The sequence below is a fragment of the Prunus persica genome, chromosome G4 (assembly GCF_000346465.2).
Source record: "Prunus persica cultivar Lovell chromosome G4, Prunus_persica_NCBIv2, whole genome shotgun sequence".
NCBI lineage: Eukaryota > Viridiplantae > Streptophyta > Magnoliopsida > Rosales > Rosaceae > Prunus > Prunus persica.
In genome coordinates, this window is record NC_034012.1 from 6,034,750 (window position 1) to 6,092,382 (window position 57,633).

Below are 57,633 nucleotides of genomic sequence, written 5' to 3' on the forward strand. Positions count from 1 at the left end.
CTTGAATTGTTTCAATTGGATTGGAATCATCTGAGTCATCACTTCCTTCGAGTGGAATAACATCACCCATGGATGTCTCTTCAATTTCTGGTGGGAGTATACCACATAAAGGTGCCCAAGCATGTTCACCAGTGGCTGTGGTACTCATGAACATCCTATCTAGCTTCTCCTCCATCTCAGGATAAATGCCTTTTTTACGCAACTTTGCATATTCAGCATTTATCTACATTATAAAGGCATATGGATTGTTAACATAAATGCATGTTAATAAAATAAAAAGGGGAAGACAAAAGATTAATCTAAAAAGAAATATTGCACACACCTGAATTTTATTATTCCACCACTCATCGGATGCATCAACAGTACCTTTGTTCGAATTCCACCCTAGACCAGTTTCGTTGCCCCTTGTTATTAATGATACGGTACGCATATCATGATATGCATATTAATCAATCTCGTGTTCTTTCTTCCATCCCAAAAACTAGCTAAAATATTATCATAATGAAAATTCAAAATTCAAAAGCCTAATAACATCTTGATTCTAAATTTCTTAAAGGACCTAATACAAAGGTCGATTGATCTGTCGCATCTTCATGGCAATATAGCAGGCGCTCACAATCATCAATCCCATGAAACAATCTTCCATTCCAAAAACTAGCTAAAATATTAACATAATAAAAAACCAAAATTCAAAAACCTAATAACATCTTGATTCTTAATTTCTTAAAGGTAACAAAGTACGATTGATCTGCCGCATCCTTATGGCAATATAGCAGACGCGCACAATTAAGAATCCCACGAAACCAAAGCCACATATCAGTTCTAATTTGTGTAGTCATCCTACCACCAACTTCTTATTGGTTGTTAAATTCATAAGTTAGCCATGCAAGCTTGACATTAGGAGTCTTCATGGTAGAAAACATCTCTCGCTTCTCTTGATTCAAAAACAGTCGAGTCACAAACATCCATAAAGTGCTAGTAGGTTCACATCAAGGTAAAGATGATACAACTTCCATCACTTCAGGAATACTACTGCCCAGTTGCATTTTCATCATCAATGATGTTGATGTGCCCCTACTCTCAACTACACCAACAATGTGGTCAATTTGGCCAGCTAGTTTTTCAACACCTCTAATTTTTCCTCCTTTCTTATCTTGTTGTTTTTTATTCAATTGTTCCGGTACTTTCCTTTGTAGCATTCTTGATAGCTTGAATTGTTTCAATTGGATTGGAATCATCTGAGTCATCACTTCCTTCGAGTGGAATAACATCACTCATGGATGTCTCTTCAGTTTCTGGTGGGAGTATACCACATGAAGGTGCCCAAGCATGTTCACCAGTGGCCGTGGTGTTCATGAACATCCTATCTAGCTTCTCCTCCATCTCAGGATTAATGCCTTTTTTACGCAACTTTGCATATTCAACATTTATCTACATTATAAAAGCATATGGATTGTTAACATAAATGTATGTTAATAAAATAAAAAGGGGAAGACAAAAGATTAATCTAAAAAGAAATATTGCACACACCTGAATTTTATTATTCCTCCACTCATCAGATGCATCAACAGTACCTTTGCTCGAATTCCAACCTAGACCAATTTCGTTGCCCCTTGTTATTAATGATACGGTACGGATATCATGATATGATATGCATATCAATAAATCCCCTATTCTTTCTTCCATCCCCAAAACAAGCTAAAATATTAACATAATAAAAATCGAAAATCCAAAAGCCTAATAACATCTTAATTCTAAATTTCTTAAAGGACCTAATACAAAGGTTGATTGATCTGCTGCATCTTCATGGCAATATAGCAGGCACCCACAATCATCAATCCCACGAAACCATCTTCCATCCCAAAAACTAGCTAAAATATTAACATAATAAAAATCCAAAATTCAAAAGCCTAATAACATCTTGATTCTTAATTTCTTAAAGGTAACAAAGGTCGATTGATCTGTCGCTTCCTCATGGCAATATAGTAGACGCCCACAAGTAAGAATCACACCAAACCATCTTCCATTCCAAAAACTAGCTACAATTTTAACATAATAAAAATCCAAAATTCAAAAGCCTAATAACATCTTGATTCTTAATTTCTTAAAGGTAACAAAGGTCGATTGATTTGCCGCATCCTCATGGCAATATAGTAGACGCCTACAATTAAGAATTCTACGAAACCAAAGCCACATATTAGTTCTAATTTGTGTAGCCATCCCACCACCAACTTCTTGACATAATCCAAGGCCAAAACAGCAAGCATGCACATGAAGATGCAAGAAATTAGCACCTTGAGCACCATAGACACCACAAGTTTGGAATTCATATTTGCAATCCAACTATGATAACCCTAAGAAATAGTGACATATTTATATAGAAACCCTAAGAATTAATCCCCACATTAACATAATGAACTAGTTAATGAAGTTGCTAATTGGAACCCTAAACTAGACATATATATCCAGTCCTCTCTCTCTCTCTCTCTCTCCCTTAATCTGCAAGCTAAGTTAATTGACAAGATCCTTTTTTTTTTTTTTACCTAGGAAATTTGTTACTTTTTTACCATGGCGAATATCCTCTCTTATTAGGACATCTTATAACATGATGTTAGAAAAAGAAGTTGGTAATAGTCAAAAAAAATTTACTTAGTTGACGTCACACAAAATTAAAGTGATATCCTTCGTGTAAAACTAAATTATAAATTCAAACAAAACAAAAAAATATTCACCTCAAAATGCATAGAAATTTCCCTTCAAAAAGCTCTAACTCCAAGCTTGCACCACCTCCACTCGAGAGATATGGGCACATCTTCTCATCAAGAAGAGAAGAAACTGAGTCACCGCCTTCGATTCGATATGCAAGCTTCTTAGCTATTTCTTATTCACAAGAAAATAATTAGCTTAGTAACAGTGCCCGAGTTTATGAAGTCATGTGAATATCAAGTGCCTCAACATATTAGAAGCAAAGCAATTATTTTAGAGCTTCTATATGAATAAGGTTAATAATAAATAGATATACGTACCCTAATACCAGCAGCAAGCTTTACAAACTCATGAAAAAACACCATAGGTCATGCTATTGTCTTCTTCCACAATGGATGATCCAACTAAATCACCTTGACCTTGGACCTTGTAGAAAGTAAACATCATTAATTAATTCCTCCACTTAGCAAGAGAGAATTAATGTTAACCTTCTCCAACCAGAGGATTCTATCACTCCAATCCAATCTTAGGTTGACACCCTTGAACTCTCACAGACCATACCAAAATGTTAACATAATTTGCTGTCCTGTTACAGGGCCACCTAGGGATCATAATGATGTAGTCTTATAAATCTTTTGCTTCATGTTAGTGGTCGGGGCCTTATATATACCTTATGCATTTGTTGTCATCCATGGATTTGCCTACCAATCATTCGAAGCGATTCTAACAGCCGAGATTATTCCTTTTGTTTAGATCTTGGTGGTGTTTGCAGTTCCGCTAAATAGATTGGTAAATTAAGTGAGATATCTCATTTTTAATTTCCACTAAGCTACTCAGTTGTCTTTTGAGTGGTTTTAGTGAATTATATATCTAAGTTTTATTTATGTATTGGAATTTGGTTTTACATTCGCTGTGGAATGTATGAATTTCAAGATCATCATCGATCCAAACCAATGCTTTGAAAGGCGAGGCGTTGATGCGAGACGTTTTAGTAGCATTATGTGAGACATAAACCTTGAAGTAGTGAGGCGTAAGCCTTTTGAACATTAATGTATTTTAATAAGAAAAATGTATGAATAATACTATACCGATATGTGCTCTTTGATGTATACAAACACACTTTGTTGGCAATACAACATAAACTTTCGTATCTCGCGGTTTGTACAACCTCCTTACTACCACTTTCTGACATAAATGCATATCCAATGTCCATTGAGACAGTTTTTGTCCATCACTTCATTATGAGTGATGAGGGAATTTTCATACCATGCTCCCACTTTATCACATAAAACAAATGGCAACATGGGATGCCTTCGCTTTCATATTTTTGAGAGTTGCACTTTATTCGAACATCTTTCCCACTAAGGTACACACAACTCCAATTATTTTGCGGATCACCGTTTTACCAATAAAAAGCACCTATGTGTGTAAAATTAGGAAGCATTTTGCTCAAGACTTTTCAGTGTTGTTGTAAGCACTTTCTTTGACTGTTTTCGGTGGTATGCATTCAAACAACTTAACTCATTTCCTCAAGTAATCTTTCACAAACTTGTTCATACACTCCACGCACTGAGTAGTACACATACCACAGAAAAACTTGGGTCTAATGTGTGATTTCGCCCACGCATCTCGTTTTGCATACATCATTTGCAACCATCTTTTTGTTTACGTGTAGTAACTCTGTCATTCAAAAACTCCCATTTCTTTTCAAACTCATTGACTGTAATTGGTTCCCAAAGATATGCTTGAAATGATAGTACATATTCTTCATCCTCTAAGTTATTCTGTGCATTCCTTGCCATGTGCCATAAGTACAACCTATGATTGCACATGGGCAACACATACTCAATTACTTTGTGCGCATCGCCTCATCCCCATCCGTCAGTATTGATGTAGGCTTCTTTCCTTTCATGGAGGATATGAATGTCTCCAATAACTAATTTTATGTTTGAAAGGTCTCATCAAGCAATAGGGCACAACCAACACTCGACCTATGATTGTTCGAACCAACAAATAACACTAGAGGTTTTTCATACATATTGGTTTTGTATGTGCTGTCGAATATGAGGACGTCTCTAGAGGCAACATAATCCAAAAGTGAAGAAGTGTCTCTCCAAAACAAGTTAGCAAGCATATTCTCCTCATTTACACTGAACTTAAAAAAAAATTCACGCTTCCAATTTCATGTAGGCGATGTAGCTTCAATGCAACCGTCTAACAATATTTCTCTACGTGATGCATCCAACTTTTTCCTTAAGGATACAAGTCCTCAGCTCATGCATTGATGGAGGCTTAAGGATCCAAGTCCTCAGCTCATGCCTGCAATCCCATGTGCTCACTCTCTCTCTCTCTCTCTCTCTCTCTCTCTCTCTCTCTCTCTCTCTCTCTCTCTCTCTCTCTCTCTCTCTCTCTCTCTCTCTCTCTCTCTCTCGTTGCATTTTTAATAATCTGTTTGTGTACAGAGAAACAAAGAAACCTATATAGACATAAAAACAGAGAGAGAGATGACCACTTTGACCAGTTTAAAAGTTACCCTAGAGCTAGTACAGAACCAGCTAATTAAAAATGCAGAGAGAGAGAGAGAGAGAGAGAGAGAGAAAGCATATGGAATTGCTGCTACGATCCTTAGGAAAAAAAAAACTATTCTAATCTCCCAACCACTTTGCTTTCAGCCTATAAATACAACACTTCTTCCTGCTAGTTCTTATCTCTCTCTCTGTCTGATCTCGATCTCTCTATCTCTCTCTCTCATAATTAAAAATGCACCGCCTTACTGGTTTGCTGTAGGATTAGTTTGGTCTCCTCAGCGAATTTGAGAATTATATATGTGCTATGGTGAAAATGTGCAGGGCATTTTAGTAATCAAATTAATTTGGATTCTGATTCATGAAAATTAGTAAACAATAACAATAGGAATCAACTCATTCCTTTGCTAATTCCATATGTTTAGTAAACAGCTTAATGGGAATTATTCTTCCTAGTTCTCCGATTCCTAAATTCTTTGATTCCTTACTTTCTCCATTACTGATACGTAAACATGCCCTTAGTTCTTTTCTTTGCCTCCGACTGGTGAGGTCTTCATAATTTTTCACAGTACAAAATTGGTAGTTCTAGCCAGAATAGATAAAAGAAGACAAATTGTTTTAGGCAGAACTGCCTATTACAGGACTCAAAAAGCAAAATGACAACTTCAAAAAAGACAACAGAACGTTGTACTTCGATTTCTGCATGGGTAGCTGCTTCTGAACTGGGCTAGATTGGCTGTGTCTATGCTGGATTGGGTCGTCAACACCTTCAACTGATAATTTTTAGCTGGAAATCGATATCAACGCTTGAGTTTGGCAGAGCTTCAATTTATTTCGAGCCATGGAAGGCTTGTTGAACGGGCAGAATTGAGGCCCCTTTAGTCTGAAGAGGGCAGAAGTGGCTAGATTAATGGTCACTAAGCTGGAACTGCGCTATGGTGCATGTTCTCCTTGACCAAGGCTTTTTGTAAATTTGTTGAGGTTTTCATATTTGTAAAAACTCGGACTCTGCTTGATTTGGCTTTATGCTGAACCAATTTGTAACGAGAGAAGTCTCACTTCATAAAACTGTTTCTTTGAACTGAGCTGAAACTAGAGATTTGAATTCTAGCTGATTTGTTTCTTGTGGATCAAAGAGCTTTTGATTGCCCTAGGGTCTGAAAGCTTTTGAGATCAGTTGATCATTTTGAGTTTGTCAGTTGTGACTTTGAGAGTTTTTTTTCTTGATTGATTTTTTGGCTGTCTTTTTGATCTGTTCACCTCCTCTCATATTTATAGGAAATGCTAGAATGGGGTTTTTTAATCTTTAATAATGGGCAGCAAATCTTAAAAAAGATATTTTCTTTTTTCATGTTATAAAAGAAAGAAGCTACTATTTTGGCAAAGAAGGGCCATCAACCATCAGCTTTCATGGAGGTCTTTTCCTTGCTTTTCCTGAAAGAAAACCAACTCTCTTTGTTTTCTTTTGTTCCTTGTAAAGAGAAAAAAACATAATCTACCATGATGGTCAGTTTGCTTTTCCTGTTGAACAACTCCCTTGCTCCCTACTTATCTCTTGAAATCGTAGTCTGCTTATCATTTGGAAAGGTCACATGCTTTGGTGCAGAGTTTCTCTGTATATAAAAAGGGGATTTGATCTTCTTTCTTTGGCTGCAAAAATGGAGAAGTCCTCTTGTAGGACCTGCCTTTATTAACTTCCCTATCAACTCCTATGTGATAGTTAAAATTTTTGACTTTTCAAAGTCGGGAAGTCATGTGAGACCTTTTCGAGAAAATACATTTTTTTAGTAAGAAAAGATCTGTTTTACTTGCTTTTTGGAGTTGAGATCAAGTGATGAGAATCTTTTAGAAGTTGGGTTTAATCCATTTTTTTTAATCCATATTTCATAGAAGGATGTCTCATTAGTGAGGAAATCCATGTTCATATTGTTGATGCTTACATTACTGGTCCAACTTCCACTGGACACACTGGATTATTGGTTAATTGGAAAGTATCTGGTTGCCAATAATTTTTTTACAGATTGATGTGGATTACTTGGAAGCACTGTATCAAGTTGCATAGACACCAAGTTAAGAGAAACTAAGAACAACTTTGTAATTCTATGCTTAAAAGGTTCCACTTCCCTTGCATTCTTATCAACTAAATCTTGATAAGCATTTGACATTGATTTTCTCAGTGGCAGCAAGTGATTCTCAAGCATATAGAACATCCACTACAAAGAAAATAAGTTTAAATACAAAACTTTGACCTGCCAGCAACAGTTCAACCAAATAATCTCACAGCTAAATGGACAAAATTGCAGATCTCAGACACAAACTATGAAAGCCATTATAAAATTTTCAAATGTAATCAAAATCCACCTGATGATCCTATGGTTTTTAACCACCCTGGTTTAAGGCCAAGCTTGGACAGTGATGTCTATCTCCAGGAGATGTGCTTTTTACCTAGACAATACTCCTCCCCTCAGCCAACAAGTACATTTGGCAATAATCAAGATATCATAGGCCATTCAGATCACTTTGCACACAATGAAGTTTCTTCCTATCTAGCAGCTTAAAGTTATGGCAATAAGACCCAATGCATACCAAGCATAATGATCCAGTACTTCTAATTTCTGAAAGATTTGGAAGGTTCACTACATGCAAGCTGTAAGACAAATTCTACATCAACCCCTTCAGATATGCAAGGTTTTATGAACTGAACGAGCAATCCATCTTGAGCTCACCTAGAATAATATTTATGCACAAACATCTTCTGAAAATCCAAATGTACTCAAACTCAGTAAGCACATGTGCATGGGGCCTTAGCTTTATGAAACAGTCCATAACACACCCTGTATAGAATATTCTTTAAACATGTGGTCCTGATCATTTTGAGACCATATCCAATTGTTACAAGTCATTTTGGTCAAAATGAAGCATATCATTTTTATACTATTTTAGACTTCCTTCACTTAGAACCCCAAAAATACAATGTCTTTCATTTCACATTACTGTAACAGATAATAGTCAATGCGGTCACACACTCTTATAGGGTGTAATCTATAGTCTAGTGGCAATAGAGATGTTATCAGTTTAACTGTCTATACCTAGAGAATATTACTTCCCTGAGCCCACTACCTTTTGGCAAATAATCACAAAACATAGGCCATTCAGAATCACTTGCACAGAATGAGTTTCTTCCATCTAGAAGCTTAAGTTAACAAGACTGATGCATCATAAGCATGCATGATGAATACCTGTAACTCTAAAAGATTTGGAGGTTCACTATATGCAAGCCTGTAAGACACTCTTACATGAACCCTTCAGACATGCAAGGTTTTATGAGCAATCCATCCTGCGTTAACATAGAAGGATATTTATGCACAAACCAACTTCTGAAAAACCAAATGTACACAAACTCTTAAGCACACACGCACGGGGCATTAGCTTTGTGAAACAGTCCATGACACACCCTGTACAGAACATGTTCCAAACTTGCAGTCCTGATCATTTTTAGACCATATTCAATACGTTACAAGTCACTTTTGTCATGAAGCATACCATTTTTACTTTTAGTCAATCTGTTTGTTCCAGTACTATATGTACGTGTTTATTTATGTAGAAGTCACACCAATTGACCTGGTCGCACTCTCTTATGGGGGCTAATGTATAGTCTAGTGAGAATAAACTACTAAGACAACCGTCTATGTCCATACAATAAACAAAGAGATACAAAAGGAATCAAACTACTAAGACAACTGGATTATTCAATTTTATTTTATTTTTATTTTTTTTTATTAATTATTTTTTTGTCAACAGAAGGTTTTTCAATCAGGTAAACCAACCTGACTCCTAGAATATGGCAAAGACCAAATACAAGATAAATAACATCACAATATGTTGATCCCAGGGACGACAAAAGAAAGACAATATTATAGCCATATGCATCCTTTTGTAAGCAAATTTCAGAATTGGAGACAAACTTGAAAAATGAAAATTTTAAACAGAGAATAAATTGACCAGTAACAGGCTTGGCTTTAACAACTGATTTTACTAATGGATGTTCATACTACTTTGAAACATTGAAGGTTGTAGAGTTATTACGATAAACACGTGTACATTTCTTCGGTTGACAGTTAACAGTAATTCCCAGCAACGTAAATCAATTAAAAGCAACAGCTAGCTTAAATGTTTATTAGGAAAGAAACAAGGATCATGTATAGGTACAACCAAAAACTAAACTCAAAATCCACAAGCCTTTCCCAAAGTTTTGATTTTCCTTTTTTTCTCTTTCTTTTTTACAGCAAGTACACAGAAACTTACACATAAATCCAAGTATCTTCTTCCTTCCTCAGACATCCAAGTTTTCCATCTGAATGCTGCTTTTGAGAGGCACATATTCTCCAAGATATCCGCCAAGGTGATCATGCAAAGCACTCTTGTCAATCCCCTGATGATGGTAACTCTTGCAAACATAGTAAAACACACTCTGCAACAACAACCCAACCAAATTCACAATCACCAAAACACCCACCAAGAACCCACCCACCACAATCCTCACAAAAACCCCATAATCTTCCCCGCCATGGACCACCACTGTCCCAAAAACGCCTCCGATAACTCCACAAATGGACAAATACCCGAACACCAGCAAAAAAGCCATTCCAATCTTCCCCTTCAGCAGCTCATAGCTCTTCTTCATCGCAGCGAACCCATAAACGGGCTCAAGTACAGAAACAACGCTGGCCAAATGCCAGACCACGGTTATATAAACATGTACAACCAAGAATAGAAGAAACAGTACAACGCCGGAGAAAAGAAGCAAAAGTGGGTTCTGGGTATCAATGGCGAGAATGAGAAGGATCAAAAAAGCCACGAAGACGAAATTGTAACAGACCATTAGGAGAGAGACCCAGAGGAAAGTGATGAAGAGGCGCTTGAAGACTTTGGGGATGGCGGAGAGTGTTGAGGAGAAAGAGACGGGCTTTGAGGTGTAGAGGGAAGCGACAGTGAAGACCACTGCGGCTGTGGAAAGGAGAGAGAAGGCGAAGAGGAAGATGAGGTAGCAGAACTGGAAGAGGAGGAGGACGGTCCATTTGTGGTGGAGTTGGGCCGGGTCGGTGGACGGGCCTTGAAGCTGGTTAAGGAGAGGGTGGGTGAAGAGGGAATGGGCTAGGATTGCGAAGGAGAGGGGGAAAATTAGGGTTAGGGTTATGAGGTAGAAGGTCTTAGGGGACTGTTTGGGGATGGAGGTTGATTCTCTGAGGATGTCTGGGATGGTGAGAAATTGAAGCTCCTCTGGGGCCAGATCCATGGGTCTGGTTGGAGGAAAAGAAAAGATAACAAAAATTAAATGGAAATTGTGAAGATTTGGTAAATGGGTTGTTTGAGTTTGAAAGAGATGGTGAGCTGGGAGGTATCAAGATCTTATTTTTAGGGGGGAGAGAGAGAGAGAGAGAGAGAAGGGATGAGGAGATTGGGGAAGAAAGGAATGAACGAAGAAGAAGGTGGCAAAAAAGCATTGATTTTTTATTTTTATTTCATTTTATAAATTATGATGCCTACGTGTAATGCAAAGAGCTTTAACACATGTGTTATTTACCGACAAAAATAAGGGCTCGTTCAGTACCTTATTAGAGCCGTTTGGGAACGTTTTCATTTTCTACCAAAAATACGTTCGGTTTCTCGTTTTTATTTTCACTAGAATTGTTTTTTGAAAACAAGTTTAAACTCATGTACAAAAACTAAAAACACAAATTATCGTTTTCATTTTCTACCCAATGTATTGGTCTAATTGCTTTTTTTTCATATTTATTTTTAGATATTTATTTTAAACTAAAGATAATATTATTTTATAATCTAAGTTTTTCTAAAATTAGAATTTTTTTAAAACTATATATTATTATTCTCAAAGTGTACATTTTTCATTGTTTGTAATGATATTGGTCTTTAAAATATCAGAATATTTTTATAAAAAAATTAGGACAAAAATTAGCAAAAAATATACTTGAAAAATAACTCACAAATTATTGTCTCAAATTGTCCTACCAGACACGTTTTCACTATTTTTATTTTCTAAATATGTTTTCCAATTAATCTACCAGACGCATTTTTGAGTCTTGAAAATGCAAATTCATTTTCTTATTTTCATTCGCATAAAATATTCTCAGATAACATTTTCCGAAAACGTTAGGATCTGTTCAAACACTCATAATTATTTATTTATGTCTCCATATTTATGTGTCCATTTTTTTCTTTTCTCATAACTTTATAGTTCTCTTTTTTGTTACTATGGCTGTTGTATAACTATATCTTTATATTTATGGAAGACATAAATATATAGACAAATGTAAAAAAAAAGAACTATGAAAAAAAGGGAAACATAAAAACACAGCAAAACATATAAGAAAAAAAAAAGAATTGACAAAAACAATCCATATAAATAAATAAAAGAAGACAAAAAGGCTCATTTAGGCTCGATGGATTTCCTAAGGCCTAGCCACAGGCCGACATGGGCTTTGAATTTTCTAAAAAAGCCCGACTGGCTCATCCCATTATTTTCTCTTTCTTTCTTGAAGCCCGACTTGGCTCGACCTAAGCCTATTAGATTTAGGCCAAGCTAGCCAAACCTAGCCTATTAATGAGGCCTACTCGACGATGAGCAGGTAGGAGCAAAGTTGAAGCTAAGGGACTTGAGTTCTCTTCAAATGAATATTCAAATGCCAATTGGTGTAATGTGGTAGGGAGTCCTAGCACAAGTTGTTGATAACGTTCTTTATCTGTAGGGACTTGATCAAGATACAACCGCAACTTATGATTCTGTTCACTAGGGGTATCAATTGGTTTACAATCCAATATTCCAGACTCTGCAATTAAATCCAAAATATACTTTCTTTGGGGTAGAAAGATACTATGTTTTGATATGGCAAATTCAATCCTAAGAAAGTACTTCAAATCACCCAATGACTTCTTCTTAAGCTCAGAAGCCAGATGCTGCTGAAGACTTTGCATTTCTACCCGATCTCCAGTCACAATCATATTATCAAAATAAATAAGCCGTCAGTTTACTTTTATGATGCTTTAGGAGCAAAGTATGATATGAGTTACTCTACACATACCTAAACTTCTTCATAGATGCTGCAAATCTCCCAAATCACGCTCTTGGAGACTGCTTTAATGATGGTCTGTCAATAAGCAGGAGTATATCAAGTAATTGATGTTGATTATTAGTAATTGACTTCTTTTGTTTCTTTTTCGCAGGTTCAGTATTTTTTTGAATTTTTTAGTGTTTTCTTTGTGTTGACTATAAGCCAAAGCTCCCTTTACAAAAACAGAAGAAGCAAAGTTTTACGGTTTGGGTTAACCTTGCTAAACTACGATAGAGCCCAATGCTAGCTCCTCAATGTAGTCCTTGCCTAATTCCCTTATTTGGTTGGGCCTAACCCCCCCCCCCCCCCCCCCCTTTTTTTTTTTCCCCCGTCAACCCTTTTTAAAAATAATAAAAAAAGTTTTTTTATCACAAAACATCTCTGACGTTTACGAAACTATCAAATTGCATTCTTAAAGTTTTTTTTAATCACTCATGGTCCCTTACGTTAATATGGGTGCTCTTAAATAGTCTTTCTGTCAACAAAACTGTTAAGTCCAGGGATATAATCGTCAAATCAATCCATTTTCACCTCTTCAACCATTACTGAATTTATAGGTTAGTTTAGTTGAGAGAAAAAGAAATTGTGGGAGTTGCTCCAAAAGCAGATGAAGGAAGTACGAGACGTTTACCACAGTGGATGCTGGGCATATCTTCTACTGGCCAGGTAAGGAAGCCAAGTAATGGTAAAGAGGAAGGACCTGCCTCTTATGAAACTGAAACATTGGGAGAAAACTCACATGTTCTTGTAAAATGTGAGACAAAGAGAGGAAAAAGAAAATCAACTGAACAAGAAGCAGACTATGGAACCATTTCCCTCTATTTCTTGTTGGAATTGGCTAGAAACTAAAGGTAATTACTGAAAATGAAAGGGATAACATAAACAAATTGAACTATAAAAACCCAGCTGCTATTTTGCCCATAAATTTGAAGATTTTTTGTCACCAAAAGTTTTTAGCGATAGATGTTCATCAGATTTTTCGTGGCTAAACATTTTCTAGGACGGTGTTCTTTAGATTTTTCATCACTAAAATCAAATTTCCAAATCAACTTCAGACTTATATATGCTTTGGGCTCTGGCCAATTGCGACAGATGTTCCAAATTTCTTGAATTTTTGTATTTCCCTGATCCTGGTTATGGTTACAGGTTTCTAGACTTATATATATATATTATAATTTTGGATTGATTTGACGATTATATCCTTGGATTTAATAGCTTTTTTGACAGAATGACTATTTAAGAGCACCTATATTAACGTTAGGGACCATGAGTTATACAAAAAAACTTTAAGAATGTAATATCATTGTTTCGCAAAGGTCAAGGACATTTTGTGATAAAAAGCCAAAAAAGAAATTTAATTAAGAGAAGAAAACCATGTAGGGGTAAATCAGTCAAATTCTTTTATAAATATTTTTTTTAAAGCCCAACAGGCACGCACCCTCGTCTCTGTCTCTCCCTCTCTCACATTCACACATCATAATTGTGCTTCAATGGTCAACGGGGTCTAGTCCAATAGAAAAGAGACTTGACTTGCATATCAGAGGTCTCAAGTTTGAAACCCCCGTGGCATATTAATTGTATGCGTGTGTGTGAGAAACCTCCTCCCATATAATATAAACTATCGCTTGGACTCAAAATTTTTTGCTTCAATGGGCAATATTATTTGGACATTTGAATGTGAAATAGATCCGAATTCATACTCTAGCTGAGCAGTGGCTACGTTAGACTTATAATTATGAGTACAAAGTGTTGTGTTACATAAGTTTCAATCACGGCATAAAATTAAAAACATAAGTTACAATATGACAGGTAATTGACAATACAAAATTGCAATTTTTTGTACATTCAAAAATTGCTGCAAAGAGAGGATTTGTGGTCACTATGCTCAGAAATATAAGAGCACGATTTTGAGGTACCAACGAAGCTCAAATTGGTAAGTAGGATGATAATTGCATAAATTAAAATTATAGGACATGATAGTCATACCACATTTGCGTACCATTAGTGTACCATCTCTCTGATAGAGGTGGAGCCCACCAATATAATGAAATCTACCTCTATTAAAAAAGTGGTACACAAGGTGGTATGACAAACATTTTTGTTAATTAGTGGTGTTAGCAGCTCTTGTTGTGTATAGGTTCTTGTGTGTGCATCTCGTATACGACAACATACTCACGGGGGTAGGACCAGTGTGGGGCTGAATTTGACCAAAAAACAAAGGTTTCGATGTTTTGTGTTTGTGGACGTATTAGGAGGCGGCTGAATTGTAATTGAGGCGGCTGAGATTGTAATTGAGGAGGCTCGAATTGCTATATAGGTGTATGTACCATATAGAGCGGCCGCTGAGATTGAAATCCAGAAGGCTGCGTTGATGAGGAAGCTGGAGAGAGTGGGGGTTGAACCAAGAGGATGAGGCCAGAGTGGCAAGCTTAAGAACACTGCTTGGTTGTTCTTCACCACCAGATGGACTGAGATTGTAATTGATATGCCTTGCAACTTGCAAGCTCGAACCCTGTTAACAAACTTTTCTAGCAGGTGCTCAAGCTCCACCGGATCCTTAAAGCGCACACGGCTCAGGTCCTCACCAGTGTAGCATTCATATATTCCTATACAGGTTTTGAACTTTTGAGCGCGCAACAATTAATTAATCCTGAGATTACGTTTAAATTAAAATTCAGTACACAATGATTAATGAGGTGATGAGCTAAACTTATTCCGTGTCATTGCCTTGTGATATTCTAGTCCCTCTAGCAACCTGGTACCTTTGAATCAGCTCCTCCATGCTAAACCATACAAAACATATGCAAGGAATAAGTTTATTTGGTGAAAAACCATGGAGTAGAATAATTAGACAAGTCGTATAAATTGGAGGGATGGTATTTAGAGTACTCATCCAATGGTCACATTTGAGTCTGCATGCCAAGTACATATATAGTGCATTGGTGCTAATATGACATAGAATGTAATTGCAGGGGGGTTTGAAAATGATTCGAGCGATATATATAGGGGATGAAAAAGAAGGTTATGGTATAGGAATCACAAGTCATCTAAAGCTTTTATCAATTTTGAGACAGAAGGAAAGGTTGGAAAAAAAATTCAAGGGGAGGGTCGGGACAAATCAACAATAACATCAAAAGTTCTCTCTCTGTCTTTCGTGAGAGAGCCACAAAGTGACTGCAAACCGACTGTACATATATGTAGATGTTGAAATAATTACAGTCAAGCCAAGCGGCGCATAAAGAGAAAATTGATCGTTGAAATTGAGTCTGCAAAGTCCATGTGATGATGTGATTGTGTGATTGATATATATATATATATATATATATATTCAATGAAGGAACTTAAAACTGAGTTCCAGCTTAGGCAAAACAAGCATATTCTTATTTTTCTCTTTTCTATTTATAGTCCTCATGCATTTGGAGGCTGCATGCGAAGAAGTAGTCCATGGCACTATTATAATATATAATATATATAGAATGTATGGCACTATAATAATATAGACAACATAATCATAGAATGTTTAGCTGAAATTTGAAGGCTTAATGACCATAATCCAGTTCTCTTATAAAGACAACGTACTCATGAATATAGTAATAACTAAGTACATGGCGTCTTTCATTAATCATATATCAAAGATTACTCGGATCAGTTGAAGGGTGCAGATGCCGAACATGAGGCCGCCCACGACGAAGAAAGGTAAATATGACAGATACCCTCTCATGAATGCAAATGCAAGAGCAAGAACCATTACTGTTTCCACGAAGTTCCTCCTTGGATGGTTAAGTAGAATATACATCTGGGTAATGATGAGAATGAAACCACATGCAACAGATATTGCATCAATTGCGGTGGTATCAATACCTACAATAAACAAAGCACACTGTGATCAGACGATAGAGATTGTAGCGGGTAGACATCAGCTGGGGAGGTGGTGGATCATGAAAATGTAATAATTAATCAGGAATTTTTATTTTCTTTGTTTTAATCTGACATTGTAATCATGAAGTTGCCTCAGTCAGAGATTAATTTGCTATAGGAAAACCTTAGGTATGCAGATCTGGGCAGCTAGCAAGTAGATATAGTAATCTGCACAGATCGTTTGAATTTGATGAGGCTAATGAGCCAAAACTCAAAACCAAACCATAGCACTGAAAAAAGTATGTTACTCAACAAAGGGTTTCTTATTTTAACATACTATTTTTGTTGGATGAAAATAAATGATGAGAGACTTATACCCAATAAAAATCTTAAATGAAGGCGTGCTCACTACAATATGTAAATATGTTAACATTTTGATAAACAAAACGTCGATTTCTTTATTAATAATTTCAATTCTGATAAATTACAGTTATGAAGAATGTAAAATCATTAATTAAAACTAAACCACACACTAGATAATCTAAAAAAAATTACCAATTCAAGAAAATAAAGACAATGAATAACAATTAACATTCTTCAAAGTGTTATTGCCTATTAGCTATATTAATTAATTTACAGTGCTTACAACTAATTACACGATGAACATCCCAGACACATATATCAACCAATAATCCAATTAGCAAGAGCATATATATATAAAATATGGTCTGTGAAAATATGAGAGAGAGAGAGAGAGAGAGAGTAGAGTTTTGAAGCAAAATACCTAGAGGCATTGCTGCTTTACCTAGAGAGTGAGATATATATATATATATATATATATACACACTAACAATTAGCTAAGTTAAACAAGAAGAAAATTCCTGATTCAGATCAAGACCCAAAAACCCAACAATTAGCTAAGTTCAAAAATAAATATACTTTGAACAACAAATAGATATATATATATATATATATATACACACACATAATATGGTCTGTGAAAATATGAGAGAGAGAGAGAGAGAGAGAGAGAGAGAGTTGGAAAGCAAAATACCTAAAGGCATGGCTGCTTTCTCCCTTTGTTCGGTTTCAAGTTTGGAGTGCTACAATAAACAAAGAACTGTGATCAGAAGTACCTAGTTTTCTAAAAACCCTAATGATGACATATGTAAATATGTTAACATTTTGGTATATATGGTCTGTGAAAATATGAGAGAGAGAGAGAGAGAGAGAGAGAGAGAGAGAGGGAAGAGGTTGGAAGCAAAATACCTTGAAGGATTGCTGCTTTACCTCTGCTTTCTCAAGTTTGGAATGCTGAATGAACTTGAGCAACACTCTCTGTATTTATATAAACATAGCAGTAGAAAACTACAGATACATGGGGGTATTAGGTTAGCTGACTTCATTTGCAGCTGGCAACCAAGCTTTCCCTGAAGAGCAAAAAAAATCAACCTTCCAAATCCAAATGTAACAAGGCCAGAGCACATGGAGGGTTATATATGTAACTTCCGCGAGAGAGCCACAAAAGGGTTGCTGCAAGTGACTGCTAGCCTATGTCTACGTATACTACTTACGATAAACAGAAGAAATGAATTTCGCAGGTACAACTCTGTCTTTCTCTTTCTCTCTTTCTCTCTTTCCCTCTTTCCCTATCACACTGTAGAAACCGACATCGTAGTAGGCAGAAGAGATGTAGTTATACATACCCACCATTTTAAAACCGTAGCAGATTACATATATTCTCATGGAGGCTCAAAATGTGACCGTTGGATGAGTGCTATAAATACCCACCAATTATATTCCTGGCCAAATTTTGATAAGGAAAAAAACAAGAGAGGTAAATTAAGCAAATCAATACATATATGCATTGCCTGGTTTTGATGAGAGTAATTATATGTAGTTTATGTTAATTAGTGCAACAAATTACTAAAGATTTCATGAAAATTTAATTAGAAAATTTGGCATAAGTCCAATTCTTAAGGGAGGTTTTGAGTGCAATCCACGTAGACGTTGTTGTTGATCCAAGTCCTTTAACTTTTGTGTCACATAAAATTACATATCTTTTTTTATTTATCTATGTTTATATTATATTATATTTATTTATTTATTATTTTGTTGTTCTAATTATGCCCCTAAAACATAAATAAGGTAAATTATGGATTTGTAGGACATTAAATATCATATTTGTTTTGAATTTAATTGCAAATCTATTTATTGAATTTTGAAATTTTGCCAAGGTATACCGACCTCAAAATTTATAATAAGAGTTCCTGAAAATTTCATACCTTAACAATAGGTAAGGTCAGGGCCGACCTTCGGGGTGGCGGGAAGGGCCATGGCCATGGGCCTCCAATTAAGGGGCCCTAAATTTTCACATATATATATATATATATCAGAGAGCTTCCATTGAGGGATCCCTCAAATAAGCTTATTTGAGGGACACCCCTTATAGACCCCACTCCGGATTGTATCCAACTTTAAAACAAAAAAGAAACTAGCCCCTTGTCAATTGGTTTCTCTTTTTTATTTTTTATTTTATTTTTAGAATTAAAAAAGGATAATATGAGTATATTCCATAAAAATATGACCTATTATCTGATTTTGTTTTTATTTTTATTTTTATTTTTACAATTAAGAAAAGATAACATGGAGACTTTGGAAAAACCCAAAGAGAGAGAAATTTCTTAAAAGAAGTCAAAATGGACAAAATTGCCCATATTTTTTTTTTGGATTTCCTAAGGAATCCTTTACATTTACATGTCTTTAATTTGAAAGTTGAGAGTCAAAAGTGAAAGTTTTTTTGTGACTAAAACTTAAATTTACTAAGATAGAATATGGGCCGTTTTCTCTAAATTTAACCCAGGTGGCAATATGTGAGTTTCTTTATCTAAATTTTATGACACAAGGACAAAAAAGGAATTTCATGTATAAAATATTAATAAATACATAACAGGTGGCTAATTTTGATTTTTTTTTTCTTCTCCAGATTGGATTAATCAAGGTATCTTTATAATATTGATAGTAGAATTGGGTAATATTTATAAAAATATCCGAAAGAAAATGAATTTCGGCCACCATATATCCGTCTTGTTCCTTTCCCCACTATCATTTCCCACCATTTATCGGATGTGCTCTCACTCTGCAACTCGAATTTAAATATCTTTTTTCGTAGTTTAAATTAGATTGAAGTATGGTATCATATGAATAAAATAATAATAAAGCCCTTTTGAAAATAATTTATATTTTTTTCCAAGAAATTTGGTTTATTTGTGTTACTCCAGCTTTTGGCCCAATTTTTCAACTGCATTTTATGTGCCTCAATTCAACTTGCCAAAGAAAAGAATATTATTTAAATCGAAAACCATTTAACAACACTTACTTGAAACATTGAGCTCGTCTACTTCATTTTATCACATAAAGATGTTCCAATGATTTTTGGAAACTTAATTACATTGGTAGCATGGGTAATGCAAACCTCAAACCTGTTTTCATTTCTCAAGTGCCGAGCCCGTTTGATAATCATTTCATTTTTCATTTTTTTACTATAATTTAGAGGCAAATGAGAATACGAATGGAGTGAAGATGAGATATGAGAAGAGGATGTAGTAACAAAAGTGAAAATTTTCAAATAGATTTCAGTTTTCTAGTTTTTGTTTTCAATTTTGTTACTCTTCCCTCACATCATCCCTTCTTATCTTCCCTCTTAATCTCATCTCCACTGTCATCTAATTTCTACTTCACCTAGAAACAAAAATAACAGCTAAACTATTTTGTAAGACCACGGTATTTTCAGCAAGCCCCCATTTATTTCATCAACTGCAAACAAGAAAAAAAAAATCAAAAAGAAAGAAAACTAACGCCACAACAGCTTTGTAATTCTAATCTGATACACACGGTACAAACACATTTACATCAACTTCTTGAACGTTTGTAGGTCGCCTTTGTCTCAAGGGAGGGCTTGAGTATTCGACGCCACCATCCGATGACGACATATTAGATGACACAGTTGACTCAGGAATTGAGCTTGATATTGTGTTTGGCAGAGGGGTTTCATTTCTATGACTCTGGGAAGCAACAGAAATTGGCCGCCTGGGTGCTTCAGGTGCTGGATTACCCTGAGATTTTTCTGCAAGTTTTCTTAGAAGATCCATAACAGTTGGAAGAAACCTCGATACGATAGTTAGTATTCCTGACAGCTGCTAGCACCAAACAAAAGAAACTAAAATTCGAACCCTGATTAAAATAAGGAAAATTCCAGTAAAACTCAATTTTATACTCACGATGCCATGTTGGAACACTCGCCCAATGTCCATCTGTACCCATAAGGCCCTTGAAATTAAATATGCAACAAATAGAACCATGAGGTAGAGAGGGTTCCTGTTTTATTTGAAGGGAAAAGCCACGTGATTAACAGATGGGACAGACTTTAGGGACATCCAAACAATTAACAAATGTGGAGAACCTAGTACTCTTAATAAACTTACGTTATAAGGAGTTTAATTTCGTTATAACCAAGAACAATCATCGCCAAAATAGCCCATAGAGGAGGCCACCAGTTGTTACTCTGCTTGTGAGCCTCCTGAAAATACAAAAACAAACAGCAGCAAAAATAAAATTGCACGATTAGATTGAGCAAGCCTAAGCCGTTAAAAAGTCAAGATTAGGATTTCCATATGTTCTGGAACTTCACATATAAAATGTTTTGAATTAGGATAAATAAGAACAAAGAAATGTCATCTGAAGACGATGCACATATCCTAATTCCAAGTTCCTACTACTAGTTGCCCATCACTTTAGCAAGAGCATACTCCAATTATCCAGATCTTCCTAATTCAAAATTTTGCAGAACATTTCATGAAAAACAAAATCCATTTATTCTTCATGCAACACCGTTTAAATCATAATTAGAACAATTAAACTACTGAAGTTAGAGTTAAGATAAAAGAAACTAAAAATATACCTGGGCTGAAATAGCTTGAGTGACACTATACTCAGTCTCTGCCTTGAACTGTCTCCACAACGACTTGCACTGTACTGGAGTAATTAAAGTATCCTTTGATGAAACCTGGTTCAAAGTAAACCTTAAATAAGAAACCAGTTTGATCATACAAACATTATACTGATAAACCAAAACACATTAAATGGTGTACCTCTTCCCAAGTGCTTGAGGCAAGAGGATACGTAGAAGCTGCTACTCTCCTATCTTGCGAAGATGAAACAGTAACAGTTCCATCCATCAAAGAAGAAAAGAGAAGTTTTTCAATATTATCTGGCTTCGACTCCATGCGGATGGCAGCCATGACCGACAAAAGCTTTAGAGACTGCAAGAAAGAGATCATAAAATACAATAATATCACTTTAACACAAATAGACAGATAAACTATACTTCCATAAAAGTTCCCAATGATTACCGCGGAGCGGGCATCCTTGGTAATACTTCTAATGTCTTCTTTCTCAGTCCAAACCCTAGGCATTGAATCACTGTCATAATTGAAGACTGTCGAGAACCTGAGAAATGTTAACAAAGGTGATAAGCAACCAATCTGACAATGAAAAAAGGAGAAAATTTGTTGATTAGTTCTCTACCGATCCTTCATGTGGATCATAATGTTTCCAGCCTCTTCTCGTGCTTTTTTCTCAACCACATTTCTTGCATAATCCCTTAAATTTTGAGTCATTTTGGTAGATGTATCTTTGTCCAACTCAAAACCAGCAACTGCAGCTGAGAACTCCAATACTGCAACTTCAGTGTCATGATTAAGAAGTTTTCTCATTGAAGTCCAAGTGTCTTTTCCACCAGTTTCAAGTAGTGCCTCTACAGGTCCAGTTAAAGATGCAGAAAGTTGTTTCTGCAAAATTAAAGGGTATTTGCTTTGAGTATTTTGAATAACAAATAATATGAGCATAACTTTAACGGTATCATCCGGCGTATAACCAAGAATTTACTCCATCATCAGAAAACTACCTCATAATTGATTTTCAGTTTTGACAACTTTGCACTACGAACGGATGATGCATGAGCATCTATATCACGTTTAAGTTTTTCCCTGACTCTCGAACCATCCCAATCAGCTTGTTGTATGGCAGTATCTGAAAAAGCATAAAAGATAAGTAATAACAAAGATTTTTTTGGTTGACAAGCATGTTAATTACCTGCACATCCTTTGTCAAACTCAAGCATGGAAGACTGACTAGAGGTACGAACAGATGAAGCAAATTCTCCTCCTTTGTTTAACGATTGCTCCAGCCTCACTTTAAAATCTTCAAGTGCTTTAGAACGCAGGTGTCCCAGCATGGTCGTGTATGCAGGGTAAACAAACTGGAAAATTCATAGGAAAACAAGATTTAAGCTAAAATAAGCACGATAATTGGAATCAGTGGCTGCTATGAATTCTCAAAATTGACAATATGAAATCCATCCTGCACATTAATTAGTCTGGGTTTGAAGAGAATCTGAACTATAAAGATCAGGCAATGTTACTGTTTGAGTATTAATAACAAGCAAGCTCTATAGTCACTTTAAACTTCTCGTATGTAATTAGATGGAGTCAAGCTTCAGTAATGATGTTTGGCAGCTTATTTTAAACATAATTATTTGACAGGACTACCAGAAGGAGAAAATTTATGTTGCCAACGCACTTCATTATCATGCCCTTCATTTTGAGATTAGGGTCAACAGTAATGTGGTATTCAAATTAATTTGGAGGCTTCGAAAAATGAAAAAAAACACTACTAATCACGACTTCCCTATTTTCCAAGAATTGTCTAAGAAACTGAAAACCTAACTAAAATCTCTGTTAAATTAGAGAGACAGAGAGTAGCCATACATCCAATGCTTTTGACTCCAACAATTGTCGTTTTGAGTTCCTTACACCTTCATCAAAGTAGACGGCCTCCATGTCATATCTGTCATTCATAAGCAAGATCAAGACAGAAATAAAGCCAGTACTAAAAACAGTACAAGCCATACAACACCAACAATTAAACTTCCTATGCATAGTAAAAACACAAAATAAGCACACATATACACGTTAAGAATCCCTCAACACTGAGATGCTACTCGCTAGTTTTAGTAGTCAAGCCAAAACCAGTGGACAGAGTAACGTGTGAAAAATGCATCCAAATTTTTTTTGAATAGGTGATCAGTCCAATGACAACATAAAACTACTGCAAATATAAGGTAATAGCAGGTACTCAGGCTCAAATAGCATCTCATTGATATTTACAGCATAAAATGGAGAAACACTATACTACCTAAAATTACACAGACAAAAAGAATTATTCTCTGAAAAGCAGTATGGCTACAGTGGTTGCTTTGTTATTATAGTGTGAAATAACCAACAGATTAATGTCTGGCCTATCAAATATTGAGAACTTTACATCATACTCATAGCATTTGGTTGCTTCCTTGCAAGCAGTTGAGGGATAAAAAAAAATTTACTTATTGTCGTGCCATAAGTACTATCACCTAGGAGAAGGTTTATCTTTTTCAACGAACTTTAGGAGAAGTTTTATTTTTTGACAAAATTAACTTTCAGCTGGTGGAAATACAGAAGATGGAGCTCTTAAATAAGGCACATAAGCTTGGTTCTTCAGAACAAACAATCTAATATATACAGTCGGGAGTCAGTGTTGCAAGTCCAGCAATATAAACAGCCTGGCAGACTACTTTGTAGAGAGAGAAGGGGGATGACTGAAAACAAGCAAATATAATCAGATCACGTGAAGCTACTACAACCAGAGAAAATGATCTTAAGCATCTAACAGTGTATGTACTTCCTCATATCTTTCTCCACCAAAATATATTCAATTTTAACACATGTTTTTGAATAATAAGAAAATTTTAAATTAAGAGAGTAAAGGTAACAACACTTAAATGGTATTAGGTTTTGCCAAGTCTCTATTTTTTTCCAATGAAACAAATGAAGAACAATGCCTTGTAAGTTAGAAACGAAATGGGTGCAGGGTATAAATGCTGTCTAAATGGAAAAGAAAGGAAACATAGTGTTTCTTCTCCTAGTTAGATGTTCCACCAAATCCCTCTCCTTTCATCATTGAATTAAAAGAAAATCACAAACATAGACAGTTGCAACCCCTTGTTCACCTTGGAATTTTAAACTAACATATTTAAACAAGAGTGAAACTTACTCAGAAAGATAGGTGCCTAGGATGGAGCTGAGCCTTATACCAAAACCTTGTACGGGACCAATTTGGACAGCTTCTTTCAATGCCAACCAATCCTAAATCATATTCATCCAATGAATGACCAATAAAACCTTATAGATCATATTAGAAGGCTAAGCTCTCAAAAATGGAGATAAATGAGTACATACCTCATCATAGACTAACTGATTAGATTTCTGGTTGGCAATCTCTTCACACCGAACAGTAGCAACCATAACCTAATTTAATCATTTACAGTATTATGCACATGTCATAGGCATATGAGAAGTGAAGACCACAAATAATTTTCTAATGGGAAGAAAAGAAACTAAGAAACCTTGTGAGCGGGAAGATCCAGGTCCTTGTTCTCTTTGATTACTTTCCAAATCTGTTGTGCACTAAAGGAAAATCCTGTGGCAGGGACAACACCCCGTCTATCACCAGCAAGCCCTCCTGGAGAAATAGAATGGAAAAAGCGCTGCCTCAGTTGAGCAACCTGCATGATACAGGCCATAACCAGTAAGTATCACAGTAAATTTACAATGAACTAATTTACTTAGGAACATAAGAAATGTTTCCCCTGACGTGAAGGAATTCAAAGGATTATGTTTCCCCTGATATGAAGGACATCAAGCAATTCTTCATATTTATAAATATACATATTCAACCAATAAGTAGATGATACAACATGCCCCAGAAATCGGAAACCAAAAAAAGAGAAATATAATGGCCAATATGATTTTGGACATAATGAATTGCTCCTGATAGTAGAGGGGTTACCTCCTCCTTAAACTTCTCCTCCTTCTCTTCATAACTGGACAAAGCAACTACTTCTACCTTCACGTCAAAGAATGTAGTAATCAGCAACAATAAGCTTTGACTAATGACGACATTAAATAGAACACAAGGCTGTCTGAGAGTAGAGAAGGATATAAGAGATCTCACACTAAAGAAATCACTGAAGGGGGTACTTTTATGGGCTTGGGGCTTCGGAACTCCATCCCATATCTGCAGAATTTAAAATATCTGAGAGATACAAAGAAAACAACTGAGGTATAAAAACAACATAACGTTGAAGAGAAAATTACCTTCTGTATATCTTCCCTCAAAACCGGCTCCAGATATTCAAACGGGGTCTAAACAAACAGCCACAAACAAGAAAATTTTAATATGGAACAAGAAAATATTTCACGAGGGCAACATAATTGAATAGATCCTGTTAATAAGCTGAAAAAGTAAGCCCAGACCTTTGTTTTATCACGTATAACAAACAGTAATGTCGTTTTACGGGGGCTGAATAAGCGCATCATGACCTATATACATTCAAACCCAGAATTTCATTAACCGACATTAAATGCTGAATAGACAGTAGAGATATAGACATGGTTCAAGGGTACCTGAAAAACTGTTTTCAGTAAAGGTTTGTTTGCAGCTTGCTCGCGACCTATATCATGACACCACCTATATATTATCCAATCTCCAATTAATTTTAAATTACATGTATATGTGCAATCAAAAAATATGTATTGACATGAGTTTCCAGATAAGAAGTCATGTAGACAGTATATGGTTGTCACTATGAGCCTACGTATATACTGTTATCTTCAAATGTCAAACAACTTCAGGACTCTGAATTAAAAGTTCCTAATGTGAATAGCCCCTGTTTTCATGAAGGGCAAAGTCCTAATTAAACACTCACTGAGAATGAAGTGATATCAGAAGCTTCTTTCCTAGGAATATAGATGTTGAAAACCAATTTGAAAATAACTTTGTCTTGCTAAAACAAACTGACACGAGATACCAATGCATGTGACAATCTTAAATAGACACGTCTGCTCATTTGACATAACACTTACCAGAACAAGTTACAACCCACTAACAAATTGGAGGTAACCACTACATATATGCCCATCAACTATGCAAAGTAATGTACGTTATCAGCCAGGTAGTTCCAAGATAAACTAAAAAACAAGCTTACATATTTATCAGCACAATGTCTGAAACTGCCAGGGCAAATAGGGCGCTTTGCTTCTCGAATGTAGTATCATCCTGGAAAATAACAGAATTTCTGAGGAAGCATGAAGGGCGATTTAATCTGAGAACAACTACATTTTACATAGAGAAGTTATGAAAAGTTTAAAATGTGAATAGAACTAGGCATTAATAGCTCTGATTATATCCCTCCCAAAAAAAGAACAAATGGGGTTTTAACAGAAAGCTGATTACCTCGCCTCTCTCCCTACCATCGGTACCCTCCAAATCCATGGCAATCGTGCAAGGCTCAATGCCAACACACTTGGCTATCCAAATACCCTTAGTTGTTTGGCTCCTGAAGTAAATACATACACATATACATTTGGCATCTATTCTAAAGCAAATTGAGTATATTACCAACTGAAAACCTCAGAAACTAACCTTCCACTGTATGCATCCATCTCTCTAAACTTAGTGTGGAACAGATGGTTCAATAAAGTGCTCTTCCCTGTGATTTCATAGGCAATTAATTACCCCAATGTTGCTCAAGCTCAATCAATTAAATTAAATAAAGTAAAAAAGCTTTTTTTTACCGCTGCTCTGAGGACCCATGATGGCAACAACAGCATAGGAGAGTCCACACTCAGCAAGCTTCACTTCCTTGACGAACCTGTCGAGCCCAGAAGAGTTAAACTCACCATCTCCATAGATGAGTTGTGTGGCGCAGCAATCTTCCTCCATGAATACAATACTCTCAAAATCTCCAACTCTTAGAGCCCAAACCCAGCCTTCAAGGCTCCAACTTTCAAGTGCCGACTTATATATACTTGGAGACCTTAGTAGGGTTATAGTAGGAAATACATAAACTCTTTTATTACACAAGATACGTACTAAAAGATAAAGAAATAAAATCCTAATAAAATAGAAAATAAATCTCCTAATAGAATTAGGATCTCGAGTCTCTTCTTCTTTTTATTTCTTTTTTTCCTTTTTCTTTTTTCTGGTTTCAAGAAAATTGGCGATGTGTCATTGAATTCATTTTGTATTATCGCTGGTGGCAGAATTGGATTCGCCACCTAACTCCTCTATCTCTCTCTCTCTCTCTCTCTCTCTCTCTCTCTCTCTCTCTCTCTCTACAATGAAAACTTCGTGTTTATCGGTCACTTGTCAAATAAATTTACTTCGGTGACTTTTACGCCATATAATTTATATTATTTGTTCAAAAAATATAATTACATATTTTCACATTATTTTTGTTCATCAAAAATATAATTTATATTATTTTTTCAAAAAATAATAATTACTTTTGTGAAAAGGTACTGTATGCATGATTAAAAGAATTTAATAAATAAAGGTTTTGACATGCTAATATTAATGTAGCTATATTTTCTATTCTATGTTACCTAATTTAATATGTCAAGTCTGCTTAAGAAAATATGGGAAAAAATAAATTTGAATTTTAAAATTCAAAGTATACGTGACTAAAAAGGAAAAAAAAATTTAAAGGCACGTTTGGTATCCTATCCAAGTAAGGAATTCAGAAATTATGATTTTTCTTAAAAACAAGGAGTTCTCTAATTCATTTTTAAAGATCCAAAAAGTTGTTTGGTATTGAACTTGAAAACTATTTTTGAATCTCTAAAATTTGAAAACTTGTTTGGTTGAATTCTTGAAAAACAATATATATAATTAATATATTTTAATAAACATTGTTAAATTTATTTTAACATCCATATTTTAGTACCATATATGATGACGAAGAAGACACATAAGAGAAGACACCTAAAAATGAGCAATAAATCAAGAGGTACTGTGTGGTTCCAAATATTTCTTAGTAAGCAAGAGAAAGAGAGCATATCCACAAGATTTTCATGCATAATCATTGAACCTATTTAAAAGTTTTCACAACTCCAATCCAATCCTCCATTAATTATAAACCACAAGTTGAAAACCAAGATAAAGGGGTGTATTCAATTAAGATTATAATAGATTATAATTACAAGATTACAATGTAATGGATTTCAGAAGGATTTGTATTTACAAGATTTTAATAGATTGAAATTACATGGTTTTATTTATGATTTTAATAGATGCAATTTCACTTACAATTCGTTTGGATGAGGAAATTTAAAAGTACAAAGAATTTCATAAATAACGAAATTTAAAATGATAGAAATTAATGTTCCAGAATTTGTAAAGTTTCTTGTTTGGGTGACTAATTTAAAACACGGAATTTAACCTTTATTTGTAAAGTTATCTTTTTTTTAAAAACTCAATCTCTCTTGGAATTTTAGAAATGATGACTTTTAAATAGAATTTAAACTTGGGATTTATGATCTCCAAATTCCATGTTTTTTTCCACACAGAATTTCTAAATTTCTAGTTTTTTAATCCAAACACCGGAATTGGTTCATGTCAATTTAGAAATTATAAGTTTTGTCAAAATTTCAAGTTTATTTCCCTCGTCCAAACGCACCATTAGGATTTTTTTGCTGCTTGTGGCATAATCTCATATTTGGTTTGCTTGTAGCTTTTTGGGCAACTGATACTTTCGGATCTGTACTCCTCCTTTATACTTCACCCTCATCTTTTCTCATATTTTTCCTTTTTCTCTCTTTCTTCCTCGTTTTCTATTTTCTTTTCTTTCCTTTTTCCTTCTCTTCTTCTTCCGTCATTTGTGTTTTTTTTTTCCTTATTTGGCTTTGGTCAATTATTGACGTGCCCTTCACTGAAGGTAATGTGTTATACATATAGTGGCTGATTCTTCTTTCAATATTGTCATCTCTGCTAACTCTCTGACTCTCTCTCCTCCCTTGGCTTTCTTCTCCATCCATCAATTTCTCTATGGCCTCCTTCACCCTTTCCTTTCTCACCACCACCATGATCTTCTCATCGTCTATCCACTTCACTTGAAATTCCACACAAACTCTCACTGCAATATTTAGAATATGTTCAACAAGTTTTTCATTCATAACTTGGAGGTCTGAACAGCTAGATGCCCAATTTTGTGGGTCTTTGTCCTTCAAAACAATGACTCCCATGCCCCCTAAGGAGTTAGTTTGCTGGGCTAGGTGATTTGACGTGTTTCCAATCTAAAGACATACATTTGTTTTTATGCCTAGTCTGGTGTAGGTTTTTTTTTTTCTGTTATCTGCTCTGGTGTGTTGGTGGTTCTTTTCATTAGTTCTTGTTGAGGGCAGTGCGTGGGTTATAAGAATCAGGCATGTAAGCGTGAGGTTTGTTATGAGATTTGGTATTTATATACCCACTTAAAAGTCTCACACCATACACCACTTAATGAAATACTTTAAAATCGATAAATTTTTGTATACTTTAGTAGGCTATTGAGCTCACACTATTCTTCATGGATCCGACATCTTCAAGAACAGCTTCCTCCAATCCAAATAGTAAACTTATCCAAAGCTTTCACATGAGCATCATTCACTCCCTCCATGGCCTCTAATAATATTTCCATACAATCCTCAATGGTGCTCAATTCTCTATATGGAGAGGATACTTCCTTCTCACTCTTATGCTCAAGCCTTGCCAATGAAACTTCAGTCTTGGCATTAGAAAATGCACACACATTGAAGGATGCCAAAACAATACAAGTTATACAAGAAGATGCATACCTTGAGATATGATGCCCAAACTTCTCCAATGCTTGAACAGTGTTCATGTTTGGATCCCAACTCATCCCTGTATGAGAAATGAGCTTTCCAAACTCACGGTGAATCTTGTGCAATCAGTTATTTTTCTGTTTCAATTTGTCACGATTGTATCTCTTCCTAAACTTGTCAAACAACTTCTTTTCTATTCCAACCCACTCATTCTTATCTAAAGTATTGGTTTGCAAGCCCTTTTTTTTTTTTTTTGCCTCTTCATATAATAGATGAATAAAATGGTCTTCGATAGGCTTTGGTCAATTAGCTTTATCATCAAGCTCATTTTCAAGGTCCTTGTTTGACATCGATCTCTCTACTATGTACTAAATCAATGTAAAAAACAACAACAATCAATTTAAATAGCTGAAACTACAAATATGTAAATAAACTCATTATCACTACTAGGAAAACATAAATAAAACAAAAACAGCAAACAAAATAAACCCATTACCACTACTAAGAAAACATAACTAAACAAACACTACTGAGTTTATAAAATTGAGGAACTAAACAAAAGATCCAGCTCCTTAAGAATCCTACGTAGAAGAAACGATCGAGGAAGTTGAGCACGTATGAAATTCAGGAAAAACTCAGACCATTCATCTAACATAACTTTATCTTCTTGCTTTCACAAGCTTGTCATATTATCCTTTGTTTGATCATGATTAATATTCTAATCAGCATATAAGCTCCAGACAGAGAAGTTTTCCTCTGTTCGGTTTAATTGTTTTTCATTGACAACATTGGATCATGGTTAGAATTTCAAGATAAACAGACGAGATAAGAAAGATCAATGACATGCATCGTAACCATCTATATTTAAAAAAAAGAATATGTGTTAAGGTGAAAATAGAAAACCGAGTTGTTCCATTGACCATTTACGTTACAATACGAATTATGCAAAAATGTACAAAGCAATGATTTTGAAATCATAGACAGCTGACAGAGTAGATGCAAGATACTACTACAAAATAAAAGAAAATTGGATGACCAAAATTGGTAAAAACTTTGGTTTAACCCCTAATTAATAAATGAAAAAAGCAAATGCAGTTGAATTCTAAATATAAAGGGGCAGGATTAATTGACACAAATACAGTTGAATTCTAAATGATGAAGGGGAAGGACTAATTGACACTAACTCTTTGTACGAAGAGGATTAATTGACACAAAAACTCACATTACCAACAAACAAGAGAGCTTCAAGTTTCTGCCCTGGAAGCTTGAAACTTGAGCCAGCTCGAGCGAACCAGCAATAGCAAACGATGAGAGAAAAAGAATTCAAGAAAAACGCATTTGTTATGTTTTTAATAATAGGGGTCTTTTTGAGTTTGTTTTGGGTTTGGGTTTTTTAAAATGAGCCTACCAAACGAGTTTTTGGGCCTTTGAATTTAAAATCTGTTTTTGAGTTTATAAATTTGGACCACCTCTAACGATACCACACGAAACAGAAACAGTGGTAACACTAATATCATGTTTCTCAAACAAATGCAAACAAACAAGGACGACGATCAAGATTGGTGTCCTTAGTTTAGTTTAGGAAAAGAGAAAGGCTTGTAGCAAACTAATTTAATTATATTATCTTAAATGCTAGATTTTGGGTATCTTCCTATCAATAATGGTAGATTTTCCGGTTTTAGTTTCTCGTGTGATTATTTTTCCAACCCCTAATAGAAGAAGATGAACAAGGTTAGTAAATTTTGGCAATGCTTAATTAAATCAAGCGTGTATGCTTAATTAAGTCGATACACGCTTACTTATTATATATATATATATACACACGTGCATATATATCTTATAATTGAAAGACATTGATTTCTTCATCCTCTCCTTTCCTTGATTATTAAAATTGTTCAACCTTCTTTCCAACTTGAAAAAACATAATGTCGTTATCGTCGACAATGATTGTGTGCTACTGGATTCTGATAATATTGTTTGAGTCTTTTCTCATATACGCAGTCAATAAGTTTGCTGATCGGTCATCCTTACCTTGGATTAAGGTGGTGATGAGTGTCTTGGATGTCTTCTTTCATTCACAATTTTGGCCCGTTGTGGTGAAGATCCTTTTGCCACTCGAAGGCTTGGGGCAGTTGCTTACCATGATTGTGAAGACTATCCAGCATGGCCCTTACTCGGTGGTCTATAGCAACGACACTATATCTTTTCTTCCATAGGTACTTTAAAAATAAAATCAAATAAATTTACTTATAATTTTTTTGAAGTTAATCTTACATACATGCCCCAATTTACCGTCTATAAATTTTCAGAGTCAAAATTACTATAATTTAATGGCATTATGGTTAGATTTTGTGTCTTGATTTTCATTACCCCTTACGTTTTCTTGACTTGTAGTAATTGTGTGGCTCCTGTATTTTGTGTTGGAGGCAAAATATTTGCACTTGTACGGCGATCGAAATAGAACCCAAGTCCTGGAAGATGACTAGGGGTGGGCATCAATTCGGCCGAATCGATGAAATTGGTCGATCTAAATGGTAATTACCAGTTTAGTTTGGCTTTGATCAAGAAAAAGTCAAATGGTTTAAAAATCGAACCAGACCATATATGTTTTGATTTGGTTTGGTTTTGAATTTTTGTAAACCGACTTAAACTAAACTGGACCGTTTGTGTGTACATCTATTTATATTATATTATACATATTTAGTACTCTAATTAGGTGATGACTATATACTTGAATTGAATTATATTAGTTATTGAAATTTGAAGTTTTGAGCTTTAAGATGGTTTCATACTCTAGCAAATGGTTTTCTAGCCTTTAGGTGATAGTCCAGCCACCCCAACTGAGGAGTGGGGTGCTCACAAATGAGTTTTGGAATTTGAAGATATATGGGAGGGTTGCTGGGTTGGGGAGGGGGACTCAACCAATTTTGGCATGTCAATAAATAAGTCCTTTGTTTGACAAAATTTGGAGGTGAATGAAAATTTAGTGGATCAGTCACTTGTGAAAGTTGAATCGTTCAAAATGTTGGGTTAAAACAAATTTGAATCATTATTATCTTGAATACAATGACTAATGACCAACACAAAAAATACAATATATCAGTTTTCAAACAAAATGAAATTGTGTAAATTAGAAAAAAAAAAATGTATTTAGAATAATTAAGTAGAGAAATGGAACTTTCTTTTTGGTTAAGAACTTAAGAGGGAGCCAACCAAACCATGGCCCGAACACCAATACACAAAGAAACCCACAAAATCCTGAATAGGAACTGAGAAGCCTAAATCGAGAATAATCGTATCAATGTATGGATGAAATATATTAGCTAATAAAGTATTAATGTACGGATAATGAACGTCAACATTTATACGCGATGTATTTATCTATATTTCGCAATATTTAAATAATTTCAATAATCTAACACACATTTCATTTTGAAAAGTATATGAACTTTTGAGTCAAAATTCAAAGCACTAAATATCTCATGCAATGCAAGCGCGTAAAAGATAGTTAATTAACATTGATTGTTGAATTTGAGTCCACCAAGTCCATGTGATTCTGTGTAAGACTGAAGCAATATATCAATGAAGGAGACGTAAAACTGAGTTCCATTTTAGGCAGGCAAACAATCTTTTTTTTTCCCCTTCTCTTTTCATAGCACTCATCCAACGGTCACATTTCATGAGAATGTATGTAATATGCTAGGGTTTTGAAATGGTTGGAGTGTTGAGTATTGGTAGTGGTCCGATGAAATGGAGAGATTATAGAGTAGTACAGTACTACCACATCAGCATATGATACTTCCATTCAAAATTTGTCATGTGTCCCATTTAAAAGAAAATTAAAAATACTTATACAGCTGGACTTTGACCTCCAATTTTACCCTTTAAAATAACATTAGAAAAAAATTAAAATAAAAGGGGTGGAGGAGGACTCCGAGTTGAAGGATTTTTATTTTTTATTTTCTTATTTTCTAATTTTATTCCAAAGGGTAAAATTGGAAGTCAAACTCCAGTTGTATAAATAGTTTTAATTTTCTTTTAAATATGACACATGGCAAATTTTGAATGGGAGTATCATATGCTGACGTGGTAATACCGTGCTATTCTATAATTTCTCGATGAGATGAAGGTGTGGGGCCCCATAACTGAAGATAAATCATTATATTCTCATTGCAGTGTTGAATTTTTTTTTTGGGGAGGGTGGGGATCAATCAACAACAATTTTTCAACCTTTGCTCTTTATCCAATTTGGTTGTTCTTGGGGTAAATAATTAACTAGGGTTAATTTGCTACCATACAAGATACAATAATTCAGTAATTCAGTAAGGGAAAAAGCCTCACACACACACAATTAAATTTACATGAAATCTTTAGTAATTTGTTGCCCTAATTAACATAATCTACATATAATTAGTCTCATCAAAACCAGGCAATGCATATGTATTGATTTGCTTAATTTACCCCTCTTGTTTTTTTCCTAAAATTTGGACAGGCATATAATTGGTGTACAAATAGTAGAAGTTGATGATGTAAATCAAAGTTTATGAGTCATTTGGACGTGCCTAAAAAAGTTGTGACTCATAAAGATCGTCAGTTGCAGACTAATGACACTTTAACTAATTAGCAGAAATTCCACGATCATGCTTAATGACTAGGCCATGTTTACATAGATGATTAACACTTAATAATACACTAACGCCAACCAATAAGCCAACCCAAGTCGTCATGCATATATACATCAACCCAAGTCTTCGATTTGTTTGACATTTGGGGAAAGCCTAGTTGGCTCACAGCCTTAAAAAGTGTCTATAAATGGCAAAATCCATAAGGCTGGGTTTGCAGACGAAAGGGCAAAAGGGCAGGGGTGGTTAACAGTCGCTGCATGCAATAAGACACCAAAGCTTTGTAGTTCTCGACTGAAATTACCTATATACCCCATGTATGAATGTGATCTTCTGCGCACTAATTAGGGCATTGAGATTATTGACCATGGATGGACCACTTTGATACAACTGCAATTCCATGTGCTCCTTCTAGCTGCATTTTTAATTTACCATAATACAGAACTAGATGCAATCAAGTACTTCTGTACACCTGCTAGGATCGATCCTCACAAAAAATATGCATATGAATTTCACCGTTTTTAATTATTTTTCTCGGGAAAAAAAAATCATGTGAATAGGTGTTAACGATATAGAAGATGAATATTTATAATTAGTGCATAATTAACTTTAGCTTAATTATATATTTTGTACATGGGATGACGAAGCTGTATTAGCACTGTCTCTCTCTCTTTCTCTTCACTCATTAATCTGAAATCAAATGGTAGAGAGGCATTTTGGTAAATAGTGGGAAAATGATGATGGGCAATTTGCCTACCTAAGTTTATCTAAATATAGAGAGTTGCTCAGTTCATTCAGCATTCCAAACTTGAAACCCAACAAGGCAAAGGGAGAAAGCAGAGGTAAAGCGCATAGAAATCTTGTTGGCTATAATTCTTCCACCACTGGGTTGGGTGTTTTGCTTCGCTATGGCTGTAAGGTACCAGTCACATAGTCATTTATTCAATACAAAAAATTGGTGTGCTATATGTTTAATATTTAATATTAATGCTAATTAATTATTACTAATCATGATTAATATTTAATGAGGCTTTAATTTTTGCGTGTGTTTGTGGGTTATTTGTGAAATTGCAGGTGCAATTTTGGATCACCTTGTTGCTGACGCTGTTGGGTTATATACCAGGAATTATATTTGCAATTTATGTCTTAGTAAAAAAAAATTAACTAACTACATTAGGAAAATTTTGATGGTGAAGAACAACCAAGCTGTGCTGTGTTCTTAAGCTTGCCACTCTGCCTCATCCTCTCGGTTCAACCCCTACTCTCTCCAGCTTCCTCATCAACCACGCTGCTTTTTCGATTTCAATCTCAGCCGCCTCCACTAATAAGTGATTGGCTCTAATTTTTCTAATTTTTTTCTTTTCTTTATTTGCATTTTTGGGACTTATATTGAATTTTAATGTGTCTCATCCCTAACGCTAAACTACTATGTACACTAGGCCTGGCTAGACCTAGAACCAATCACCACAACCCTAACCAACGGTTAATGGACCCGAGCAAGAGCAAAACGGCGCCTCTTACTATGACCCTCACCTTTATCCTTGCGACCCACGCCTCAAACATCCTCTTGGCATAGTCCATGACACAGTAGAGCACCAGAAAGCTAGCTAGGTGAGTCGAACCGTGCTGAGGGTTTCAAATCCTAGGCCCAAGCCATACCAAATTCAAGAGCGGGCCGAGCAAAGCAGGCCTAAAGAACAGGTGGGGTAGAGCTTTGGCCTATCGGACATCGGGCTATCCACTTCGACCCATGGGCTTAGGGGCAAATGAAGGTAGAAGTATCAAACAGATTAGGCCAGTCCGAGCCATATCTTTGTGTAGGCCGGGATTAGGTAATTGGGCCCAATGGGCCGAACCTCGTTTAAAGCCCATTTATTAAATTATATTTGTTTTAGAGAAAAAAAATACATAATATTATTATATTTATATCTTAGTTCATTTTATTTCTCTAATAATATATATTAAAAATTAATTTTTTTTAAAACTAAAATAATAATTTTGTTTCCAAGTTTCAATTTTTAAAATCCGAACAATAATCTAGTCCTTTTTCTATTTAAATGTACTTGAAATAAATTTAGTGGCTCTTTTCCCAACAAATAATAATAAATCTTGTATATAAATCATTTTGAAAAATATCGAAATGAAGTTGTTAAAAAAAGAGATATTTAGTGATATACCCATTTCTAGCACTAATATTATAAATAAACCCTACACAATTGAATTCCTATAAACAAACCCAAAAAATGATAGCCGGCCTTATTGAATTTAATATTAATTATTAAATTACTTTGATGCCCTATTGAGTGCTTTGTGTATTTTTATGAGATTTTGGGATTGGGCTTGTTTTAAGAAATTGATGGCAGTTTTGTAATTTATAAGAAGTTAAAAGCTTTTTTGTTATGTTGTAAATGGACTTTGGGTGTGTTTCTAAAGTCCATTTTATATAGGGTATTTTTATAATTTTGGCCCCCATATTGGGTATAATAGTGAATCTCCCTTAAAAAAATTACAACAAAAAAAAAACGCAATACATAAGTCAAGCTTAGCGTGAGTCTATATCAGCTCATTTAGCCTGGCAAAAAATCCCCTTTAGTGGCCCATACAAAATTAACTTACTTGTGCCGGAAGCAAAGAAACATATTGCAAATAGAAAACTATACCAACCTTCCCTCCTATATATACATCCATCTCCTTGAAAGATGGTGTGGAAGAGAGGGTTCATTAAAGTGCTCTTTCCTGTGATTGATCCATCAATTTCAAAGGCAATTAACCGACTCAAAATTAAACATAATCATAACCAAATTGAGTGATTGAAGTAATTAATACTAATTCATTTATTTGTCAAGATGGATATTACATATCCAATATCATCTCTTTGATCCGTTTGACTGGTTCTAGTAATCAATAATTTTACATTTAGAAGTTGAAGCTATGGATCTTTCCCAAAGTGGTCCGGAAGGAATTTACACTGGCAATGCATTCAATTTGATGTGGAACGAAAGAAAATACTTGAGTTGGTCATGATCATGATCATCAAATGGAATTATTAAAGCTTACTCTTAGGAATCCCAACTGGTTTATCTTTAGACCTTCGCTCTACGGCTCGGGACAGTTTCTTCACCGCCTCTTTTGGAAGATGGGAGGGTTTGCTCAGCCAGTCTCCCCCATCGACAACCAATGTTGTTCCGTTGATGTATTTTCCTAAAAGCACCATACGGATGAGAAATGAGGTATGGAAATCTTTAAAGCAATGTGGAACTTTTAAGTTGCAAAGTGTTATCAATACTGTACTATCTCTCAAGTAGTAGTTGCAATTTGCGAAAGATCAGAAATCCATAAGATACTGCATAATTTGCATACAATAACAAAGCAGACATGAACCATTTCAACTACTCATATCATAAGAGAAAATTAATGGACTCATCTACAACTACTAGCACATATAGTCACTTGGTGACATTGCAATGACTGGTTAAAGAACACGTTGCCTCACTGTATTTATAACATGAAAAAGAAAAAAAGATGAAGAAAAAGGCTGCTAGTAAATATTTCATTAGTGTTTTTATCAAAACTTAAGGTAATAAGGTGTTTACTAAAAAAACGTGAAAAAAACAGAAACTTTCTTGCAAGTCAAGGGACTGTCAAAACTATTTTGCAAATAGAAGGTAAGATGGTGGGCAATTTGGAATACTCATACTTCAAGGAGTGAATTAGATTGATAACCTGCATTGGATGCAAGATATAGTGCAGCCATAGCAATATCCCATTTCTGACCTACTTTAGATACAAGAGTCTGCTCTTTAAGTGTGCTCAAAATCTCCTGAGGTAAAAGTTTACTGAAGCCAGCAGTGTCTTCAATAGGTCCTGGTGCAATACCATTGACTCTAATATCATAGTCTGTGCCCCACTCCAATGCCAAGCTTCTTGTAAGGCTATCAACAGCAGCCTGGTATAAAGGACAGAATATAGATGAATTCGGTTCAGTCAGTATCATCAGTCCTTGTAGTCAAGTGCTACTTGCTACCTTTCCCAAGTTCAGGAGAGACTAGGCTGCATTTCATACGTTGTCCATAATTTTTATTTTTTAAAAAAAAAAAGGGAAAAACAAAGAAAATAATGCATAATCGCACACGTACGAGCAAAGTTATTTCAAAAGTTTCTACGAATTTAACAAACCTTTGCTGCAGATACATGAATTTGATACCAAGTAGCTGTATAATGCAAAGTTGCACTTATGTTTATGATTGTTCCACCAACAGACGAGTCTTTTCCTGACGCTCCTTTCTTGAGATACTTAAGTGCTTCGCGACACATTGTAAAAGTGCCAACAGCGTCTATATCTATAACTGCAGGAAACAATTACTTCAAAGAATTAGAATTCATTTTAAGAGTCTAGGAGCAATTTATCAAATTAAAGGCAATATCCAGAGATTAATAATGTGGGAGATCCTTCTATGAAATATGGATAAAACTGGCTATGCTTAGGTTGATACTTGTAAAGATAAACCTGTTCGAAATCCGTTGGGGGATAGATCCTCAGATGGCACAAGGAAGTTGCCAGCTGCAGCATTCACAAGGATGTCAAGCCTCCCAAAATGCTTCACAGTTGATTCCAAAACTCTAGCTGCATCATCTCTTTTTCTAACATCGCCCTCAAGTCCAATAGCCTGCAACAAATACAACAATCTAATTTCCATGATTTTTATTTTTCTTATGGACATTAAACTGGACTTCAATGCTTAAACTTAAACCATCAAACCAAATACTTCAACAATTGCATAGATCAGTCTAATGTAAGAATGTTAAATTCGGCACTGGCAGATAATATAAAAAAGGCAAATAGTTAGAACTTTTGAAGTAGAACAAATATATTCAGCATTTTGGAAAACTCTCTGACAAGAGATTCCTGAAAATTTGGACAGGTACGTACGAGTTCTTTTAACTTGAAATTTGATAGACATAATCATCAAACATGCATTTATACATCAAATTTATTGTTTAATGATGCATGTTCTCCCACAATGATGCATTTTTTGGTCAGACTGGCAAAATAACTCGCAGCTGAACTTATTTTTCATAAATTTCTCAGGAACCAAACACAAAACGAGAATAATTGAAAACCCATAAAATGAAATCAACTATAAAGAAAACAACACAAAAATAAGATACTGAAAGATACCCAGATGATCATATGACAATTAGAGAGCATAGAAATGACATTGAACATAAAAGAGTGAAAAACACAAACAAAAGAGAGGCACCCAGGTAACAATTTGACTATAAAAGACCCGTAAACAACACAGAACACATCAACAAGATGGAATTAAAGCTTGAGAGAAGTACATGAATGCCTTGGGACTGAAAGGCTTCAACAGCAGAGTCAATGACATGTTTGCGACGACCCATAACAGCAATGGAGGCTCCATGCTGGCCCAACTGAAGCGATATCTCATACCCGATTCCTGAGGCTCCTCCTGTCAACAGAGCCACCTTCCCCTTCAGTATATCCGCCTTGAATGGAGACTCCATTGCTCTCTCTCTCTCTCTCTCTCTCTCTCTCTCAAAGTTTCTAACTCTCCTAGTTTAGAGTTTAACGGACAACGCCAGGATCGCATTCGACAAAAGAGACGTACCAAATTACCAATCAGCCGTTCGTGTTTGACTCTTCAACTGGCTGAGTAAGGTCGGCCCATAACCTCATATACTAATGTACCTTTTATTTTCAGCCCAATAAACGTTGAGAAATAAATACTTGGGAGAAATAGTTTCGCTTTCCATTACATCTTACTCATCTTTATAGTATGAGGCAAATCACAATTAGACACGTGTTTATGTTACATAGACAAAAATAAAAATAAAAACAAAAAGGTTTATTGACAAAAATATATCAATGTTGTGAGTTGTGAATGTTTCACACAAAACAAATTCTGCATGTCAACTCCAAGCCTACGTCAAATTACAGTTTGATTAAGTTAACCTCAGGATTACATTAGTTTATTAGTTTACTAAAACCTACTCATACATACTATAATATTGTATTAGTTCCCAAATAGTTAACGACGTATTGACAATGATCCTTCTCCAACTTTGGTTGAAATGAAATCTCATTATTCTAATTATTAAAATAATTACAAATTCTAAATTGCAAAATTCAGTAGCCGTCAAATGTTTTTTCCTTAAGAATAATGTTACTTTTATCAAATTTGTATATCATATTTTCGTATCATCTTATGTAGGAGATGAGGTGGATAGCCATATTAATTAAAATCAATATAACATTTTCTTTTCTTTTATAATTTATTGACACTTTTTAATCAATGTGAATGTGCACCTCATAGTAAGAGTCTACTCTTTCCGTGATCTTGTACGGTTAAATTTAATAAATAAATAAAAACCTTTATTTAGAGAATGGAGGATGAATGGAACACTTTGATAAAGTCAAAGCCATCCAATAATTAGAAATATTTGTGAAAAAGTGCTTTTTATCGGAACATTAGATCTAAGATTCATAATTATGTCTAAATTAATTGTCCACGGTTTTCCCTCTACTATTAATTAAAAATATCTTAGTCTTCAAGCTCACAATTCTCATATGAGAAATGATGTCAGCCCACCACATAAATCTGAAATCGAATGTGCTTATGGCATATTCGAACGTGTATTGGTCAACCTCCACCCACTGACCATGGAGTTTTTTTTTTTTTTTTTTCTTTTCTGTATTTGGTTTTTTATGAGGACCAAAAAGAGTGTTAACCAACCACGGAATCGTTGATAAATAAATCCAGCGGGAGAAGAAAATTGTGGTTTTTTATTTTTCTTCCTCAGATGAATTCATCGTACCCTGGCTTAAATATAATAAATCATGTTATCATGCGTGATTATTTTAATCACCAGTGTGCATCTTGTTTACAACATTAATAATAGTGTTAAACATATTTTAAAGCATTTATTACTGTACTAATCTTCTTCTTAAAATATTTTCATTGTACTAATATCTTTTCAATTCGTATATACGTGTATAACTTTAGAGAGCATTCAAAGGTTTCGTAGGATGTGTGTTTGTATTTCTAATTAAGTATGGCCGTACGTATTTCTTTTTCTTCGAGAATCGTACATACGAATGTATTTCCAAGCATGGATGAAAAGGATTTGTGCAAATACATGGTCCCCATATCTCCCGTGAAAAATGAGTTGATGATGGACCACAAAAATTCTCAAAACCCAGATCGCCATGGCTTTCTAATCTTTGGTTTTGAATTGGTGACATCGATATCTCATCATCCAACTCAGAAGAATGGACCATAAAACAGCAGAAGGTACTACTAGGCAACAACAAAACGAAGGCAAAGGCAACTTTGCTATCTGAATGTTTTGATAAATGTAGCAATATTATTAGTTTATTTATGGCAATGTTAATTTAATACCTAAATTAGTTTGTATAAATTTAAAGCAAAATATGGTTTTTCATCCATTATGACTTGTTAATCTTTTGGCATATCCAATCCAACTGACATTGCAAGCATCTACAATCATGCTCTCTATTTTTTAGTTAAATTTTAGCTAAAAACATATAAAAGTTATTTTATGAGGTCTCTATAAAATTTAAACTTCAATCATACTCTCTAGTTTAGGGAGTCATAAATGTTATAACTCTTTTTTAATTGATCTATCTCTATTTAAAAATAATATAAAAAATAGTTAGCGTTAATTAAAGGTTTGAAATACTCATTAAATAAAACAGCATTAAATTATAGGTAGCCCTTAGGAGTCCTTTCTCTCTCCTCATATTTAGGAGCTCTTAGATGTCTCCTTATTTTAAGAGGTGGATAGAGAGCATAGTTGGAGTTGTATTTTTCTAAATCATCCTTGCAAAAAATCTGAAAAATTGAAAATTATTAAGGCATCTAATTGATTCAACAAAATAGATGAACATGATGCTTCAAAAAAAAACTATAATAACAATAATCTAATTGAGTTTTCAAATGATTTCGGATTCAAGTGATTTTTTGCAAATATAATCTCGGAGGAAATATCTAAAAATTAGACGGTTCGAATCATTAAAAAATAATGTCCCTCAAATAAGCTTATATATGTGTGTTATTTAACTTTTAAAATGTTCACTGATTTCTTACTAAATGAGTCCTAAACGTCGAAGCAAATAATTGTAGTTTAGATTAAGACTGTTTGACTTTAAACTCAATGGAGTTTTATGTGAAGTTACCTAAGCCCAAATAATACAACCAATTATATTGAAACCAAAAATATAAATCCACATAGGCCAAAAAATGTCCAATAAAAACACGATACAAAGAAGAAACACTTAAAATTAGTAACATCATAAACTGCTTAACTAGAATGTGGTCTAATGCTATTTGTATTTAGTTCGTTAGAAGAGGTTTCAAATTCGACTTATATGGATAATGAGAACGATATATATATTTATGATGAGTTCAACACCTAATTGTGGTGTAGTTTTGTTGTGGGTGTAATAACCCGTTATAAAAATATCTTGTATATATCATATGGTTAATTAACACAACATATTTTAGTCACTAACATGTCAATCCTCAGTGATCTGACCCAATCATACCAACCGGCCTAACAATTAAAATTGATTGACTTGTGACCTAAAACTAATATAGCATAAACCACTATTGATTACACTTGGAAAAGAGAATCAGTCTCATAAGCAAAAACGTGGGAGTTTTTCTAGTTACCAAAAAGGATCTTAAATTCCAGAAATGGCATGATTAATGCATGGTGAAATGTGAAGCATGCCAACGAACTTTCTTTAGCTCATGCTGCTCTATAAAGTACAAATATGTTGATTCACATGAAAGATATGTAAGTATTAGTATATTTCATGCGTATATGACCGGCAAGAAAGCGTTATTCATATTTTATTGCGTTGATTTTTGTTTGAAGCGTTGATTTTTTGTTTTTGTTTTTGTTTTTGTGAGGGATGTGTGTGTGAAACATAGGTAAATATGTATCATGTCTATCTAGATGGGTGTACACGTATAGAGTACTACAAGTTTTTATGAAACAAATCACAAAAATTTAGGAAATATTGATGTGGAGAAATTTATAGTAGCTTATATTTTAAAATAATTCATTTCCAAACACAGACAAAAACAGCGAACAGAAAAGATGGAGTTTATCCCTAGTTTATTGTGGGACCAGGGCAATGCATGATTTTTAAAATATTGGTAGTTGGATAAACATATAGTTCTGGCAAAAAAACAAAAAGATAAGATAAACATATAGTTAATAATAATGTTTAAAATAATAATATCGTGTTAATTGATTTTGTAAGACACAATTAGATATTAAAACAGTTTTCGATTTATCTAAATTTTTACAAAATTAATTTATAAATATAAACTTAAAAAATAAATAATCGTTAAAAAATATTTCCTAAATAAAATTATTTGAAATATCTCTCAATAAAAGAGAGTGATATACATATAAAGTGCGAATCATAATATTGTGGTAACGATGAAGACACGCAGATGTAGGGACAATGATGAGACATGATTCATGATTGGAGTATGTATTGTGTATATATGCCAAAATCATGATAATTAGATTAGATTTTATATTCCTTTGATTAGATTGATGGTGGGTCAACATGCATGCTAATAACTTTGTATTTAATTTCCATTCAAATGCACATTTTAGTTTTATTTATTCTAATACATATAGGTTGATCAAAGACCAACTACCAGTTGTTTATAATCGGATGCATATGGGAAGGATGAGTAGCCTAACTTTTTTTATAAGTTTCATACGAATTTCCTCAAATTTTCAATGTGTTATAAATACTATGAACAACTTCATTATGAGGAAATTGAAATTCGGGGGACAAATGTAAATCATCATGTAGTTCAATCAATCAAAAGAAAATGGAAGAGAAAACCCATAATGAAGTTGTGAGGCCATGCTCATTTAATATAGGCTTAAATGTTAAAATGGTCCATGTGTTTTATCTCATAGGTCAATTTAGTCCTTGTGTTATCAATTTGGCCAATTTGATCTTTGTGTTTGTATATGTTAGTCAATGTGATCCATTCCTTTAAAAATATAAAATTAATTTTTAAAAAAATGTAATTGATTATAAAATTTTAAATTCAAATTGAAAAATGGAATATATTTCTTTTAAATTTCACCTTTCTCAATTTCGCACACACACCTCAACCACCTCCCAACCCAGCCACCCTCACCACCATTCCAACCCCACCTAAACTACAACAACTCTCTCTCTCTCTCTCTCTCTCTCTCTCTCTCTCTGTGTGACAAATCATGAAGATCATCATAGCCGGTCACCGTAAGCTTGACGGCTCTATCGCCAATTGATCATCTTGGCTGCAGCAAAAGTCGACGACATTCAGACCAATGGATCGAAGAGGAGAGAGAGAGATGAAGGGTAGAGTATGAGAAAATCTTAAACATAAGATAGAAGAAAATTTGCAGCAAGAAAAGAGTAGGCATCAATTCTACTAAGACACCTTTTTTTTTTCCTATAGGAATCGAGACCATTGGAGGTTGAGGTTGTGTGGGTTTTAATAATTTTAGCATTATTATTATTTGAGTTTAAATCTTTATAATTAATTACAAAATTTTAAATTAATTTTAAATGTTCTTTTTTTAGGTTTTAACATAATTTTGATCGAAAGGATCAAATTTGTTAACAGATACAAACACAGGGACTAAATTGACCAAATTATTAACACAATGACTAAATTGGCCGATAAGATAAAACACAGGGACCATTTCAACATTTAAGCCTTTAATATATGATGAAAACACCTTATAAAATAATATAACTTCAAACATAAAAACATAATCAACACATAATTGGTTTTAGAGTATGCTATTCATTTGGAAGGCCCAGTAGTCTCACATCCTTCTATATCATTCAATGTGAATTGTACACGTGTTAGACACAAAAAGATATCACACGTGAGAAGACATATTAAAAGATCTTAAAACTCTCAATTCATGATCTATTCTTTTATTTTTAAAATTCGACCTTGCATTACGTCTCAACAATCACAATGGGACTCAATTGATATTGAAATTGAAACATCAAATTCCTCCGCATAATATTTACACACTAAAGAAGAATTGATTGAAATATCTTGATTCAACAATTACCTTCTGACAATAAAATAATAATTCCAATTTGATTCTCTATCACTTCTTTTGTCCAACACATCATTACAAACCATATCGGATTAATCCAACAGATAAACATAAGTTTAGTGAGCTTATGTTTAGTATAATTTTGTTTAAGGAATTTTAACCATTTACTTCATTTGAGAAACCAAATATATGATAGCGATTGATAGATAGCTATGTGCGCTTATGTTAGGTATGAAGCCATAACTCCACAACATTTGGCATGTGTAAAGTGCCAAAAGCTGACGCGGACCGCACTCCAGTCCAGATACAAGTAACTGAAATAAATAGACCAAGTGAATAGCAACCTCCACGTATAAAATTTAAAAAAAAATCAATCAAAAGAATACATTCTTCTTGCACTCATAATTAAGGAAGGTAAAACAAGAAGAATTTTTCGTATGCGCCATCATCGCATCCTTTGATAACATGATTCCTCATTTCACCATATAAATAAGTCATACAGCTTTTGAGTGGTTTTGCTTTTTTTTATTTATTTATCATTTCATAAATTTTTTTTGTCGTGAAGTTGAGATTTATTAACGAAGCGTTTAACGAAATTTGCTTTGTTAGTGTGTGAAATAGCATTTCGTTTTAAACCATATTGTATCCACGGAAGAATCCCAAAATGATGCAGAAACAAAATTGACTAATCCAGTATAATTTGTTACATTCTGAAATATCAAGTTCAAAATTTGGTTGAACGTAAAAGGCCTAATGACATGAAAGTTTCCCAAATCGTATGGTTTGGATAAGTAAGTTTGCCCCTATAAGGATTAGTGTGGAACCTTCAAAGAGATTTTAAATGGTTAACAAAACACCATGCTTAATTATATAATGCATATGTGGGCATCTATCCTAATTACATATAAATAATTTCTTCTAGAATAAGTGATCGTAGGAATTTGTGCTTATCTCCAAAGTTGGAGGCTGCTTGGATCAGTCAACCCTTTAGTGTAACACGTTTCCTTTCTTCTTGGAATTTTTTGGAGGAAACACTCGAGTCATGTCAGTCGTGTCAAATAATTTTAATTCAATTTATTTATTAAAATTGTAAAATTAATAAAATCCCTTGTTCTAAAACCAAATGTATTCCACCAAAAAAAAAAAAAAAACAAATGTATCAAATATATGCTTCTCATAAAATAAAATAATTTATTGTGATGACATCTAAAAAAACCAACTTATAAATCAAACAAAAAAATAAACATGTAGGACTTGTATTTTCGAAATTAATCTTTTGTTTTAGCTAGAACGAGACATGGAGAGAAAGAAAAAGAAAGTTGACCTTCTGTTCATGAGTTAAATATTGTTGGCACTTAATACTACCTTCGGAGCTACTGTTAGGGTTCACACAGACTTAGAATTCTGGGAAATTTAGGGTTTCACTTTAAAGTCGAGTCTTGGTGAGTTTAGTACGTAGGCAAACAGTGTTTCCATGCAAGAAGCCAAACCTGCAAGTCATCACAAGACATACTCAAAGGCTTATTTTTCCCAACAGATTAATGAATTTTGTATAATTTTATCCGAATAAGTCCATAACACTAACACATAAGAGTTTGCATTAATTTGATCGATAGTCAAGTGATACGCTTTGTACTTATAATAAATGCCAAAGCTACCAACTGGCCAAAGGCACACCTTTAAACTAGTTGATTATTACGTTAATTGGTAGGTTTAGATTATATATAATTTAATTGGTAGATTTAGATTATATATAATATAATGGTCATTATTTAAATATACACGTGAGGGAGATAAATGTGTGTGTTACCATGGTAAACATGACTTTCTATAGTAGTAGTTGATTTGAAAGTAATGCTGCCCAAAATTTAAAGAGTAGTTTAATTCATATTATACTTGTATGACTGTTTAACACTAGTTGTGGTTTACCAAAATTAAGGGCCTATTTGATAACCATTTTATTTTTCATTTTTTTGTTTTCGATTTTTGTGTTTGAGTATATAGGAAAATGAGAGGGGAGGGTCGGTGGAATGAGAGAGGAAGATTGGAGGGATGAGTAACAAAAGTGAAAACAATTTCAAATATATTTCAGTTTTTAGTTTTTGTTCTCACTTTTGTAACTCATCTCCTCTTATTTCCCTCTCAATCTCATCTCCACTCACTTTCATCCTCTCTCTTTTCCTTTTATACTTGAGCACAAAAAATAAAAAATAAAAAATAAAAAATAAAAACTGAAACTGAAATGCTTATCAAACAGGGCCTAACTAAATTTATTACTTAATTTCATTCAAAGTTTAAGAAAAGAGAATGTGAGGCATGTGAGATGAAAATGCTAAAATGATAGGTTTGGAAGAAAGTAAGTTGACCCTAGCAATCTTTAGTTTCAAATTTAGTAACTAAACTAAGGCTTTGACTTTCCGTATGTACATGATTGACAACAAAAGATTCTTAATAATTTTATAAGACGATTAACACTCCTACCAAAGAAAAAAGAGAGAAGACAATTAGCAAAGAATCTTACCAATTTTGTTCTATTATTATTAATTCAAATTGGTACCTACATTGCAACTCTAGGTTTTAGTAATTAAAAACTTTCACTGTTAAAAAAATTTACATGCATGCATTAATCAAATCAAATAAACAGCCTTGAACGCAATTAATTCTTCATAAGTTAGAAAGAAATAAAACACTCAACTGATAATAGAAGAAATACCACTATATCAAATAAACAATTTTTTCTTACGGCGAAGAAATATTTTACGATTGATTCTTTTATCGAGTACAAAATATTAAAATAAATATTGGATACATATACTATAACATTTCCAAGTACATTTAGATGTTTTTGCTTTTGTATTGTGACATCTGAATATTCACAGTCCATCATCCCATGTTCATTATTTTCTTCACTGGACCATTTATTTTCTTTTCCGGAAAATTGGTTTGATATTTCCTATTTAGTTTTTATGATGATACATTAATTGGCTGTAAATATATTGCTGGAAGAAAGGTGGCTCAAATTATTGCATACAATAGTATCCACGCAAAGATGGAAGAAGTTCCACCAGATTTGACACTCCCAATCTACCAATCAGTTTCGTGGGCCCACTGCTAACATTAAAAAAAACTTTACACAATCGAATTTTACTGACAAGTGACAACCTGCCCACATCAGAAATTCATATTTGCATTGCATCTGAAAATAAATTCATATTATTAATTTTGTTTCACCCTTCTTAATATTTTCTTAAATTCTTCGTTATTTTGCTTTTTATCTAATAGCAGTAGATTATATACAAATTAACTGCTTAAAGTCTCAGACATCAGCTGATTAATTACCAAATGTGTTTGTGTCTCTTGGAAATGAATAACAAAATATATACAGAAAAACCAAACAACTTCTCCTCTCTCTTCCTCCTCTGTCCGCCTCTTTCTATATTCTCTCTCATTGATTGGCAGAGAGATGCTTTATGTGTAAACTCTTTCATTAAAGCAGCTGAGAAAGTCCTTGTGTTTTTTTCTGTTATTTGTCTGAAACTTTGTGCTTTGAACAGATAAACAGCCAAAACGGCCTGTGAACCTGCACACAACTCTCTCTTTCTGTTACAGCTTCGTTTTTTTCCCGGAAAACCGACTTGGGCTTCTGCTTATCTCTCTGCTTTAGTACAAAGGGATGCTTATTGATCATGTGGCTGAGCCTCAGCCTCTTCTCCAGTTGACCCCACTTGGGAATTCCAGTGACAAAGTAATAATTCTCACTTCTTTGTCTGTTCTGTCATTTCATTTTCTGTGTGAGGTGCTATTGAGCTCTTCTGCCCTCAATTGGGTCTCTGTGATTTAATGCTTTTTGTTCAATTCCTGTAATTGCTGGCACTGAGTTGAAGTATCAAGTTTTTAGCTTTAATTCATTTTCAGCTTGTACCAAGATTGAACTTTAGGTGGGTATCAATTTTTTAGCTCCGCCTGGCCACAGGACTGATGTCAATTTCTTGTTACTGTCTGTTAATTGTCTCTTGTTGCTTTAAAAAGAGTTATTTTTGAACTGAACATATCACCCTAATCATGGGTTTGTGTTTTTTCCTTATTTGGTCTTCAGATTGTATTGCTGGGTTTCAATTCATAGTTCTATTGGGAATGGATTTCAAGTGAAGATCAAATTTTGAAGATCTGGTTCCAATCACTTTTAGTGATAGTTCATATTGGTTTTCTTTTAGTTTTTCTATTATAGCTTTATGAAAGCTGCAGAATCATTTGAAATTTCAATGGCTTCAAGAGTGGAGATTGATGAAGATAGTGATACCAACAAAGGCAGTATGTGGGTTTTGGATCAGAAGCTTGACCAACCCATGGATGAGGAGGCTGGCAGGCTTAGAAATATGTACAGGGAAAAGGTACCTCTCTCTCTCTCTCTCTCTCTCTCTCTCTCTCTCTCTCTCCTGTATATATATACAGGAGTTCAGATGTAATTCAATGAAGTGAAACGGTATTTACTCCTTGTCAATGAATTTAAACCTTCTGGGGTTTAACTGTTTTTAAGTCAACAAGTTCCAATTTATATTTCCAATTCCCAAAGATTTTCAACTGGTAAAATGATTTCAGCCTGATAATAATGTTGTGCATATTTTAGGATGTTGGAAATGAATATGTGGATTTCTTGTGTAGTTATTGTTGGACATATTTCAATTGCTATGAAAACGACTGAAAAAGTGATATGCTATATGGTTTAAGTAATTGCCTGATATTAGTGGATATTGAGGATAATGTATATTCTTGATTGTGTGTGCTGATCCAATTTTCAAATCTCCAGAAGTTCTCTGCACTATTGCTTATGCGGCTTGCATTCCAAAGTCTTGGAGTGGTTTTTGGAGATTTGGGTACTTCTCCCTTGTATGTTTTCTACAATACGTTTCCTCATGGAATTTCAGACCCGGAGGATGTGGTTGGAGCTCTTTCATTGATTATATACTCTCTTACTCTTATCCCGCTCCTCAAGTATGTGTTCGTTGTTTGTAGGGCGAATGACAGTGGTCAAGGTAAACCAAACTCTATATGTAGATTTGCATCATCAATTGTCTGGTGTTTTATGGGATGATAAAAGGGATAAAGTACATATGTTCACTGTTACAGCTTACCATATGCAATGGTGATTATTCACATGTGTCTACCCGTAATGATAAACATAAATGCAGTATACTTGGTCAAATATGTGAATTGTTATGCATTTTTATTAGAACATTCTAGTCATACTTTCCCATCTGTAATTGTTATGAAAAATGTTGAAGAACAAATTAGCTTGTGTTTCCTTTTTCTTGTTTATCTTTAATAAAGTAGTCTCTGGCAGGAAAGTAATTAGCTTGACAGAATTATTTTGTAAAAGAAGTAGCATATACAAGTGTCTAGTGTTCGGCTTACATGCCCATATTATTTTTACTTACCAATTTGACCCCGAACTCATGTCATTGGTTATGATTTTACCGTATCACTCGTAGCAGTGTGAGTGAAGCCACATTTGCAAACGAACTGATTATTTAGGTAACACATTGGTACATATACTTCTTGATTTAGAACAGAGGAGGTGTTTAACAAATTTCCTTTATTAGTTATTTTCCTGAAATTAATTTAAACATGACATCGTGTATCTTGTGCTCATTGTTCTCAAACTGCATGCGTCCAAGAGTTGTATGGTACTGTTTGTTGCTCATGAGTCACCATAAAGTTCTACGGAATAAGTGGTTTCTGCGTTGCAGGTGGAACATTTGCTCTTTATTCATTGCTCTGCCGACATGCAAATGTAAAAACTATTCCTAACCAACACCGGACTGATGAAGAGCTAACAACGTATAGTCGTTCTACTTTCCATGAACAATCATATGCTGCAAAAACCAAGAAGTGGTTGGAGGGGCATGCATCAAGGAAGAATGCCCTTCTTCTTCTGGTCCTCGTTGGCACTTGTATGGTGATTGGTGATGGGATTCTTACTCCAGCTATATCTGGTACACATTTCTTGACACTAGAAGTCATATATCTTTTCCTAATAATCCATCTGTTCATCCTTTTTGTCTCTCTGCCATTATTTGTTCTTTGATAAGCAAAAGTTGTTTATTAGAAAGGGCCCAATGGGGGCACAACCCAGGTACACAAGAAGCGTAAGGAACTTTTTATTAAAAGGCCTAAATAGGTAAGTAAACAAAAAATATATATATATATATAGAAAAAGATAATGGGATGTCGGGGTGAGTGTGGTTATCGACATGGATAACAATCTCTTCCAACCTTACAATCCTAGAGTTTCTTTCCAAAACAAAAGAAATATACTTTAATAGGGGCTGTAGAGTACTAAAGATTCTTCCAAGAAAGGAATTAAAATGGGGAAAAATCAACGCTTGAAATGAGTGTGGTTAAATTTTTTTTGTTTCTCTCCATATCCTTAGAAGATATCAACTATGCTTTGCTTTGGGCAGTTTTATCAGCTGCTGGCGGGATCAAAGTAAGCAGCCCTGGCATGAAAAATGGTACCGTCATATTCCTTGGAACTAAATGTTTTTATTTTTTAAATGTGGTTCCTTGCCTCTGTACCTCTCTCAGTCACTACTGCTGAATTATGTCTTTAACTGATACTTTGTTTGTTGTGGTGCAGATTATGTCATACTTGTTGCTGTTGTAATATTAGTAGGCTTGTTTAGCGTACAGCACTATGGTACAGATAAAGTTGGTTGGCTCTTTGCTCCCATTGTGCTTCTTTGGTTTCTCTTAATTGGAGGTATTGGCATATTCAACATCTGGAAACATGACAGTAGTGTTTTGAGAGCTTTTTCGCCCGTCTATATATATCGGTATTTTAAAAGGAATGGGAGAGATGGTTGGACTTCCCTTGGAGGTATCATGCTTAGTATAACAGGTAAAGTTTCTGTATCCTAATTTCACTTTTCGGCTCTTTAAGTTTCTGTATCCTAATACCACATCTGCTATTTTGGATTCTGATGACAAGTTATGAATGATTACAGGGACTGAAGCACTCTTTGCCGACCTTGCCCATTTTCCAGTTTCAGCTGTACAGATTGCTTTCACTACGGTTGTGTTTCCTTGCCTTCTTTTAGCCTATTCTGGTCAAGCTGCGTACCTTATGAAAAATCATGACAACAAAACTGTGCTTCAAGCATTTTATCTTTCCATTCCAGGTTTGCCCTAATCTTTATTTTGCATACATGGGAGAACACATAAACGGGTTTCTCATAATTAAGCACACTAAAATTTTTAGTAATAGTATTTGATAGAATTTTAAAAATATAAAAATATTTACTCAAGTCTTTTTATTCTTTTAAATCTTAACTAATGTAGATTACTGGGTCTTTTTTTGGGTACGAAGGAGGTCAAAGGGGGATGGGTAGCTTCAAACTTTGACTTTGGTTGTGAGGGTAAAACTCTCTACAAAAATCCAAAGTTGGCTGAACTTTAATTTACTAAAACCTGCATTCAAATTCATGTAGAAAGTTGAGAGATTATAAAGGATAATTTCTAATTCATGGATTAAAATGATAAATTGTGAGATGAAACAGATACAAATTCCATAAAGTTCTTTTATGATATGAGAATTAAGAAATCTTTCATCTCTATGAGCCCATACAATTTGGATTCTCCCAAATTTTTTCACTGTGCCATTCTCTATTGAATCTCTAACGTAAACTACAAATATACGGGAAACGAGTAACATAATCTCTTAAACAATAAGTAGCATATTGTTGTTCCAAAGATGCTTATTGCTTCTCATACTGCAGAGAAAATATATTGGCCAGTCTTCATTGTTGCGACTCTAGCTGCAGTAGTTGCAAGTCAAGCAACTATATCGGCGACTTTTTCAATAATTAAGCAGGCTCTTGCACTTGGCTGTTTTCCTAGAGTCAAAGTTGTACACACATCAAAGAAGTTCCTCGGCCAAATATATATTCCAGATATTAATTGGATTCTTATGATTCTTTGCATTGCTGTGACTGCTGGATTCAAAAATCAAAGCCAAATTGGAAATGCGTATGGTAAGTTCATCCTTTGCTAAATGTCTTGAAGCTTATGTAAGCCATATTCTCTACTTTGTTGAACTAGGCTCAAATTCAATTGTGAAAAATTCTTGGAAAGAATGTTTGGAACTTCTTTAAATAAAGAAATATGAGAGGAAGAAGTATTTGAGATAAATTAGGAGGTGAAGATGTATTTGGGATAAATTAGGAGGTGAAGAAGTAGGGAGGTGGTGAACTTTTTAAGATGACAATACAGACCAATAGTTAACTGACTTGCTGCTGTGAGAAATCGTATAAAAACCTGTTCTGGTACCATGATAACAATCCAAAACAAAGAGAAGATAGAAGCTCTTACTTTATTGAATGATTAACAACCCAAACATTAATAAGAGATACAAGAGTATGTGTATACCTTTAATAATATTCAATTAGAATTTTGGTCATTGATTTTAAATAAGTTAATATTTATGGTAGCTCAGGGTCTTTCTTCCAAATCAAGCTTGCACTCAATTGCATTATGTTTTATGTTATAACAGGGACGGCAGTTGTCGTGGTCATGCTAGCAACCACACTGCTCATGACTCTAATCATGATATTAGTGTGGCGCTGTCATTGGATTCTTGTCCTGATATTCACTGGTTTGTCACTGGTTGTGGAATGCACTTACTTTTCCGCTGTCCTCTTCAAGGTTGATCAAGGTGGATGGGTTCCTCTTGTGATTGCAGCTGCCTTTCTTCTCATCATGTATGTTTGGCATTATGGCACATTGAAACGTTATGAGTTTGAGATGCACAGTAAGGTTTCAATGGCATGGCTTCTTGGACTTGGCCCCAGTTTAGGACTGGTTCGGGTCCCTGGGATAGGACTTGTGTACACCGAGCTTGCAAGTGGAGTGCCTCACATCTTTTCCCACTTCATCACCAACCTGCCTGCGATCCATTCTGTTGTCGTCTTTGTTTGTGTGAAGTATCTTCCTGTATACACTGTCCCAGAAGAAGAAAGATTCCTTGTAAAGCGGATTGGCCCCAAGAGTTTCCACATGTTCCGTTGCGTTGCAAGATACGGTTACAAAGACCTCCACAAGAAAGATGATGACTTTGAGAAAAAACTCTTCGACAACCTTTTCATGTTTGTCCGGCTCGAGTCCATGATGGAGGGGTGTTCAGACTCGGATGAGTACAGTATATATGGCCAGCAAACTGAGAGGTCAATGGAAGGCCTAATAAATAATAATGGCAACACAATTGGATCGACTGCAGACCTTACTATCTCATCAGTGGACTCAATTGTGCCTGCTAAATCTCCATTGCATGCAAACAATACTATGAGTTCATCCAGTCAACAGAGCATGCAGAATGAGATTGATGAGCTAGAATTTTTGAATAATTGTAGAGATGCTGGGGTGGTGCATATACTTGGGAACACGGTTGTGAGAGCAAGGAGGGATTCCAGGTTCTACAAAAAGATAGCTGTTGATTACATTTATGCATTTCTTAGAAAAGTTTGCAGGGAGCACAGTGTGATCTTCAATGTTCCTCATGAGAGTCTTTTGAATGTTGGACAGATTTTCTATGTGTAAATTTTCTGTCTATCGTCAATGAAACTTATATCATACTGTAAATGCCGATTGTTTTTCACTCTTGTTGCATTTTAAATCATATTAGGAATGCAATTAAAAAGTAAAGAAATGTTGAGAAAATCTTGACAAATGGGATATCTGTTTGTGCTACTCCTGTTGAACATGGGGAAATATATACGTTGTGGTAAATTTTCAATAATAATTTTGTTATTTACTTTATTATTATGAAATTTCCACCAAAAAACAAAAAAGAGACATTAATATAGTTTTCAATTATTCTTTAGCTACATGGGCTGCTAAAGCCTAAAGAACTACACTCCACTAGGACTACTCATCTGGGCCTTCACCCTGTTGCAGGTCAGGCCCAATTTGGGTAAAAATCCGTAGCCATATTTTTGGGAGATTATTTACTTATTTATTCTTTTGCTTTAATTTGTTTTTTCTTGATTGAGAGATTTTATTGGCTCTCCATTATTTACTCTTTGCACCCCATACTAATTTTAAACATGAATAACCTATTTTACCCTTGTACATAATTACCGTTAAGGACAAAAAAATTTAAATTTAAAATTAAAATTGCTCACTACACCCCACATATGTTCATGCAATCCTAGTTTGACTTTTTTCTCAAATCATCATGTTCCTACGACTCTAACGAGATTTATACGTTTATATTGGTGAAAAAATATCTTGTATTTATTCATGAAGGGTGATATTGAAGTTAGAAAGGCTCGAATGAGGTATGAATTTATTTTTTGGCGTTTTGCAAGTTTAGTATTTCATGATGGGCGCCGGTTGAGTTCAGCACATCAGTACCGAACGCTATAAGTAAATTCGGTGGGATGCCACCGAAACATTGCACCTATTTCGGTTGTGTTTGACCGGTCATGAAATTAATATGTGGTAGAGATTCACCGTAACATGGAACTTTGTTTAGTGGTTTATTACCAAAATTTTACCTGCGTTTTAGTGGCAACGAAAGGAAATTTATTTATTTTTCATTAACTTATTGTCGACCACAAATTTAATGTAAGCTATTTTGATCTTACTTCCATTGAAGGAAAAAAAACAAGGTGACGCCCTTACTGAAGGCAACAATATAGGAACAGAATGTGTAATGGACTATAGTGATCAATTCACAACATATTCGGTAATTATTTTGAATTTTTTTTTGTCTGAAATCCTTTTTAGTATCATTAACGTGGCATTAATGTTTCAAATTTTATCTTTAAATAACATGAGTTTTATGTGTAGATATTCAAATGGTAGAGATGCATTACTTAGATGGGCTCGTGCACAAGAAAAAATGATAATTGTCTTCTTGGTGTTATTGTCACCGATCGAGAGTTAGCACTCATGAATTCTATTACGTCTATATTTTCGAAAGCACGACATTTATTATGCAGATGACATATTAACAAAGGAGTGTTGGCAAACTGTAAGAAGTTATTTGGGACCCTAAAAAATTGGAAGTAATTTAATGAGGATTAGAATACTTTGGTTGGTTCAGAAACAGAGGAGGAATATTGGCGTTGTTTGCGACAGATTGAGTCTAAGTTCAGTGAATTTCAAAAAGCTCTTGAATGCATACATGACAGTTGGTTAAATCCATTTAAGGATAGGTTTGTGGCTACATGGACAGACACTTGTATGCATCTTGGTTCGCCTCTCTCCCCGACTTATATTCTACCTTCTATTGTCACAGTAAAACGACTTACTTGGTTATTCCAAATTGTAGCTGCTATGTGAGTTTTAAAACTCGTAAGTAAAGATGGATCAATGAGACCTACTCGAGATGGCTCAGTAGGCTCGGCATGTACCTCAACATTACTATCATGAGTAGCAGCTACATCTTCAACCTCTGTGTCAACATTACTATCATGAGTAAGAGCTACATCTTCAACCTCTGTAGTATCCTTAAAGTCATCTTGGGGAGCCGTTCTCTGTCTCTTCATTGAGGCTGTGGGACGCTGTTTATCAAGTCGAGATGATGAAGCCTCAGTAGTACCTATGCGAGTCCTCTTATATCTAAAAAAACAATATTAAGTACACACTCAGTAACGGATTTGGTAGATGATCACTGAAAAATGGAACAAATTCGGTGGACTATCATTGAAAAAGGAAAACATATTCGGTGAAGTACCATTGAAAAACCGAAATACATTCAGTGGGAATCTCCTAAAAAATGGAAATAAATTCGGTGAACTACCACCGAAACAAGGTAACGATTTCGGTGGTAACCCACCGAAAGTAAAATTAATTTTAGTACAGATCAGGTTCAAATTGGGTGGACTACTAC

The 57,633-nt window shown here is 34.6% G+C and overlaps 5 protein-coding genes and 1 pseudogene across 8 annotated transcripts in view; 1 reads left to right on the forward strand and 5 right to left on the reverse strand.

Annotated features, from left to right (window-relative positions):
- LOC18779412 overlaps positions 1–430 on the reverse strand; it is a 795-nt gene extending 365 nt beyond the window's left edge. Inside the window, exons 1-2 of the mRNA XM_020561708.1 lie at positions 323–430; positions 1–223 (exon numbers count right to left, since the gene is read on the reverse strand). The exon at positions 1–223 is cut by the window's left edge and continues 365 nt beyond it. Coding sequence (XP_020417297.1) covers positions 1–223; positions 323–430 — 331 coding nt within the window. The remainder of the gene's footprint in view (positions 224–322) is intronic.
- LOC18780925 lies at positions 9,284–10,887 on the reverse strand. The gene has a single exon (XM_007211577.2). The coding sequence runs from the start codon at positions 10,525–10,527 to the stop codon at positions 9,565–9,567; it is 963 nt and encodes a 320-aa protein (XP_007211639.1). The 5' UTR covers positions 10,528–10,887; the 3' UTR covers positions 9,284–9,564.
- Positions 19,823–27,275, reverse strand: LOC18778497 (protein ROOT HAIR DEFECTIVE 3 homolog 2). Of its 2 annotated transcripts, XM_020562961.1 has the most exons (23): positions 26,950–27,275; positions 26,798–26,864; positions 26,609–26,711; positions 26,361–26,431; positions 25,780–25,843; positions 25,630–25,695; positions 25,471–25,518; positions 25,328–25,390; positions 25,163–25,219; positions 24,720–24,878; positions 24,553–24,621; positions 24,368–24,459; positions 23,047–23,125; positions 22,373–22,538; positions 22,185–22,309; positions 21,806–22,068; positions 21,631–21,727; positions 21,370–21,540; positions 21,180–21,284; positions 20,704–20,798; positions 20,500–20,596; positions 20,131–20,415; positions 19,823–20,035 (listed from the first exon to the last, which is right to left on the reverse strand). In XM_020562961.1, exons 1-23 carry the CDS (start codon positions 27,095–27,097, stop codon positions 20,024–20,026), a joined length of 2,502 nt encoding a protein of 833 aa, XP_020418550.1. In that variant the 5' UTR covers positions 27,098–27,275; the 3' UTR covers positions 19,823–20,023. The 2 variants fall into 2 exon arrangements, with proteins under 2 accessions (XP_020418550.1, XP_007214194.2); XM_007214132.2 differs by having other exon boundaries at positions 19,823–20,415; positions 26,950–27,274.
- LOC109948526 lies at positions 28,834–30,326 on the reverse strand (annotated as a pseudogene).
- On the reverse strand, positions 37,396–40,264 carry LOC18778155 (peroxisomal 2,4-dienoyl-CoA reductase). Its single transcript, XM_007211649.2, has 5 exons — positions 39,942–40,264; positions 39,106–39,265; positions 38,775–38,944; positions 38,322–38,544; positions 37,396–37,799 (listed from the first exon to the last, which is right to left on the reverse strand). The coding sequence occupies exons 1-5, from the start codon at positions 40,125–40,127 to the stop codon at positions 37,645–37,647; spliced, it is 894 nt and encodes a 297-aa protein (XP_007211711.1). The 5' UTR covers positions 40,128–40,264; the 3' UTR covers positions 37,396–37,644.
- LOC18779181 (potassium transporter 11) lies at positions 49,091–55,536 on the forward strand. Of its 3 annotated transcripts, none has more exons than XM_007211289.2 (9): positions 49,091–49,488; positions 49,840–50,134; positions 50,551–50,776; positions 51,491–51,736; positions 52,205–52,255; positions 52,381–52,641; positions 52,748–52,921; positions 53,519–53,773; positions 54,292–55,536. In XM_007211289.2, the coding sequence occupies exons 2-9, from the start codon at positions 49,976–49,978 to the stop codon at positions 55,332–55,334; spliced, it is 2,415 nt and encodes an 804-aa protein (XP_007211351.2). In that variant the 5' UTR covers positions 49,091–49,488; positions 49,840–49,975; the 3' UTR covers positions 55,335–55,536. The 3 variants fall into 3 exon arrangements, with proteins under 3 accessions (XP_007211351.2, XP_020417158.1, XP_020417157.1); XM_020561569.1 differs by having other exon boundaries at positions 50,554–50,776; XM_020561568.1 differs by lacking the exon at positions 49,091–49,488 and adding an exon at positions 49,514–49,681.

Coding starts and splice junctions, on each gene's coding strand:
- LOC18778155 (XM_007211649.2), bottom strand. CDS start 40,127: ATGGAGTCTCCATTCAAGGCGGATATACTGAAGGGGAAGGTGGCTCTG. Junction 38,945..39,105: donor CCCCAACGGATTTCGAACAG/GTTTATCTTTAC, acceptor TGTTTCCTGCAG/TTATAGATATAGACGCTGTT. Junction 38,545..38,774: donor TTCATGTATCTGCAGCAAAG/GTTTGTTAAATT, acceptor CCTTTATACCAG/GCTGCTGTTGATAGCCTTAC.
- LOC18779181 (XM_007211289.2), top strand. CDS start 49,976: ATGAAAGCTGCAGAATCATTTGAAATTTCAATGGCTTCAAGAGTGGAG. Junction 50,777..51,490: donor GGCGAATGACAGTGGTCAAG/GTAAACCAAACT, acceptor TCTGCGTTGCAG/GTGGAACATTTGCTCTTTAT. Junction 53,774..54,291: donor CCAAATTGGAAATGCGTATG/GTAAGTTCATCC, acceptor ATGTTATAACAG/GGACGGCAGTTGTCGTGGTC.
- LOC18778497 (XM_007214132.2), bottom strand. CDS start 27,097: ATGGAGGAAGATTGCTGCGCCACACAACTCATCTATGGAGATGGTGAG. Junction 25,391..25,470: donor TGAGGGAAGATATACAGAAG/GTAATTTTCTCT, acceptor TAAATTCTGCAG/ATATGGGATGGAGTTCCGAA. Junction 22,310..22,372: donor GTTTGACAAAGGATGTGCAG/GTAATTAACATG, acceptor ATGCTTTTTCAG/ATACTGCCATACAACAAGCT.
- LOC18780925 (XM_007211577.2), bottom strand. CDS start 10,527: ATGGATCTGGCCCCAGAGGAGCTTCAATTTCTCACCATCCCAGACATC.